At 44.2% G+C, this 72,089-nt stretch overlaps 2 protein-coding genes across 3 annotated transcripts in view; both read right to left on the minus strand.

Moving 5' to 3' along the window:
* Positions 1–6,139: 6,139 nt before the first annotated feature.
* LOC8053476 (4-coumarate--CoA ligase 1) lies at positions 6,140–27,522 on the minus strand. 2 transcript variants are annotated; one of them, XM_029995840.4, is made up of 10 exons: positions 27,394–27,522; positions 25,999–26,206; positions 20,716–20,822; positions 16,407–16,606; positions 15,063–15,234; positions 14,417–14,588; positions 11,662–11,762; positions 11,279–11,423; positions 6,882–7,139; positions 6,140–6,344 (listed from the first exon to the last, which is right to left on the minus strand). In XM_029995840.4, exons 1-10 carry the CDS (start codon positions 27,514–27,516, stop codon positions 6,208–6,210), a joined length of 1,623 nt encoding a protein of 540 aa, XP_029851700.2. In that variant the 5' UTR covers positions 27,517–27,522; the 3' UTR covers positions 6,140–6,207. The 2 variants fall into 2 exon arrangements, with proteins under 2 accessions (XP_029851700.2, XP_040075467.1); XM_040219533.3 differs by lacking the exon at positions 6,140–6,344 and having other exon boundaries at positions 6,999–7,139; positions 11,262–11,423; positions 27,394–27,516.
* A 43,051-nt stretch (positions 27,523–70,573) lies between these two features.
* Positions 70,574–72,089, minus strand: part of LOC121048190 — a 2,880-nt gene continuing 1,364 nt past the window's right edge. Inside the window, exon 3 of the mRNA XM_040504225.2 lies at positions 70,574–70,698. Within this exon, the coding sequence (XP_040360159.1) occupies positions 70,590–70,698 (109 nt within the window). The 3' untranslated portion in view covers positions 70,574–70,589. The remainder of the gene's footprint in view (positions 70,699–72,089) is intronic.

A 72,089-nucleotide genomic window follows, 5' to 3' on the forward strand; every position in this document is an offset into this window, starting at 1 on the left:
GTTATGTTTGTTCCGCTCGTTGTTCTGTACTCCAAGATGGGTTGTTTTGTACATTGAGGAGTTGAGGATGAGTAGTAAGTGCCCGTGGTGAATTTCCATGATCGGCTCCGAAAAGATACACCCGAGATGTTGCCTGAAGAGCTGGCTCACATGTCCTGCGTCCGAAAAAAAAAAAGGGGCATTGTGCGACAGAGTTTCCGAATTACATTGAGTTCGCAGGTGTCAAAAAGGAAATCCCATACCATTTAATTCAGCGAAGTGTCGTCCACAACATTTGTTTGTTATTTTTTTATTTGTTTCTTCAGTGATAATTGTAAACAAAAAAAAATATATGTAAACATTGGAAAATGTTTGAAAAAAAAAGTTTTACGGGGTATCGAACCCGGTCCTACCGCATGTGAAGCGGACGTCTTTACCACAGAGCTACTGGGGCATCTCTGTGCTGGTGGATCTCTTTCCTTAGTAATAATTCAGCTGGTAAATTGTAAGTTGGAAAGTTTGCTGCCGATTTTCCTCTAGCAAAAGCACTCCCGGGTCGAGGTCGGGAAGCACCACGCATTGGCGACATTCGCACCTAGTAAATAAATCGTACGCGTGCATATTCAACTCGAAGTAGTCACGTCGTGCTTGACGTTTGCGCGAGCGATGTCTTCAGCCACGAGAAGGGAGCGACGGCTCGGCGACGTCTTCGTGCAAATTGGCTTGGTGGTCGGGCGTGTCGTACGGGATGAATAACAATTCTTTTGATCAGTCCCAAATTTCTCTTTTAAAGGTAGACAGAAATCGCCGGTACCGCGAACGACAGTTCTGAAATGGAGGTCCCACGCGCGTCGTCCGCTGCCATCGCCGTCCCCGCGAGTCCCACGACACGCGAAACGGCGAACGCACAGAATGCTTCCGGTTGTCTGTGGAACTTTTTTTTTTTCAATCAACGTATTTGCAGCTTTTTAGAAGCCACAAAAAAATGGGTTTCATATTTTTTTTTTATTTTTAATACTGAGTGTCTGCCTTCAGTGACCCACGACTTTGATTAAATTTGGTGGTCGCATCGATACCTTAGAAAACGGCCCGTGACCGCGGAAAAGAGAGTGAGCGAGACTCGAACCGGCCAGTTCTTGATCGGCGGTTTTCGGGCGGAAAGAAACCGAATTTCGAGCCGCAAATTCTGTTCTGGGTAGTTGAGCTCTCATATGTCACGTACAACTAAAAACCTCGGCGAGCATAAATACCCTGTCAGTGTCCCTTTAAGGGCCAACAGAATTTTAACGCCACGAAATTCCAGTAGACGTAAAATTGACGACATTTTGGCGCCAATCGCACTTTTCGAAAGATAACGCGAGCGTTTTCACTGGTTAGTGCGTCTAAAAAAAAAAAAAAAAAGGATGTTGTTTTGCTGCCAATGAAGAACCTTCCGCTTTTCGAAAGGGCTTATACGTGAAAGTACTCGGATTCGAAGTTGTAAAGATGCATCGATAATGCACCATTTAAACGAACCATAGTTGACGTCCGGGTTCGCAACCATGGATCATAACCTTTGACAGCTTTCTCTTTGCGCTGGTGGACTCATTTTTAATTTGGTTATAGGACAGTGTTTTAGTGACTCTGTGTCGCGACCCCAAAGGGTGTCGCGAAAAATTTAGCGGAAACACAAAGCGGCTCGAGAACTTGAAAAAAAAAAAAGTATTTATGTCTCTGCTTTGGTGTTGGGGAAAACGAGGTACAGGTTACTGCTGAAAATCGAGCCGAAACTAAGAGTTGCGTTGTTTAAACTGACCTCCAGTCTTTAGAACGTGAGCATGCTATTACAAAGAAGCTCACTTTATTTATTAAGAACAGAAATTCCTGTTGGCATTTTTTTTTATATTTCTTTTAGCGGCATTTGTTATACCAGCTCACTCGCTGATTATATTAAATCTCAAGTAAAATTTTAACGTTATCCTTGCGTGTTACCGTCGAAAATTGTGTGGCAACGCGAAACGCCGGGTAGACGGGCCGAATCCAGGACAAAAGCTCACCGGACAAAGGATCACCGGACAGACGCTCACCGGTCAGAAGCTCAGCGGACAAAAGCTCACCCAGATTTACAAAACGAACATGAAATTTTCTCCCCAGGAGAAAATTTCATGTTGGTTTTTACACGAGATCGGACATCTTAAGGACATACGTGCTAAACTAAAATGCAAAGATAGATTAAATCTGACAGGCACCTGGTTCGTTGCTTAGAGAGAAAACAAGTTAATTTATCGACCGGTTAACCCCGAAAGCAGTCCCCTGCAGCCTCCAGCAGTCTTTGTACTCTCAGAGTACCTGAAACCCCTCGCAAATATTTTCCAAACGGCTCTGCAGGCAGAGATTGGTTTTTCGCACCCGTCACCATTGGGGCTCAAGTCTACGGGCTTGTGTGAATACCATGGCAACGAGCGCCTGACCTTGATAAAAGCATATATTAAGCCGCCAGACACTTGGATGGGCGTGAGCAAGAAGCTTCTGGAACACGTTATTCCATCCTTCGCAGCCGTTGTTCGTCTGGTCTTCATCTTGTAGAGTGGCGTCGTACATACTCCACCGTCCCGGAAAAAACTCCGGTCGTCGTCGGCCCAGTCAATCAAATCGAAAAATTCGCTCTGGGTGCCGCAGCAGGAGGAGCAGAAGTAACACGGAAGGGGCCGTTGGCAAAAGTGCAATCAAACTAGTTCAGCAGGTCGACGATGTCACCGGTAGACATTTCCCTGGTGTATGTTAGTCCTCTGGGCACAACCTGTCGTGGAAGAAACGCCAGCCCATCCAACATCCCGCACAGCTTTATGAATTGGTTGTCATTCGTGTACTTGTCTAAAAAGCCCAAATCCCGTAACCGCAAACTATTTTTAATAAATTCGCAACTCGATGGTTTGTATAATACAGTTTTGCTTCAGTTTCAAATTGACATCACCGTAAGATAATCTTTGATTTCAACTACATTTATGACGCAGAATGACGGAAACAATTTTCTTTTCTTAGCCACCCACTTCAAATATTAATGCGAACTTCAAGAACACCCATGCGTTAGTAATGAGTAGACCAGTAGGTGCTCGTTTAGCTATTTTCTTAGCAAATTGTTCCCGGAGGCCCAACATAACTCCACACCGCTGAAGCGACAAGACGAACCGTTACTACGATATAAATCAAGGAAAAGCGTTGGCGCTGCAGTTTTTCTACCAACACGTTCTCTTTGGCATTGGTGTAATGGTGTCTTTTGGCATACCTTTTTTCTGAATTTGGTTTGGCAGAGGTAGAAGAAGCAGCCTCCTAAAAATGGTGCAACGTCCATCACGTCCAGCACTTTAACTTAGCGTGTGTTTCACCCGGGAAGCCAAAAAAGTAAAAAGAGCTGGGCTTTTATCGGAGTCAGTAAAAAAAAAAACGGGTGGGCTTTTTTTTCGGTGAGCTTCTGTCGGGTGAGATTTTTTCTGGTGACCTTCTGTTGGTGAGCTTTTGCCCGGTTACTGACGTACCAGGGCATCGCCTTACGGCCATTTATATCGCAATATTTTCGTTGTGAGGCTGCCAGGAGGCTGTGCAGTCGGTCGTTTTTTTTTTTTTTTAATCGGGCTAAAGCAAAAGGTGCTTAGCGGCAATATTGGGTACCACGTAATTCTGCTAGACCTTACGGAAGCTTGCCCGACGCTGTCATTACGTAATAAGTATGATGTTATACCTTGAAGAAAGGCAGAATATTGCAGAAGGGGCCTACGTTGCGTAAATCCCATACAGCTAGGCTGAAACTCATTGAATTTTGTTTACATATGCGAAGTGCCGATACGATGTGCTCACAATAAGTGAAGGCCAAGATCGCGTAATTACCTGACTTCAAAGGCGCTCCATGTAAAGGGAGACGTCGTTCACTGCGTTTCAAGCTTTTGTTTGTCTTCTTTTGCATATGCCTAAACAACCAGAGTCCCTTGCTTTGATTTGTTTGGGAATTATGGGCCCTAGTGGCTTGGGTAGAGCTAGCCAAGCAGAGGCTATTTTGCTGCAGGTGGCAAAGGTCGAGGGACGGAGTAATAAATTGGTTATACCTTTCCTGGTGATTTGCAGGGCTAGAAATGCAAGCACTCTGTTGCAAAGAGGCGCTCCCCTTGCAGAAGTCTGAATTTTTAGAAACGGTATTAATAAAAGGATCCATCTTTTTTTAATATACATGCATATCTAATGTTAAAATTAATTACACTCGCTGGGGGACGCAAACTGCTGTCACAATGAAATGTTTAGCAGTGTTGTTGCTTCAAGTTATCTTTCTTGGCTAACCCGTTTGTTGAATATCAGCATTCTTTTATGATACTTCTTCTTTTGTTTTGTTTGTACCAACACAAAAGTTTAATTATCTCTACGTCGTGATTGACTTCTGAAATTGCTTTGATTTACATTTTGTTAATATCTGTGTTTACTCGGTGTATTCATTCCCCCTCCTTTTGACGTAGTTGTTCGTTGCATGTGCCTAAAGTATGAATATAATTACATGTTTGCCGCAAAAACAGTTTTGAAGATGTTTTGCAATATGTAGTTACACCGATCTTCTCCACGGTGCACTTTTGTCCACGCACATTTATTGCGGATGTGGTGGTTTGAGTTACGTACTGGCTTTTTTGATATTTTGCGACGTTATCTAATCAAACGATCCCTTGCTTAAAAGTAGAATGACATTGAATAAAAATATATTTATTTAATTGCGTGTAGGAACGTGGTTCGAATCAATGAAAATTTACTTGAGAGTAATGCTTTGGTGTAGGTCTGAGTAGCACCACGCAATGCTTGCAACACCACTTGATTAGGAGTAAGATAGACCTGGGCCAGACAAATATGATTAATGCATTTTTATTAACTCAGCGGATGTAGAGCAAATACTTAATGCATACGTGTGTTACTGATTTTTACGACGTCAAATATTATGAACTAGTAATGCTACGATTTACAAAACTTAAATTATAAAAACCAGTGTGTCGAACCGAAAAAAATACGGGTTCGGTTACGGTTCAGGTTCAGGTAAATTTATTTTGTTCCGGTTCAGTTCCGGTTCGATTAATTCCATCCGCAAACCGGTTCGCGAACCGGTTCGGAAATTATAAATGACAAATTGCAACATCAAAATAAATTACAAATAAAACATCTGAAATCAGCACATACGAAACGGGATACATCGTAGTGTAAGGCTCAGGGATTTCTACCAGGAATGGTTTCTTTATGTGCACTCAAAGGTTACCTCACCGACGTTTACGCATTCGGACTTCATCTAATTGGGTCCGACGCAGTAGCTGTAAAATCCGTGACCTCCTTACAAACCCACTTACAAGTAGAACTCGCTAACTATCCCGCCACCTCGGCGTGTAAGCAATTGAAGGAACAGTGGGGAGAAAATACAGCTTTCTTTATTTGAACTAGCCTTCAGTAACTCAGATTAGACCCTCAAAGAAGTTTTCATTAAACAAGATACGGAATATGCAAAACACTTCTCCGAACGCAACGCCAGAAGGACGTAATAGGATAAATATTAAAATAGAAGAGTTCGCTGTCTCACAAATATGTTAGCTTCTAAGTGCCTATACGAAACCGGACGCATTATTATCAAACTCCACAGCCTTTTCTTTTCTCATTCCGATGGAAGCAAGCTTCAGGATTTACGAGATTGTAGGAAAATGAAATCCCGTGACGCGATTTTTTTTTGCACAGCTTTCCAATTCTCTTTCTTTTGTGCAAGCCGCGACCAGCGCAATACTGGTTCCTATGTCAAGATTCATGGATGCAGCGTTTGTCAAGATTCATGGATGCAGCGTTTGTCAAGATTCATGGATGCAGCGTTTATATTCCTAAGACTGAGTGGAGAAGAAAAATATGTAAGCGAGGTGTGTGTCATATGACGGCACTTAAAAAACAAATGGCATTGATAGCACATTCATTGTCAACAGCGCGTGGCCGAACCGTTTTGACATAAGCCGGTAACCGTTATTTTTTTTTCCGGTTCAGTTCCGGTTCGGGTTCATCGCGATAACAATATAACGGTTCGGGTTAGGGTTCAGTTCCGGAAAAATACCGGTTCGGTTCCGGTTTTCGGTTCGGTTCGGTTCCGGTTCGACACCCTGATAAAAACAATCAAGTATAAAAGCGTACCATCATAAGTATATCACAAAGACTATGTTATTTGTGACATAAGAGAAATAGCTGACTAAAGAGTCAAATTCGTCCTTGAACGTGCTTCTTTACAAAGGTGTCCCTCAAGGCTCTCCGAAGGTTCTTGCCAGTTTCCGACTTGGGGATGCTGGACACGAATTCCAGCCCTCCGTGCAGATGCTTGTGGGGAGCCGATTGATCTGTTAAGAATGCAACGAACCGTCACATAAAAGTAACAAAACAAAAACAAAACCAAGAATAGCCATACCTAACTTGCTTCAATTTTGGCAATCCAAGGGAACTAAATTTGGCTTAATACGGTTTCTTGTTAAGAAACTAGTTGGGGCCGAGGTCATTACCTACAAATGCTCTAATTTAAGGATTTACTGCCTGACGGTGTTTCGTTGTTATCTTGGTTGTCACAGAACTGCCAAAGCGCCATATATCAGCCTACGATGCACAACAGAATCACGATTAGTAAGGCCTCTGTGGCATTTATTCGGGGATTTACGCAAAATTTCGGGTGGTAACGTAACAACAAGGCAAGGAAGCCTCACTCTGGCACTTCTTTTGTGATTTATATATATGGATACTCAGACTCTGGATAAAGAATAGCAAGTCTGGCTCCGCTTCGCCTTGTTCGGGATTTCAGTCCTCAATTCTCAAACGAAAATCCAATTTCAGTTCATAAAACTGTTCTACTACGGAAGCTCTTGTCTGCGCAGAATTGTTCTCACCCGCAACGAGCTTGAAAAGCCTCGTTTTGAGCGCCTCGCTCCCGGAGTGGCCATTGGAGAGAACAACGAACGCCCGCGCCGCTTCGCCGTACTCCGAGTGAGGAACGCCGGCCACTGCAACTTCCTTGACGTCTTCGTGCTTGAGGAGCAGGTCTTCTAGCTCAGCAGGCGCCACCTGCTGGTCCATGCACTTGATCATCTCTTTCATGCGGTCCACGACGTAGAACATTCCTTCTTCAGTGTAATAACCGACATCGCCTGAGGAAATAAAATAAAATCGCTATCAAACATAAACACAAGTGTGCAGAGGGCAATGAGGCAATGAGGCCGCGCTCTTTTTTCTCTCAAATAGTTATAAGACAAAAGCACAGCCCAGCCAGGTATTTTTGTCAGAAACCGTGCAGATCACTTGATTGTTTTTACTAGTGGTATACAAAGACATAACAAATCAAAGACTTTGTGTCTTCTCTTGTCGCTAGATGATAGAAGTCGCCACACAGTGCCAAGCATTTTCTAAAGTCTGGGATATTAGTTATCAAACATTTCTTAAGTGTCCGAAAAATCCAAATCAGGCAGTGTGCAAACTTCAAAGGTCATTAACGGGATAGATTCATCCGGATATCTCGTCTTTCATACGTCTATAATTTTTGTCTTCATTTTGCACGACTATTCCTGTGTTTGAGCCCGATTCAGTCATCCATTTTATCTGCCAACACGCGGAAGCGACTATTGACGTAAAGCGCCAATTTTTCTCACTCCTGTCTTTATCTGATTCACGTTTTACGCTGGTGGTAGCTTGACCAAGGTGGAAATTTTGCCTAAGAGCGCGCTGACATTTTGTGTTTCTGAACACAATACACATGATAAAAACAACTCTATGCTTATAAGCAGACCGACAATCTATAAGCATTCTATATTGCTCTTCCAGCCTCGTTATTTGTTATACCGCCAAGGACGATTCCACTGAGCAGCAGTTGAATACGTTCGTTATAGATGGCCCCAGTTGTATTGATGTTCGCACTCCCACTTGAGTCAGGAGCAAGACCACGAATAAACACGGTATAAAAAAGAAACACTGCACAAATGTTTCGATGGCGCTACTGGCGAATTTTAATGGATACAAAATAGAGAAAGCTCAGACTACAGCAACGCAAAACGCAACGATGGGGTTCCAAACATCCTCAGTCTAAAACTTTTCACGGCCCGATCACACCAATAAAAAACAACACACGATTAAAAATTGCACTGTTCTTCGGCAACAAAATTATTGCAAAGTGCAAAAAGGGGAAAAATCATAAAAACAGATATCTATATCTCCCTTAGCTTTCACTTTTTAAGCAAGTCAAGGAAAAAAAATAGAATGAAAACCCGACAAAAACTAGGAAGCATAGAAAATAAAATATTCGCAGATATTCCCACTGGATGACATGATGATGTCAGTCCCAACAGTAAATCAAAACCGATACAAAAAAAATGCTGTAAATGCAATATTTCCCTCGAAGTTTTTGTGTGACAGATTTTCCTAGCACTAAAATGCAAGGTGAAGTGCAAACCCGCAGCAGATAAACTGTTTCTAAGAACAGGCTTTCGCATTTGGTCTTGGGACAAAGCCCGTTGTGCACCTACTTTCCCCAGAAACAGTTAGAAGCGCCGATCGCTGCCATCTAGGAAGCACGACGCACGAAACATATTTAGGTGATGCCACTGGTCGCCGGGGAGGACGCGCGGACAGATTGTGTTGGACCTAGCCTCGAACCAGGACTGGCGTGCTTCAGGCAAACGTAAAGGGCGCTCCGACCTAGAGGCCAAGAGTGAAATAGAAGATGCAGAAAAGACCTAGCAGTGCACGACGTGCATGCGACGTAATGGAAGACGTTGGTGCGAGCATATAGGGTGCCAACCTTGTTTTGAAGGTTGTGGGCGCCGCGATGGCGCGACCGTTCAGTAGCCACCGGGGTGCGCCCTCGTGCGCGCTACACAATGCACCACGTGAACGAACTACGATGAACAACGGGCGTTGCCCGTCAATAAAGGATCACCAGCTCAGGTGGCACGGGGCTTCTGAGTCGAGGACGGGCAAGGACAGTAGCAAGCCAACTTCTTCGGTGTAGAACCAGCCGTCACGTCTTTCTAACATTTAGTTTGTTGTTTTCGAAATCCTGGCTCAGTGTTGTTCCCCTGTGTTCGGCATGCAGCAAGGCATCTTTCCCACATGGCGCCCAACGCGCTTTAGCTGCCCTCCTGTCGGAACGACATGGGGCTGGAGTTTCTTCTCAAGGTGAGCGTTTTTTTTTTGTTTTTTTTTTGGAACCAACGTTTACTATTTGTCGCGACGAACAGCGTCGGCATTACGTTGACTAGCGACTGCGTGACTATTAATCGAGTCAGCGTCGGGAACGCCTATGTCGTTTAAAGGGGCGTGTACTCCTCGCGTTGCGAATTGGTCGATATGACAAGATCCTTCTATCTTGCAAAGACGGGAGCGTGAATTCAGCCTCACCCTGAAGGTACTCGACACCCTGGCGCATGGCGCTTATTTCTAACTGAAGTTAGTTTAATTGCTAATGTCCGAACTCGACTACCAATAGCCCTTCTTCAATACACCTGTCGGAAAACCCCCGACGAAGGGAATTGTGGGGCTGTTCGGATGTACATTAGTGCTGGCTCAAACGCTTCGTATATTTTGGTAGCGGCATGATTCATTCTTTCTTATCATTAGTAGATGAGAACACAAGAAAAAAAAGAAACAGAAAAGGTAATACACATAATCTGTTTTGTTTTCCTTCTGCCCCCATCGCGTTCTGAAATCACGAACTGTTAAACCAAAGTCAACTACGTCTTCTCTTCTCGGATAATTTCCCGTGCCGCCCATCTGAACGTCACAATGCGCAAAGCAGACGCTGGGGGCACAACATATTTCCTTAAAGCTCTATTGACCTGTTTCCCTTAGCCAGGGAGTGCGAACGCGCACGTAAGCAGGACCATCCCTACTGAGAGAAAACAGCTCAAGTTTTCGCTATCTGGATTATGAAACTGGAAATCTAACTGGATTTTGTCTGGCTTTCAGGCTTCCGGGAAATATTCCTTTGTGTGCAAATTGGATTTCAGGTTTACAGAAACAATTTCAGTTAGATATCCAGTTCCATAGTGCATGTCGTGAAAAGGCATACTGTTTTTTTTTCGGTGCGGATGCGATGCTTGCATCGAGCGCACTGCATCCCTGCAGCGTTCAATCGTTCACGAGCCACGATCGTTTACCAACGCGCGGTGGTACATTCACGCGTGGTGACAGCGCGTCTAAAAGAACAAAACAAGGTTAAATATGAAAATAAAAACGCAGCTCGCCCTGTCCTACCAAAACAATGAGATACTTTTCAAGTATAGCTTTCTAGTTTTAGATATGTTTTTCCCAGCTTTTTTTATCCCACAATGCGATTCTGCGAAATTAGTGTCGGCTAGCAACGTGATAAAGCGCATTGACGTGCAACCGAAAGCAAACAAAACGCGACTGAAAAATGTTTGATTTTTCTCGCCAAAGGCGCTTCCCAAACTTGAAAGCTACAGGAGTATAGAGTCTGTGCCTGGCCGTTGTTTGGATCTCCTTTAAACGGCAACTTCGGTTAATATTTTTGAATTCGAGATTACGACTGTTTTCAACTAAAGCAGTGTCCCTAGATTACCAAGTATAATCTTTCTTTTTATATATTGGGTGCAGTTTTATCAATATCACGGCTCAAAGTTTGGTTTCAGGCGTCTACAGCGAAACCGAAACAATCTGCTAGAGGGACGGTAACACTGGTCATCAGCCGTACGACCCCGACGTGACGTCACGAGGGTGCTGCGCCAGTGTTCCTTGAGTAAAAGCTAACCCGCTTGCCGTCCACTAAAGAGTAGCTGATCGCATCTTTAAAATCGGTTCAATAAATTACGTCGTAATTTATTTATTTATCCGAATTGAGGTAATATCTCGGCTATGGGCATATTTCGTGCCACTAAAGGTATACTAGTCATTTATTTTGGTTTCACGTTTTGACCGGAGCTCCCGTTTAATTCATTGACTTAAATAATTGTTCCTGCCTGTTCTTCCTGCAATTCTATTAATCCTGCCTTTAGACACTGTAGGAGACGCAACGTTTGATTGAACAGTATACACTGTGCCTCAGACAGAAGTTGTGAGTTTAGTTCGTCATTCCGGATTGCAAAATTATTTCCAAAGCATCGAAGCACAGGCATGGAATAGACAGTATCACTTGTGGGCATGGGGACAAAATGACCGAAACGTCGTTTACTTTTACGAATCTAAATGGTTTCTTCCAAGGCCTGGCTTTGTAGGAAACTAGACGCAAGAAATTTCTTATTGTGTACAGCTAGTCAACTCACTACGAAAATTTCTGTACCAGAGTGAAGAAATCCTTCCGAGTCATACAGCTTGCCGGAGGCTTCCGGCTTGTTGAAGTATCCGCTCACGCAAGTTGGTCCCTTTACGCATATCTCCCCGTGCTCACGGGGTCCTAATTTTATTCCCGTGTTCACGTCCACCACCTGTTAAAGAAAAAGAATTACTTCCTTGAATACGAGCTGAACGTAGAGGAAAAGCGGAGGAGAGGAGAAAACAAAGACTGACAATGATGGTGTGCCTTTGTTTTCCCCTCTCCTTCGCTTTTCCTCTACGTTCAGCTGGCATTCAAGGGAGCATGTCAAACCCACCAACTCAGCTCCAGGCCGTCACAAAAAGAGTGACTTTCTTTTATCGAAAAAAAAAAATAAGAGGTCAACTTACTTTCATGCGTGTCATCGCGAGAGGTGTCCCTACACTTTCAGTGTCTTCGGAGCTGGAAGGGGTGAGTGATATTGATCCACAAGTTTCGGTCAATCCGTACCCTGGGAACGAAGAGAGAAATGGTTTGTAAGTGCGTACGATGGTAACAACGCTAATGTCGCCAAACGAAGAAAGGGAGGGGTGGTTTTAACTTAACTTACAACCTTTCGGAAACTGCCTTCGCAATACTTAGACTACCCTTCGTCCGACTGAAGGCAGTGTCTCTCAGGACGAATAGTCAGCCCGGTATGGTAAGTTGTCATCTCCTAATTTATAAGCGTGATAACGTAATCCGATTTGTCTATATGTAAATCGATGACAGGTGATTGTTTGAACACTTGACACGCGTTCTTTTTCTTTGTTAATTAAATAAGATGTAATAGAGTAGTTGCCTAAGGTACACGGTATAGTGACCATGAATCAGTTAGTTTTGCACGCAAATAATATCAACATCCTATATTCTACGGTACACGTTTGCTTCCAAGTGTAACTGTCTAGCCAATAAACGTCTAAGCGACAACTGAATCTGGTTGAATGAATTCTTAGTGAGGACATGGGAGGAAAAACAAATTGGCAAGTTTTTTTTATCTGTCTTTCATTAATAATTGCCAAGTGAATCATAATCGTTTCATAATTTATCACTCCCACACTATACGTTTTGTATAATCGTCTAAGTTTCAATTTATTCTATGTCATGATCGCCAGAGTGGGTAACAGGCAAAGATTGCATGGCTAATATACTTCGTCAAGCACATTGTAGATGTGATATCACTTGATGGAGTTGATGGCATTGGGCTTCCTCGTGTTGTTCATAACGTAGGATGGAGAGGGGAGGTGAAGAAGGAAGTAGTGTACGTTTTACGATAACCCCCCCCCCCCTTTACTTCCTACGGTCCGACAAACATGAGCAAGCAGGTTCTTTGTAGACTGTCGTTTTTCATTTAAAGAAAGGACAAGACGAATGGATGTGTACAATTGTGCTAAGACGTAAGGTTAATAATTATTATCCAGATTCATGACATAATTAAAACATAGTTTTTAATGGACAGAGCTTGCAGAGTTAGCGAATATACACCCCGAAGACGTTTGTATATCTACGAAGAATTTTTAGTATATAGTTTGTTTCATGAATAGTTTTGTTTGATTCGCACAAGCTTAATTAGCACAGCTTAAACAATTAAGCATGTGATTCGCACATGCTTAATAACTAGTTTCGAGAAAAAATACAGCCAATAAACGCCATGCATGATATTTTGTTTGACATTCGATCAGCTGTGCAAACAATTTGTGACGGCCACAAACACGGCAAAACTCTCATGAAATAACAGTGTGGTCCCTTACAAAAAATTTATATCTGGCCAGATCTGAAGATTTCAGATATGGCCATATCAAAAATTGGCCACATATAACCTGATATGGTATATCTGCCAGATATAGCCTCATAACGCCAGATATAGCCTGATACCCCTGGCCAGATATGGAAATCCCAGATCTGGCTAAGTAAGGAAATTACAGATCTGGCCAGGCATTTCAAAAGTACACAAGCCTGAAATCAGAATTTTATATCTTTTTATTGTCTACAATTGTCCCAAGTGCCCCGGCCCGCACTCGAGGAGTTATGGAAACGGTGGTCCTTCAGCTCCTTAGTGATCGCTACTTTTGACCAATTCCATGATTACACAGTTTCGAGTGTAATTCGTAGTCGCCGTGAACAAGTCTCCCATAGGGCTCAAGTACCTATCACATCACTTTGAAGTTTTTCGTCAATGGCAGTGTTCAGGATACTGTGCATTATGTCCAAACTTCAACCAGGCGGAGCCGCCGAAATCTCTTACCATATTATCATTCTCGTGATTGTTGTATTAGCAGGAATTACTTAAAAGCTGAGAAATCACAACAACCAAAACCGGGATTTAGCTCGGATTCCGCGGAGCTGTTTATGACATTCTTAGCGTTTCTAACTTAATATCAGCGTCTTTGAAGTTGTACGAGAATGATAATAATGTAAGAGATATGTCTGTGGCTCACCCAGGTTGAAGGTTGGACGGAATGCACAGTACTGACACTGGCGGGACATTTTAAAAGTGGTATGGCAGGTACTTGGGTTCTGTACGACACGTGTTCAGGGTGACTCCGAATTACACTCAAATCTGTATAACCATAGAATTGCTCAAAATTTTCGATCACTAGGCAGCTGAAGAAACAGCGTCCCCATGATTCCTCGAGTACGGGCCGAGGCGCTTACGGGATTTAGCAAATTGTCTATTCGTGCGTAATGTTAACACTTTGAAATAATTAAGCTACATTGAAATCCTCGCGAAAACTAGCACAAATAATCTTAAACTTAAGCTTGTCGAAGCTGAAGTTTGGAAATATTTGTGCTAATATTTAGGTCGCGAACAATAAGTCATTCAGAGTTTTCTAACAAAGAATTTTTTTTTACTTGTTTTAACTTTTTAATATATTGTAAACCGGCCGCCAGATAAGTCTGTACATACGCCAGATAAGTCTGTATATACGCCATATCAGGCTGTATATATGCCAGATAAGTCTGTATATACGCCAGATAAGTCTGTATATACGCCATATCAGGCTGTATATGCGCCAGGTAAGTCTGTATATATGCCAGATAAGGCTGTATATAGGCCGTATATAATCATATAATGTTTGATATGGCCAGATATGGCCCAGATATAAGATTTCCATACGGGGTTACCTTGTTGTAGGGTCTTGATATTCAGCTTCGTTCTTACGGCGCGTGCGACTACAGATGGCATTGAACTGCCACCAAAGTAGAGAACCCGAACACTGCTCACGTCGTACTTCTCCAAAAGGGGACTCTTCACCAGCTTTTGGATGCACGTCGGAACTTGGGAAATCACAGTCGCCTAAAAGTATAAGGCAATTACGCACATATGTGAGCGGGAATTTCGCACACAACACGAGATATAAGGTTTTTTTTTTTTTCATGTCAAAATGTGGAAAACTGTAGGAAAGATAGACATCAAGCTAAGGGTATTCATTGCGGCCTGTATTGTTGTTGTCAAATACGTGTATGGCTATAGAGATAGCAGCCATCGAGTAAGTGATAACAAAAAAGTAACTGTTCTTTCCGTGCGGAATCAGTCACATTGCCGACGTTCGCCATTCTACCGAAGCAGATAGCTGTGTCACCTGCCACTTCTCACTCATGACCTTCATTGGCTTATCACAAATTTCAAATGCGATATATTCAATGGCGAAATGAACAAGATTGTTTTAAACTATATGGTATCTTTTTTTTTTTTTTGTCGAAACTGCCAAACCATCAAAGAGGAGGCTTGAAGTTATAATCAGAAAGATAGCGACTTTTCAGTGGTCACCTTGTATTTACCGATGGCTGGAAGAGTAATGCTAGGCTCGGATCCCGGAAGCAAGACCATGCAGGCTCCAACAGCAATCGAGGCGTTGAATACGGTGAGCCCTGACACATGCGTTAGGGGTGCAGTTCCCAAGAGGATGTCGTCCGCGTCAAATGACCGATGCCTGGGGTCACTGTGCTTTCGGCAAGATGAGAAAGCAGGAAGTCACATGAGGAATATTTAGCATGACGCGTCACCATGTCGACCAGCGAATGCTGGTTGCCCTCACTGATGCTCGGGGTGAGCGTCCATGATGAAAGTTTACGCGGTGTCGGCGCCTCAGTGGACACAGGCAGCTCGCATGGAGATCCGTAATATCGACAGGCTGATGAAGAAAACTTGCTAATATTATTACTTAGTTCGATTTTATGTTTTAACCGCCTCGGCAGCTCCAACGAAAAAGGACTGCCTGCGGGTTTTCAGTTGGCAAGTTCGAATCCCGGCCGAGATGTCCGCAATCTGACGGAGGCTGTTAGTTGCATATCGAGAAATCCACCGATGGCCGAACCTAATCTGCGGAATCTAATGTCTCTGTATTCCCCCTTCCGCAATTCTTATGCCGATCCCGTTTTTGTCCTGAGTGAGCTCTGAAAGAGCAACTTGAACCACATCGGTGTAGAGACCTGCTGTTCAGGATATAAACAGACGCACGCATACGCACAAGCGTACAAAATCTCGTAATGGTGCATCTCCATTATCAAACTGATTTCTAAATTCTCACGGAACATTATATTGATATGTTCGCTGCCTGCATATGACAATATATTTGAAGCCTTTGCTTCTCTCCGACTTCGTCACAGGAGCGAATTACAGCTGTAATCTGAAGTGCATTAGGTTGGCGAATTAAAAAAAAACACATGCCTGCAAAGCCGACTGCACTCGTCGTCTCTAATGACAAACACTATATATATATATATATACAACGCGCATGGTGGCGGGGGCCGAAGGCGTGGGTATAGAAGAAGAAAAGAACCCTTAGTGAAAACAGCAACAACGGACGATTTAATCTTCGACGTTTCGGCCGGAGTCCGGCCTTCGTCAGAAAGACGTCTTTCTGACGAAGGCCGGACTCCGGCCGAAACGTCGAAGATTAAATCGTCCGTTGTTGCTGTTTTCACTAAGGGTTCTTTTCTTCTTATATATATATATATATATATATATATATATATATATATATATATATATATATATATATATATATATATATATATATATATATATATATGAAGCACGTACTGTACCTCCATTCGTTGGTCTATAACGCTGTTAAGGCACATATAGGACCTAAAACGCGTGAGCACTCACCACAGAAGGCAGACGCTTGCTACAATATTTTTACTGGATAGCATAACGCCTTTTGGAAATCCAGTTGTGCCACTCGAGTAGATCAGTGCCAAGAGCTGCTTTGGATCCCCACTGGGCACCGGCTGAAGCTCGCACAGAGGAGTGTTCTTGAGCATCGCAAAAGATACCATGTTTTCTCGCTCACCGAAGATGACCAAAGTCTGCAAAATAGTATAACCTATACTTATTAAGACAGTCAATTATAATTAATTAAATTACAAAGTCCCTTTCTCGGCGGTTTTTATGAGCATGGGTAGCGATGACGGTAAACGTGACTTTATTCACGGTCAATAGTATACCTTACACCTATAAAAGGAGTCTTAAAATTACAAGGCACCTTTCTTTGCGATTTGTATGAGCGTGCGTAGCAATGACGGTGAACTTAGTTAAAATATGTAGCATATTGTTGGGATGTCCATATCCTTAAGAAGACATGGATAACCAGTAACGAGCAGCTGCCGTATCTGTTGGACGACAACAGCACCGGTATAACTAGATGCAGTAAACGTTGTGGTGAAATAGCAGTTTAAGGAAAGGCGTTGCATCACAGCAATAGTTTGAGCAAGCCATTAGTCATGAATGCATATCTTGAATTCATACTGGTAAATATAATTCTCGTTGTCATTTACAATTTCACATGACAGCAACGTGTTAAGTTTTACTTTCTCGTGGACATATTAACTTATAATACAGCCAGCCGAACTTATAAATATAATATAGAGAGAAAAATATAGAGACACACCGCGCAGGACTACTTTTATACGCTCAGTCAGAGATGGCAAAATTAATTTCAGAAGTTATTTCAATAGCATTACTAATTAATTTCCTAAAAATTGCAAAGATCTAATTAAATTGCATGACAAATTACCATAGACTAGAAGTGATGACATCAGATTAACATTACTTTCAAAATGTAATGAATTTATTTTACATTACTTTTTAATGCATCGAGGCAGTAATTCGTGCTTACTTTATTTACATTGTATGTACTAGAACTTAGATCTTCCTGTTCACGCCCTAAAGGCCCGTTCACACTCTTGCAACCGAGTACGACTGAGAGAGACGAGACCGGTTTTTAAGCCTCTTCCGACTTCTTAGGACCAGCTCTGCTGCAGCGCATCCGGTTCTGAGAAGTCGCAAAAGGCTTAAAAACCGGTCTGGTCTCTCTCGGTCTTACTCGGTCGCAAGAGTGTGAACGCCGCTTTAAGGCTTCATGCATCTCAAAGTGAACCAGACTGAACAGTTGTTCCGCTGGCGCACACGACTGAAGTGTTAAACACGATCAACAGCTTCTTTATATTGAACTCAACGACATTCGCCTCACCGGTTTCGCTTTTGATTCAAGGGTGAAGGTCCTTTGCTCAAGGGTGATTTGATACCGTATTTCTAATTTTAAAGACGTTATAGTCAGTGTTAGTTACTTTAGTGGAGCCATAGGAACTCGTTTTTACACGGGAGTTGTAATGTGAAACATTTTCTTCCTTACTCAGACGCAGTATAATCCTTCTCTCCCAAGAGCACTTTTTGACGCATACTCGCGCATCCGCTCCAGTAGTATCGTTCCAAGACACCCGAAGAACCCCAGTTCTTGCACGTAGTCACACAAGGAGGCTGCATACTTCTTGGGCAAAAGCGTCGCCATTTGAGGAAAGGGATGGCGCGAGCTTCCTAAAACGTTTACTTTCCTCACCAAATGGGTGGCAGTATCTCCTCGTTTCCGTCTTTATGATTAAACTCCCCAAAGAAAGGCAGACAGGCATACCGCGTGCGGCACCAGCTTTCCTCGCTTCCCCTCTTTTCCGACTATAAGCACCTTTCCCTGACATCCACACTCCTTAAGCGAAAACAAGGAGATATTAATATTTACTTGATATTTGTTAAGCCCTTGGCTACGCAAGAAAAGTTCTGCGGTCTTGACAAGGTATTTGGGATTATCTATATATTCCGTTCGTTTGTTCTTCACGATGGTCGAGGCTTATGGTTAGACCTTGCTTGACGAAAGAGTAAAAAGACTAGGGACCCGCATGTCCAATACTCCGTTTCAGTTTAGCTCCGAGCGTGGCCAAGCTACGGGTTGCCTGGGCCAATGAAACGCCAACGATAGGACGCGACTTCGCCCACACTTCGTATATCACCCCGCGCGGAATCTGCGCAAAGGATTCGAAGAGAGATATTTCGTCTGCTACGGGAGTATCGACGGCATCGTCTGCTACATGATTAAAAATGCCATTTCGCGTTCTGGAATAAAATTCCGGTTCAGGGCGGTGGCTGCTGGGCTTCGCGGAGAGCCGTCGCGCTGCCGGCAGAAGAAGGCCGTGGCTGGAACACAGAAGTTGGTAGGTAACGTTCGGTGACCAGACGGTCGTATTCTTTGTCGCGGTGCCGCCCGTAGCCCACGGAAAAAGCGGGTTGAGCGACCTCTCTTGGTAGACTGCCACTCGGTCTCCGAGTTCAATCAAAGCAGCGCCCTCTTTCCGCGAACGCAAAACAACAGCAAAAGCATACCGCGTCCCTAGGATCGCACTGGAGTACGCGTCTTCTCGGCGCTCCACCGACAACGGATGGCTTTGCCTCTGACCGCCGCCTCGACACCCGATTTCGACCCTTTTTTGTATTGGAGAGCGTTTCCCGCCGTCGGCAGATCAACGTTTCGTCGATTTCCTAACGTCTGTTAGCTTCGATGTTTGTTGAGCAACTTCCCGGTACGACGCGGTTTGGGACTCCTGACGAAGACGAATCCACATTCATGACGATCTCGCGCCTGATGCCTAAACGTGGCTTTCTTCTTATCTTGAGTGGTCGGTGAAAATTAGGAAAACAGGAAACCAAGGGATGTCCAGCAGCTTGGCGAGGAAAGCGTCGAACTTAAAGCCCATGTTTCGGCCGTTGAGAACACGAAAAAACACCCGAAAAAAAAAAAAAAAACGTGCCGCAGTCGCATCAGCGATGCCAGCAGGTAGGCGTTTTTTGTCGAAGGATATTCATGACTATATTATGAACAACGTGAAACGTAATTTATTTTATTTATTTTTTTGACAATAAGTTATTAGCAGAAAACATCTGGAAAATTTTCCAAAGTTTGCACACGAAAAAAGTATCTATAAAATTTTACTTTTGCGAACTACTTCGTGATGCTTATGAAAGCTCGTCTGCGAGTGGTGAACCGTCCCCAGCCTTTGGCTGCGCTCGGAGCTAAGCTGAAACGAAGTCCTAGCTGTCCTTCCGGGTTTTAAAATCCCTTGATCCAAGAGGTGATGTGCTCTTCGCGTTGTAGCCTATAAGTCGGTCAATCCTAAGCTGACAGTGCGAAGAAGCTACGCGTTGTTGGTCCAGTCGCGTGTCTACACTTCGCCACGTAACCACGCTCTCGTTTATATCCACATACAGAAAAAAACTCGCAGCTCCCACTCCACTGTCAGCTCAGGGATGACCGAAGTAGAGAACCGTCGTGCAGACGAGGCGCCCTGAATCTATCTTCTCTGGAGTTCTTGAGCCGTGGCCTACCAGCAATGCCTTCACACCAAAGCTTTTCTCTCCTTCGCCTTTTGAGCCCGTCTCTGTGCGTCTGACGTGTTCCTAGTACAAAGCTTTGCTCTCAGATGGCCCTCGTTTATTCGCTCTGATGTCTCTTCCACGTTATCTCACCATGCAAAATATTCTTTCTATTTTTTCTTCTTAAAGCTTGCAAACTAGCTTTTTTTATCTCGAACAAAAGTAATTTCAAAAGTAATGCGCAATTCCTAAAATTTCCTACCTGAAATGAATTAACTACGTGACTAAACTACAAGCCTTTAAAAGTAATGAATGACATAACTCATTACTAAAGAAGTAATTTCATTACAGTAATGTCATTACTGCCATCTCTGCGCTCAGTGCGTAAGGGCAGATAGCAACGTTTTGTGAAATTGTTTTAGTCTTTGTCATTTGCCAATTCTTCTCCACTGAGTGCCTTGGCTGGCCCTTCCGATGCTGTAAAGTGCGCGCAAAAACAATCGCCTAGATCCTACAATCTGCCGCCCTTTTGACCCATCAGATATTTTGTAGTGCATGCATTTTGGACTAAATACGTAAATACATATATTAGGGAATGTGTGAAAATTAAACGCATGTGAAACTAAAACCCCCAAAAAGTTTCGGTTAACTTACACAATTGCTAGACTGTCCGCTTTGCGTGTTATTCGCTCCAGGTCCAAGTGAAGCCAGACCCGAAATATTTCTTTTCCACCCCATTCACTAACGCGCTTTTGACGTTAAATTAATATTTTCTCACCTCCACACTTGAGATGGTTGCACAGGCGGATTTTGTCTTGTCTGCATTAGCTTCATCGCAGAAGACCAGGCTGGGGCGGCTGTCTCCAAACTGATAAGTGAGTTCTCCTGAAATATTCATTGATTTTATTTAATCAACAAAGAAATTTGTAACTGAGAAATATCAAGTATGCATTCTGATTTAATTACATGATCGTAGGTGGCCAAGAGCTTCTCCGGAAGAAAAATATAGCTCGTATATATTTCATGTAAAAGCAAATAGACAAAAAGATGGTGACCTGCGATTTTTGACACGTAATTTATAAAGTATGCCGAAAAAGCGAGAACCGTATTCAATAAAAGCAAAGAAACGGTAACAAACTGGATCCGGCTATAATAGATTAACCTATCGATTAACGGCCTAAATAAATATAACCGACTAATTTCCTTCACACCTTATCGGTCGAATGTCGACCCTTCTATCGGGCCGTCACGGGAATTATCTCTGGGGCTATCAAATGCAGCCTGAATATATAAAACATTGGCAAGATTGTTGGTCCTTCGGTCTGGCCATGTTTTCAAAGCACACAACGGCAATAATTTCCTTGAGACCTAACCATACTTCGGCATGTTGAACTTTATTTATGAAAATATTTCCTTTTGAACTCTTTGCTACTTCTGCCATATGGCCCTTGTTAATAAACTAGGTGAAAAAACAAAAGTAGTTAATTGGAATCAAGTAGTTTCACTGAAACGTTATGCCCGAGCATGGTAATGGCAATACAAATTTCAGCTTACAGCGGCCCCCAATGTGCAATTACGTAATCACAATTTCCTGATATTAAGCAATTTGAGTAACTTTAATGTTGAACAGGTTACCTTTCTTTTATTCATTAAAATTTCGCAACGGATCACTTAACTGACTATTTTTTTATTAAAGCGCGGCACCACTAGCAAGGTAAGCAGGGTTAAAAGCTAAGCTGTATTGCCTGAGCATATTGTCCAATTTTTTTTTTTTTTTTAATTTACGTTTTTTTTTTTAAAAAAAATTTTCTTTTTTTTTTTTGAGCGACGCATTGAGCTCGATTGCTGTTAGCCACAGAAAGGTTTGAAATATTGAGGCATTCAGGGGTTTTAGGGGCCATCGGTGACTAAGTTTGACAGAATCCGCCAAACTTTCTTTGACACGACGGAGGTTGCTGAACAGTTCTCGCCAAGCAAGAAACAGATCTGGCTTATTGAGCCCATGATAGAACTTTGAGACCGAGTGCATGTGTTCTCCGCAATCTTAAACCTGCAGGCTTGTCGGCCTGCTTTTAAAACAAGGGTTCTTATCTTCTCCACTATTGTCCGTACCGTTGCGTACAGTTTGCAATGTCGGATTTTAGAGCGAAAAGAGAGTTTGTCTTTGGACAACCTGCACCGGATGCATAGTCAACACAAGATGTTCATTGTATTTGTTTCACTCCTAAAAATGGTAGGTCACCAGCTCCCCAACAAATAGCACTCCATGCTGACTAATGAAACAAGACGGATAAAAATGAGTTTTTAAAATTTTATTATTTGTATAATTTATACCGTTTTAATTTAGGAAAAAAATGGGCGTGAACGTTCAATGTCTTATTTCTGAGTTATCACGACCGCTTTCTGAACGAGTTTACAATCGTTTATTTATTTAAGTATTATCTGAATACGACAAGCAGTGGAGTGTTATGCTTCATCTACATTGATCACTTGCACGAAGCTACGTTAAATGTAACTCGCAAATCCACTGATGGCGAAAGTACCACTATGAAAGGTTTCACGTGAAATAGCTTAAAGTTATACAAAATCGAAACTTGAAACATCCTCCGAACACTTTGAAACGGGTGAAATATGGTTCATAATATCCTAAATGATAATCATGCGCTTGTATTTTCAGTGGACGGTTATAGTTTTCGTTTCAACCGACAGATTTCGGCGAGCGCTTCAAGATCGGCCATCGAGGCGGCGCGATGCGTCTCGGGACATTTGCCCGTGACGTCATGCTCGCAACTTCCCGGGCCCGTACACGGCTAAGGGTACCGTATTATGATCGTCGTCGCAACGTGGCAGCAACGTTATCTTCAATGCGTTACATTCCCACCAAACGAGATTACCCGAGGTATTGTGTACCAGAACTGGGAGGTGTGCCAAGCATCGCTCGTTCACGGGCGCCTTCATCGGACACGCCGCGCCGTGGCGCGGCTATGGTGAGCCCGTGGCGTGAGGCACTGTAACGAGGCTAGGCCCCCCAACTAGCAGGGTGGTATTGGGATATCATTTTATTCATTTTAAAATTTATTCTTTTTTTTTGGGGGGGGGGGGGGGTTTACGGCCGAAAAACTGGTGTTTGTGTGCTGCTGACATAAAGGAGACCACGTCTACATAATGAAATGGGTGGCAAATTTTCGCTTCTGTACCCCTTTAAACTTAATATCCGCAGTTAGCATATCAAAGTGATAATGAATAATTTTGAAAAATTATTTTTATGTAGTCTGCGCCAATAGGTAGTCAGCACAAAGTAGAGCGTCGACTTTTAAGTGAGATTTACCCGCGATTTATTTCTAGCCTTCTCCTTCAGAGATGGCGTTTATTATTTTTTTTCCGCAACACACTCTGATTACGTCTGTATGAAACAAGGAGTCACAAGAGCGATGGAATCACAATTGGACAACGGGAGAGATACCCGGTATTCCTGTAGCCATGTGCATACTATATCTATTTGTGGGAACTACATGCCGAGGAGAGAACCAGCCGTCGATAACCTGTTTGATGGATGGCGCTAAAGAACTTGTCACCGTCAAAGAAATATTCATCACGGGTGATTAAAATAAACATCTGCATGGACTGGATAGCTTGGAGGATTACAATTGGCGGCTAATGGTACATACGGCTGAAAACTTCGCCGTAAAGGTAGTGAATCTGAGAGGCTCATGTGAGGAACAATTTACCTGGAATGCCCGCTTAAGCCCAACATGCATCGCCTACGCTCTAGTGTCACATAACCTGGCTCGCTCGATATCTAGTTCAATTTCACATCGATAAAGATGGCAAAGCCAGTATAGGGAGCGATCATAACGGCATGAAACCAGCATTCTCGAAGGCAATGGGGAAAATAGCAGGAGCAACTGCCCCCTTCCCCCGACAAGCCTTTCCAGACTCTCTACAAGGGCAGCTGAAAGGGTGGTTGAGGAATTCAAAACAGCAACAAGAGGGTGGGTGCTGCTGTCTAAGCAAGACATGTGGAAGAACTGAAGAGACTCATCCGGAAACACCTGACGAAGTTCCCAGATGAACGAAGACGAAGAAAGCGCTGGCGGGACACCGAGGTTTACGCCACCATCAGAGTACGGAGCCTTACAGAACACTTGAAGGAGGTATTTTCGCCTCTGAAACAGCCATGCGCTTTAAGATATATTTCCTCGTCAAAACGTCGGTTGTTCCCCACATGACATTACCAGTGGAACCATCGGCCGGGTGTCAGTTATGCACCCACTAGCTCATATCAAAAACAACGCCGCCCATAGACTGAACGAGACTGCGACGAGCGTCCTTAAAGCACTCAGGAAGGGTTGCACGGTTCACCTTGCAGACATTTCCCACAACATTGCATCTGGAAGTGATGCCATGCCTCTAGAGTCTAGACTGTAGTAGCGGTAAAGTCATTCTTGTCCCCAAAGAAAGCCGTGACCAACGCTACTTGCGCAACTACAAACCTCCGACCGTGACTAGCACGATGTATCGGAACTTCGTCCACGTCCTGTAGGAGCAGATGAATGCATCAGCTAAGAAAAACGGCTTACTCACGGAACTCCAAAGGACGTTTCCGACGAGGCCACCGATTGGAAGAGCACCTGTTTACACTAACACAATATAGTGAGGTGGCCCGGAAAAAAAGAAAAGAACACTAATATTTTGCTTTCTGTACGTTGCATGGCATACGACAGTGCACCACATGCTGAGCTCCTAAATCAATTACAGCAGATTGACATGCGACACGAAAGACTACTTGCAAGACCTTCATGCTCACCTCCACCAATTAGCCATCCAAGGAGCAGGCATACTCCACAAATGCAGCTTGTGGAGTTGTAAACGATTCATTGTGTCCCGGTAGCTCAGGGAGGCGGTGGTGGTACCAGGTTTGACTTTAAGTAATGCTGTTCAGTGTATTCCAGGAGACGTTCGAGTTCATATAGAACTTAGTCAAAGGGAGATTTGAAGACACGCGCTGGGCTGCCATCGGACTGTAGCAAACGAAGCCATTCAGAGACACCCGGGTTGGCCTTCGCTGGAGCCAGAGAAGTGACAAGTAAAATCGGTTACTACGGATATCTTCGAAATATGGATGACTGCCGGTGGGCGAAGAGGCTGTCCAAATACTCCTACTTGACCGGGCTGCGGAACCGCTGGCAAAAACGCCTCTACCAGCTAGAACGGAAGTTCGACTTCCTTGCTGAGCCCATAAACGCGTTGACAGCTACGGTGTGGGAGGCAGAAGTCAGAAGAAGGTCCACGACCTGGAGACGCAACAGTGGCTAAATGACGCCCAATCCAAGTTTACCCTGGGTATGTATGTGGCTAACACACAGACCATCGGATCAGCAGACCATCGTCGCGCGGCGGCGAGCAAGAACACATCGCCATGGCATCACTGCGCCATACATGCTTTGCCTCTCATTGGTCCTATTTTTTCGTGTAGTGCAGCAGACAGAAATCTCACAGAGATCGTTCTCCGGCAAAACGTCAAAACTGATCTCGGCGGTGTCAAGCATAGGAATCATGCCGCGAGTTGCCGTCCCTGCAGGCTCGTCAAAAACAGCAACAACAAAATATGGTACTGGTGTCAACATCTTGTTGAACCTAATGAAACAAAAACTAAGGAAAACAGTCCTGTAAAAGTTATTTACACCAATTCGCAAATACCAAGTAAGTTAGTCTTCCCCTCAGAATCTTAATATTCACATAGAAGAAATCTCTACTTCGTACTACTACTCGTTTTGTCGCTTTTATTTTTTTAGTAATTTTAATTTCATTGCCTCAAAATTCACTCAAAACAGTCAAAATGGTCATAATTTTGGATTTTATTAAAAATCTTCAGCACTTTTAGGGAATGTCTAAGGGGTACGCCCTTTATTGCGTATTCATAATGCACCTCAAAAAGAGTCAATACTGTCGTGCATTTTTGAAACAGATTTGTTTAGCGATATATGCCCCATTGAGTGACGACAAAATGAGTCCCCCTTAAACACGTGTAGTCGGCGGGTCCGAAAAACACTGTACTCACTTTCCGTAAGACTCGACTTGGCGAAAACCATACTGCCGCCAGTCAGGACGGTCCCGTAGAAGGCGAATACTATGTCCGGAGTGGCGTCGCAGTGCAGGCCGGCCAGTTGACCGGGCCTGAAGCCCAGCTTCTGGAGACCCGCTGCCACCCGGGACGAAAGCTCGAGAAGCTGGGCGTAGCTCCAGCGTTCGTCTGTAATCCCGTCGATCTGCGGAGAGGCTCGGCTGTCACACCAACTTCCACGAGGAGTTCGCGAAAAATGTATTAATTCCAACCCCCAGTGTGGTCCGTTGCAAAGGAAAACAATGGAGCTTTGTCTCAGAAATATAGCCTGTTTGCCGGGATACCTAAACCGTAAAACGAAACGCTCGGTTACCCTGACCACATTGAATATAGGACTCAGGCATAACGTCAGGCTAGATATTCGCTAGGTTAACGCCCTGCGCGTGTGACTTGTTCTTGTCATGTGCCGGGGGAACATTATGTATGAAGAGTTTCGCCGAGCCCTATGAGAGTTGTTAGAGACGCGAAAATCACTTTCGCGAAAAATATTGCGTCTAGTCGCTGACAGAATAAAAAGGGCAGGGAGGAGGTTCAGCCTCCGGCGCAAACTTGCTACATTTGACGACGCTTCGGCGTCCCGTAAGCCCCTGGCATGCACGCTCAGCGAAAACACGGCGAAAGGTAACGGTCGCGTTCTGGATGCCGAGCGCTCGAAAGAGTCGCCAGGCCAATCTCACCTTGTCAGAACTTAAAAACGCAACATCCGCAATCTGGAGTCCACGCCAAGTGTGTCTTATCAACGGCATCGGAGAACTTTAAAAATCGCACCAGCAGATTCATGCAAGCTTCATATTCATACGATGCCAGTGTTTCGTCCCTAAAAGCTAAATCATATTTGCTCACTTTTCTTGTCGTCAACGCAATTCTTGTCCCTCTTTCTTTCACAAGTTCTTCTACTCTACGCTTGGCATCACACTTTACATCGTACCCGAGCGCACCGTTCATCTCCTCAGATCGCCCGCGTAAGGTCACGCAGTCACCTTTTCTGCCTCACTTCTTATCCCGCAGCCAAAGACGGGAACGACCTTACTAACAACAACGCTGCCATCGCCTACCCATCAAGCTTCGCAGAAAGTGTCACCATTAGTCTATCACAGTCAATTAATGTTGCACTTTTTTTAAATTGTTTATCTGTACGGCCACCCCTTAGTAATACCCCCTAACGGGGGTCTTTAAGGTAATAAAGTGAAGTGAAGAGACTGTACCAGTGGTCGAGACCGCATAGATATCCAGTGTGGGGGACCACGGTCGTAAACTTAGTTAACTCCACAACAAAAAAAAGATAGCAGGTAAAACTGCCACTCCTAGAAGAATTGAAAGTGTTTCACCAACCAGTGCTGTCCGGTCCTTGAACCTTTCGCAGATAGATCGGAAATATTGTCCTAAGTGAACGTCAGGAATGTCCAGATCTTGAGTTTTCGATGTGACCTCTTTCTCCTCTACGACGGCTTCCATTGTGCAAATGTGGAGCAGATACGCGGGTAATGAGGTCTTATATTGTTCATGAGGCCTACTCGTGCGCCATCTCTCATGAGAGAGAAGGACGATAAAGGAGTGAGACAATGAAAGAGACTTCTCTATTTCACTGACTCAATCCTTTATCGTCCTCTTCGCTCATACGAGTGAACAAGGAGAAGCGCATGTCCTTGTCCACACCTTCGTGTTCGTACCCTTTGTTTTTTGCATAAATGTTCACTCGCTACAATAAAACAGACTCTGGCGAACATCGATACTCACAGAAATGGTCTTGATTTATAAGGAAACTCGTCAAATCTACCTTCGGGCAATTAAAACGTCAGATGCCGCACTTTTCTTCAGCAAGCTACGTCACTATATCTTCAATTGTAAATATATATATATATAAAAAAATTCAAGAAATATTTGACGAATTCTACTTTTCAATTTGTCTCACGCCTGGGTCATTTACTAAGCACGTTACTGGTGACAACCATGTTTAAAGCATAATGCTGTAATGAATTGGGTTTGTGTTTGTGTTTGATCATGCCGCTCATTAAAAGCTGTTTACAAGTTTGGAATACATTGGTAAATCATCGCGGAAGGCGATCAGCGTAAAAGGTGAGGACGATGCGGGAGTTGTTAACTTTTTCTGAGGGAACACCTTACGGTACACCATGGCTCTATCAATAAAGCTTAAATTACTAGAAGTATTTGGCGACGCACTCCAGTGGTAGAATTCCTCAACCGATGCAAGAGTCCCGTTCCCCTACAAATTTTCGGACACACACCTCTGCCAGGAGCCGGTTCACTATTTTGCAATTTAAGTTGTGGTTTTGTCAACAACAGTACCCAAGCCAGTTAAAATCCTATAGAGTTATTTCTTTTATCGAGGGCAGTGATGGCGTATCTGAATGCGCGTCTCTTCTTCAAGGCTGTCTTTGCATACGTAAGTGGGAAGGCAGGCCCTCGTCCCGCAGATAACGCTTTGTGCAGCGATAAAACGTTCCAAAGGGCCAAAGATAAGACACGCGGCAAAAATGACGCAAGATGGATTGTACACGCGGCCACATTGGCTCTCAATAAAATATATAGTTTGTTTTTTAGAGAGGTGCACACGTCATCACGACAGTTCACTAGATGGCCACTTTATCTGGCTATATTGTGTGCAGTTACCACTAAGCATTCTTCAGTGGCCGATGGTGATATAAATCGCGTTCATAGCAAGAGAATAAAATTGTGACCACATTAATTATTTGTTAAACTGTTCATAAAATATAGGTTATTCATTGGTTTGTGTTTGTAAACAAGCTCACTACCGCCATCCATCGAAAGTCGGAAATGCGCCAACGTGCGCGATTTTGACAGTATTTTCTTTATCTTTGCGTGTTTTTTTTTTTTCGTTTAATGCACGAAACGCGCGCGGGTTCTCAAAGACGTCTTGAATTATTAGTTTTTCAAAGAAATACAACATTTACAAATAACTGTGCGTTGCGGAATTGTAAAAAAAGGACGCTGCAAAAAAAACTGCTTTGGCCTGGAAGAACATTTAGGCGGCCTCGTGCATTCAACTCCAGCCGAGCACGGGGATGGGATTGGATTAGACTTTTGTGGCACAAAAGTGCCTCAGGCTTCGTTGTATTTTATGTTGTACCGCTGCGAAGGCTAGAAGCGCAAGCTCATAGCGTTTGCAGCTGCCCTTAATGCACCAGAGCTTGTGCCGCCGAGATGTGCCCTAGAGCAAGGAGCTCGCGCTTGTAGCATTTCCTGGGGTACATCATAAGGTGAAATAGAGTATATAACGGGCCAGGTACATAAAGTATCGCCATAAAGGGTTAGGCAGAAGAAAGAGCTCTAGTAGCATATGATAGGATAAAACTATAAACGTGAGGTGTGTGTAAGTGTAAAAGATATGAGCAATATTTGGGGGCCTAAAATAGAATCCCAGCCGTTGTAGAAGGCCAATTGCTTTGAGGAAATTAAAAAAACTCAAAAGTGTGGAATAAGAGGTTCGTTGCCAAGTAAAATCATGAGATGTAATCGGGTATGCTCCTTGTATAGCGGCGAAAAATTGATACGGCGTTCTGGGCCATACGTTCAAGTAAAATTTGATGCATGGTTAGATGGCTACGGCAATGCTCAAACTCCGGGAAGTCTTCGCCACGCAGATGCCCGTGCGTTAGTCGCGTATGGCCAATCCTTAGAAGGCAGAGAACCACCTCGTAGAAGCGTTCGCGATGCCGGGCACTCTCCCATTCCTTCAGTAAGTGCTTCCCCGTATGCAACTTGTTGTTTACTTCTCCATTCCATTCATTCATGAGTGGGTAGGTTAGCAGCAGCGCGGCCGAAATTCCTGACAAGTTGTTTCTCTTTTTCGTTCATGTACATCTTAATATTGACAATTACTATTGTTACCGTTCGGATGACAGTTTTTATTGCTGCTGCCCTGCCCAGACCAATTTCAGTCTTGTGCAGCGCCGTCTGTTTTTTTTGTTTTTTTTTTCAATCGCTCTTTTTTTGTCGCGACACTGAATCTAACCCTGGCCCTATAAGTGCGGAGCAGTTGGCCTAGTTCACGCAGATGTTTCACCTGTTGAACGAACTTTTGAAATGTTCTGAGCGAACGCTGGAAGAGAATTGCCTCATGTTTAAATCGAAAGCTGAGCTGACTAATTGTTACATACCCTTTCATAAAATTAGAAACTCGCAGTCGCCTTGGCTTACGCCATCGTTGAAACGGTCACTGAACAAGAAAAGGCGTCTTTTCCAACGGCCCAAGCTATCTATGATCCCAGATAGATGGACAGCATATCCTCATGCAGAAGATGAGCACGCTTGTGCTCTGTCCCTTGCCAAAATTACGTTTTCTAATCAAACCCTCCAGAACTACTGAAAACAAATGTACGCAAGTTTTGGTGCGTGGTGAACGGAAATGAAAGGGAACCAATTGAGCTTACTGCTGAAAGCGAACTGGTTGTTCCTAGGGAAAGTTGCTGCGTTGTTTTAGGCTCTGTATTCTCATTGTCGTTTATTAGCATTACACCGGCTGTGCTTACCGATATTCAGGTTCGTGATTTCTTGCCGATGGATCCAATGGTTATTGACTGGACAGGCATATGTAAATTAATAAAAAATATGAAGCCTGCCTCTTCTCCAGGTGATGACGGCGTTAATGCCAAGTTTTTGAAGAACACCCAAGTGTATTCTTCTATAATATTGTCAAAGATTTTTGCACAGTCATTAAAATCCTGCACGCTCTCGAACGACTGGCAGGTGGGAAGGTGGTTCCTCTGAACAAGTCAGGTAACACCACTTTCCCAATAATTATAGACCCCTTTCGCTAAGAAGCATACCGTGCAAACTCATGGAGCATGTCATTTACTGTCACATTGTGTCTTTCCTTGAAACTAATTCTTTTTTTTCAGTATTCATCAACACGGCTTTAGGAAAAATTACTTGTGTAAGACAACTACTTGCCTTTACTAACGACGTACTCTCTTTTTTTATTGTTTAATAACAGTTCACTGCATTTCCATCGACATTTCTAAAGCATTCGACACTGTCTCTCATGGTCTCTTCCTCTATAAACTAAGTAAGCTTAACTTTCACCCTGATATTTTAAAATGAATAGAATGCTTCTTTGTCTTATCGCACGCAATTTGTAACTGCCAATGAGCATAACTCCCCTCACTGCCCCGTAACCTCCAGTGTCCCGCAGGAGTCAGTGCTTGGGCCCTTGCTTTTCCTTGTTTATATCAACGACCCACCTAACTGCATTTCTTCATCTATCAAACTTTTTGCTGACGATTGGGTTATTTATCGCCAAATTCTGAATCCTGATGATCGTTCCGCCCTTCAGTCTGACTTAGTTAACATTTCATCTGGGTGTGGTACCTGGCTAATGAAAATTAACACTACTAAATGCAAGTCGATGAGAGTTTCACGACATTCTAATCATGTGTTATTATGTGACTACGTACTTAACGATGTTTCCTTAAGAGGGGGCGCACCTCAGAGCCCCATAGAGAATAAATGAGGTTTTTCACCAAATTAAAAATATTCTCACTTAATAACGGCTGGCGGATCTTCTTGAAAATTTTGGCTTTAAAGACATTGAGTCATTATCGAGACACTAAGCGCAACAAATGTTTCATCATAAATTTAATTATATTCTTTAAAAAATCATGAAAATGGTCAAAATCGGCTAATTCGGCACTCTTGCGTTCGGAGCGAATTTACAAAATTATCTAAATTCAAACATAAGAAGTATTGCGCTTAATGTCTTCTAAATTTATTACGGAATCTAATAATATTCAAATTATTCATGTAAGTCGATTTGTTCCATAACTACAGCAAATATAAAGAACCAAGGTGTCGGTGCTTGTTTTTGTCGTTTTTAAGGTACCTCTTTCTCCCGTACGGTGGCGCTCGCTGTCCACGAAATGCGAAATCGTCCGTTCGGAGATCGGCCGGATCGGCACTGTGCGAGGTGTTCTTCCGCGGCCGTATTCCGCGCCCGTGTCCTGTTTCATTCTGCACGCCGAGGCGTCAGTGTGCGTGTCTTGCTTTCCTGGTTCTCGCTGGGTAGGTCTCCGTGTTTTCGCAAGTGGCAAATTCGCCTTGGAGCTATGGGTCGAAGACAACCGTCCTGTGGCAAGCGGACCGCGAGGTGTTCCACAACCTCGCGGTCCGTCAACGCGTTGTGCTTGTTTCTAATTTTTTTTTCTTTTAAAAACGGGCTTTTTTTTTTTTTTTACGCGAAGTTTTATTTTATCGTTATCCTTCACACAAACGTCCTTCGGCCTTGGGGTCGTGGAAATCGGGGATGAAGCGTGCACAGAGGAGATCGTTGTTTGCCTCCTTTTTATTTTTCACGGACGTCCTGTGACCTCCGTACGGTTCGTGGTCACCGCAATCTAACGCGGGGAAAAACGGGTCGCCTGCTCTGTAGTCAGGGTATTCCTAGGGGAGGGTGATAACTCGCTGTTCTTCTGGAAATTCACATATCACCCAAAAAGGTGACATGGGTAATGATTACGGTATGTTTTTTCCGGTGTTTATTTTTGAGCGAAAATCGGTGCATGTTTTTCGGTGCTTATTTTTTAATCACCAGTGTATTATGGGTTGAACGTCTTGTGATAACGCTAAAAAGCGTCGATAACCAAAGAAAAATACGATTGGACAAGAACATTTCAAATTTCCAATTCTATTCACATATCCATTACGCTCTTCTCGTGGGAGCATCTATCCTGACGAAAAATGCCTAAGTCATTGAGCTGTGAACGCATACTCAGTGTACAATCTTTCGGCCTAGAGAGGTATTGCGCACGCTCGAACGCGCTTCACAGCCCAGTAGACGAAGTTGGTGGCACCCAGAAGGCGAGTTTTTGAATGGTCTGTAGTAGGCAAAAGAAACAAATAACAATCAACGCATATCAGCTCTTCAAGCGAAGAGGCGCGTTTCTAAGGTCAATGGTTCCGGACGGCACTAATGTTGTTGGCGTTGTCGTAAGATGACGTCAGTTCATGCGAACTGACGTCATCTTACGTGATCACGTGACACAAACACGTCATCTTACATGATCTCGTTACACAAAATGACGTCATCTTACGTGATCACGCCGCACAAAATGACGCCATCTTACGTGACCACGTAACACGTCATCTTGTAAGTCAACCTCTCCCCACAGCAGCGCGCTCCGCGCTTTCCGGGCCCGTGCAGTGCTGCAGTCGAAAGCAAGCTCCCTATGGCAAGCGAAAGCTTCTGAAGTCTCACATTGAGAATACTCGCAAGCGACCGTCTGTTGAAGCTTCGCACGTTGAGGTTTTTGATGAGATCGAGCCATCGTGTTCCATTAACTATAGGGTGTTTTAACTGACGTAATTTCATCCACCATTTTGTTGTTGCGATCTGTCTGGCGTGTGCCAAACTCGATCATTTCAAGGATTTACATGCCTTCTCAAATGCGTAGAGCATCGCTGACATCATTTCAACCGGTTACGATGTAATCCTTCAATGTAGTAAATTTGTTTGAAAAACCAAACTAACAACAAAATGGCGGATTGACGTCATGTGCAAACAACCTATAGTTGAAGTTATCGTTCAATAAAGCCCTAAAAAATATGAATGTAGTTGGTGTAGACATCAAGATCTAATCAAAAATGCGGTTTGACTTCGTTTAATTAACGTGTATATACAAGTGTAGAAAAAATGAGTTATTTGTGCATAGATGTTTAAAAAAGTGTTTATTATTCGACATCGGACTTTGGGAGAAGGATCTGTTCAGATTTTTCTTCATGAGCGCAAATATGCCTGACGCAATAAATAGTGACGATTTCATCGTCCCAGTGGTGAGCAGGTGATTTCTTGCTCGAAACAATGATGCCATTTCATAAACCAAGTTCTGTGACATATGCTTTTCCAATGTCTGGTCACTATTTTGTAAACCTTTCAGTCCAAACGAGTATACTTCTGTTTGTTTTTGTTAGCTTAGGAGGGGGTCACAGAGCCTATCTTTTTGTCTTCCTCTAGGACAGACCTACAGAGTTATACCGCAACACGCATCTGTGGAGCACACAGAGCTATCGCTTTCCTGTTGGCGGTACAGTAGCAGACGACACAACGCAGCTCCGTAGTCTATCGAGGGCACGGCTAGCCGCGGCCCGTAGCGCGACCGTTCAGACTAGGGAAATGATTTTGAAGAACCGAGAAATGGTATCTTGTGTACAATAATCACATGTCGTTAGTATACTAGTATTCTACTTGCTAAGCCAAATAAATATTTGCAGCTTGTGAGAATATGTTTGCGTGACGATTTACCGTTCACACTCCTGACGGATGTTAGCGAATCCTTCATGTTCGCGGCTCGCAGTTATCGGTACCCCCTCGGAGTGACTTCACCATATATATTTTTTTCTTGCTTGCAGGACATCATAAAAATCACAAACACGCGAGAAAAAAAAATTTTATGAGTACGCGTGATTGTGAGCTTCGCAGCTCTAAAGATGCCCGGTAAATGTCGTCCAGCTTGGGAAGAAACTAATCCTTTTTGTTGGAGTTTGACTATCGTATGCTGGCAGCTCGTTTCCGGTCTGTTTTGTCTATACACCTTTCCAGCGGCTGTCTCGAACGAAGCGAGCGGGCAAAAAATGCTGAGTCACTGAGCTGTGGACGCGTGAGCAGCGTGACGTCACTTGCAAGGCATGTATACACATAACGTTAGCCATAACATCAAAAATGTGGGGGAAAAGCATGGCATTTCGGTTCTCCTTTCAGCTCCACAGAAATTAAGCAAGCTATGTGGGAGGGTGGAACGGGGTGACACACGGTTGGATATTTGTCAGAAAAAGCACGCAACAAAATACGTAGGATGCAGAGTGGGGGTGGTGTACAGAATTCCTCTGTCTTGTGGGAGGGTATACGTGGGGCAGTCGGGGCGATGCGTGAACGAAAGACTGAGGGAACATGCCCTGTCATTGAGGTCAGCCCCCTCTGGCAATCTCGCAGTGCATTGCAGTAGGTGTGAGTGTTTCCCCTATTTAGACAACACCGTCATCTTGGCACGAAACAAAAAGAGAAAGACAAGGGAGATAACGGAAGCGTTTTTTATTTCCGAGTGTGACGAGGGTAAGTGTGTAAGTGCCCCATCGATAACCCTCTTTGAATCTGAGTTATCGTTTTTACGATCAGGCATGGTGTAAGAGTAAGAAATGTAGCGACGGTTGGAACTGAATCGGATGTGTGTCTTGTTGGTTTCGCGGTACGTGTGGGTTTTCCAATAATAAACCATTGCAAGTAGTGCTCTGTGGTGTGTGTCTCTCCTACTCGTCCGTCGTTTTTAGCGCTTTTAACCCCTAAACATGTTCAACCAACTAGCCCAAATCCAAACCCTTCTGCAGCCTTTCCACTCTGGCTTGCCGACTTGCGGCCGGCAGTTACTTCATTTCCACCATAGTAGAGCTTCGCTGGTCTTCCTTCTTCACCGGAGTGGAAAGGCTGATGGTATTCCTCAGAAATTGTCTCCTCCGTTCGTGTGTGCTAATTCGACAATTTTAGTTTTCACTTGTTAACAGCAACCCTTCACTGCTTTTATTTTGCACCCCGTGAAGTTTAAAGGGGTCATAAAACGATATCGGGTTGGAATGTACATGACTTTGCAGAGGCATACTGGTCCTAGTCTGACCCAAGTATACTCGCAAAGGCCGCCACTGAATCAGAAGCTTCTTTGTCGCGGTGAAATTGGGAGGCCATAAATGAGATTATTTCTTTTAGTCTTGCCTTCGAAAAGATTGATGACGTAATTGTGGGATCAAACCCACCCGCCTCACGACAGTCGAGCGCGGCTCATGGATTGGACAGAAGAACTGCGTGAGCACTGTACATCGGCTCGTAACAAGCAATGTCTCGGTGGACACTTGGGTAGTGGCTCGTGTCCAACCACTGCGGTAATGAGAATAGCCGAACTCTAACAATGCCTGGAGCTCCCAGCACGCGTTTTCTTCCTTTCCAACCCCAGCGCGGGGGTATGATTAACGTTGGCGGAATAAGACAGACACCAGGCCACGTGGCCGCTTCTGGCTCCAAGTTGAGGGGATGAATGATGCCCATATTTCTCTAACTTTTTGGCGACTGCCATTGCCTAGCTAAAAAAAAAAAAAGCAAAGCCAAGTTCAAGCAGTTATTAACGTTAGGGAGTGATCCTGAGTAGAATTTAGTGATGTATAGGAATCTTTTTATAGCTTCTTTAAGAGAAATACAAAGGGGGTTGAAACTTGGGCAATAACTTGAGAACGACGCTCGTGTGAGACTTACAGCCACTGCCATGGTTCGGCTGTCCCTCTGAGGTCACTAAAATATTTTTTTTAAGTATTCCTTTCGTATACACATCTAGTTCTATCGGACGTCATATTAATGAGTCGCATTTAGTCATTTCAATACTTATATCCTCGGCGACATGTTTCGGATGCAGTTCAGCAGCAACGAAAAAATGTTTGGGTGCCTCCATGATGTAAAATTGGTTTTGCAACATTTTTTTGTACTTTCAATAAATACTGCTAAGAAGTAACCCCTGCCGTTTATAGCTTGCAAAAATGTGGATTAGTTTTACTCTCCGCGCAATAGCAGACGCAGAAAAAATAAAGGAAAAAGACAGCTGTCGATTCCCTCAACTCGCAATTTGAACAAGCGGCCACGTGATCTGACGCTAATTATATACCGTCAGTGTTCATCATAGTCATGCTCTAGGTGGCTAGGGTTTGGAAGGCAAAAGCTTGGGCTGAGCTTCAGATATTTTTAGAGTTGGGCTATTATCATATTTAATTGACATGAGCCGTTACCCGAATGTTTGACGATGCTGACTGGCAAGAACCCGTGCACTCGACTAGGTGTTATCAAAACCGCTTACGTCACGGTGTCACGTGACTCGGTGCAAAATCGTGATGTCATGTTACGTCACGCTGTCAACAAGGCTAATGCATGTAGTGACTTCCTCAAATTAAATCGAGTTGACGCAGTGAGTCACGTGACGCCACGACGTCACGTGACATTACTTGACAACATGTATTGACACCATGACGTCACATGAAAACGTGACATATGGTTAATCATAGTGCCAATACAAAAGTGCCACGAAAACCCACAATTTACCATAAGTTGCAATTCTGTATATGACACTTTGATCAATAGAAATACAGCCGCCAATTTTTTATTCCCATATGTTCATTTTGTGATACTAGCAAAAAATAAAATAATAAATTACCTTGAACCGTTTTGAACCGGCTACCGTTCTATTTTTTTCGGTTCAGTTCCGGGTCAGTTCCAAGATGGCGGCGACGATTTCAGTTCGGTTCAGTTCCGGTTCGGCTAAAAATAACGGTTCTGTTCCGGTTTTCGGTTCGGTTCGGTTCCGGTTCGACACCCTGGCCGCTACCAACGTTTGGTAGGTTAGAGCTCTTCCTTGAAGTTGGGCCAGTATCGCGATAGGTGGTCCCTGTAGCTGTGCAACAAGAGCGTAAGTTGTTTCATCTTCGGACCATTGGTTTGCTTGAGCAACAATGTTGGCTTGCTCGAGGTAAAGGTCAAGTTGCACGCTACCATCGAAGGGCTTCAGTTTCAAACGAAGGGGATTCGAGGTGGCAGGAAATGTGCGTAGCGTTGCTGAGTCGGTCCGATTCTCTCCTTTCCTCTAGCGCTATGATTCTTTCTCGAAGGTCTTCTTGTGCAGACGTAACGGGTTGCACCTGCACCTGGACCATAGCCACCATCGTTGATTCGAAGCCGTCTCTCTGTTCCACGAACCGATCCCTCAGTTGGGCGCAGGTAACTGGACCTTCAGTGTTGCTGGTGTCCTCGGGAGAAGAGGAACGTTCGCCAGACTGGGCTTGTTGTCGTGTGAAGGGCATTTTCTTTTCGCAGATCCCACTTCTGAAACCAAAATGTTACGGATCGCTTTTTTCCGCTGCTGCCACTTCGTCCTTCTCCCGTCTACAACCAACTTCTTCTTCTTCTTTTCCTCCTTTTTGTCCCGCTCGTTGCACCTCAATGTCCTACTGTCATAATATTAAGTAGATCACAGTGCTGCGATTGAGCGAAATTGGTAACTTCGCGCCGCTTATTCGGGTTCGAAACCCTTGCCAATTTAAAGTGACGATGTGCAGGCCCATGAAAAATATAAATAGAAAAGAACACAGCATAAAGGTCAGCAAAGTTAAAATACCAGCGCATGGTCCTCCTCGAGGTTCTTCGGTCCGGGACGCTTTTTATTGAGGGATGAACTGGGGGCGGTGTCCGAGCTGTTGTTGGCTGCCGACAAGCCTCACTTGACATGGGAACGGTCGAGTGGCATGGCGGTGTCTTCCCGAGACGCCGAGTCCGCCGACGACTCGGGGGATGTCATCGTCTTTGACGTAGTTGCCGCGGAGGGGGAACATGAAAACTGGGTATGGCGCCACCCACGTCGTCTATAACAAGGCGATCTGAGTCGGAACTGGTGCAGTCGGCCTCGGCCACGGTGGAGCCGAAAGCGCCTGACGGAGACAACAGAGCTCTGGATTCCGAGTCCTCGGGGGCGTCCGGAACGGTTTTGCTTGACGAAGGGATGTGGACGGGGTCACGAGGAGGCAGAGGAAAAGTCTATTGTCGGGCAGGCGGGCACAGGCCATCCCAGTCATCCTTGGGTTGCCTGAAGGACTGCAGCACATAGGTGGTGGCAGCTCGAGAGTACCGAAACCATCAAACATACTCAAGCCCTTTATCCTCCTCCTTTTCGCCTTTATTCCAAAACAATGAACAGAGAGAGTGCAGCAAGGCGAGAACGGCTCTGATTTCCGAAGGCCAGGAGCTGTAAATAATTCATCTGCGAAGTGCTCATTCGCCTTCGTCTGACGTATTTTCTCCATTTTATTATTTTCCTTTTGTGGCTAGGTAACTGCCATTTTCTGGCACGCCGAGTGCTCGTCACGCCGCCACGCGCTTTCATTCCGCGACAGTCGCCGAAAAGGGCAGTGGACGAAAGATTAGCCAGTCTTTCTAGGGACCATAGCGCTACGTACACTTGGTTAAGATGGCCGTCTCCGGATTGCGGAACGACGTGATGACGTTGACAAGCTTATTGAAATCGTAAAAATTGCGTCCAAGACAGGTAGGTTTTGATGCCTGGTGCTTGCCTGTCTTCTGTACTGCCATAGAGGAGGCTATGGTACTGCGTTCGGTTTTGTCTCCTGGGCACGTTTGCTCGAAGCTGGTTAACTCTAACCGCGGTTAAAAGTTAACCGCGTTTCCCTACCTAGGTACCTCGGAGTACCTAGCCGCCTTCGACAGAACTTCGATGCGCAATTTCTCCGTGTTTTATCATTATGCGGTAGCTCCCGCCACCTGCCGGTCGAAGCAAACAAATAGCCTTTTAAGAAACTTTTTCGCTAGTTTTGTCTTTATAAAAAAAAAAATAAAACCGACATCTTATCGTAGTGTTTCTTTTTATGCATAAAATATATATTTATACTTTAAAAAATCATAAATATTTTGATGCATCTATTGTTTCGAGAACACAGCATAACTTTACAGCGTTGATTTCGGTTCTGGCAACGGTCTTTATAGATTTGTTGTTTTGTTCTCGTATCTTGCAACGCACGTTTTCCGCGCTTTAGTTATCAGCTGATTTTCACTGTTTGTCTTCTTTGCCGTTTGCCCAACCGACCCGCCGACTCGGCCGCCGACTGACTGAAAACTGATTTGCGGACGGGTTGGCGAAGATAAGGTACGCAATGTCGACTGTGACGCGACGCCGACATCGAAGAGAGAGCGCGTTCGCCAATTACGCTGTTGTGATGAGGGGACGGCAGCGTGTGTTCCGTGACCGTTTGAACCCTTTGGAGGGGTTCGACGAGGACGAACTGCAGGAGCACTTTCGATTCGGTCGCGCGGGCATTGTGTTCCTCGCCGACCCACTGCGCCCGGACCTGGAGCGGCCGACGCCTCGCAGCCGCGCCCTCTCTGCAGAGCAGCAGGTCATTGTCGCCCTGTAGTTCTACGCCACGGAGAGCTTCCTCATCACCGCAGGGAACTACATACCCGTGCATGTCTCCACTGCTTCGCGGACTGTGAGGCGGGTGACTCTGGCCTTGTCAAGTCGTGCCCGACACTTCACAGGGTAAGTGGTTTGGAGCATCTCCTGGCGCGTCTCCATACTAGGCGCATGTGCATGCCAGTTTTCCAAGAAGTCTGGGCCTAGATTGCTCGATGAGCAATCACCATTATTGCAGAAACCTTTTGTATAGAAATTTGGGTGCGTGAATACCCGAGTTCGTTGAAAGTGGTCTTCTCAGCACACATATTCTGCAATTTATTTACGGCGCACCACCTGTGCAATGACCCTTCAGTTTTTGTTTCTTAAGCTGAAGACTTGCTAGCTTCAATATCTGCCAGCGTATTGATACCCCCGTATACTGGTACCTCCCTAAAGGAATATTAATAGTGTTGCTTGAGCACTCGATATTTGTTTTTTGGTTATGAGCGTGACATGCAGACCAGTGAACTAAGCAGTAAAATTACACGAACTAACTGGAGTGTACAAAATGACTCCCTTAGTACCTATTATTGGTGCAGGTGCAAATGCAACGAAACTACAAATAAAGTAGGAGTGCAAATATTTATAAACAGCCTGGTTTCTACACTCCCCACGATGCACTTGGTGCTACTGAGCTAGTCTTGCGGCAACTGAGTACTGTCATTGTGCGGACAAGGTTTTTATTGCTCGCTATTGATGAAGATGAATGATAGGTGTGTTATTTCCGAGCATGTGATCACAACAACAATACCATCGCTCTTAATGTCATGGTGCTACAGACTGACTCAAATTCATCTACAATGCAGGTGGCCAGGTGAAGCTGAGGGTCATGCCTTGCAACAGGCCTTCTTTGAGGTCGGTGGGCTTCCTTCGGTCGCGGGTGCTGTTGATGCCTGGAAGCACCCACGACTCTGGGATATTCAGAGGGCTCGGTGTCAGGCAAGCAGGCCGATGGCGTTTACGATGGTCTACTGCTTGGAGATAGCGGCTACACCTGGCAAGCCATGGCTGATGACTCCCTTCTTCTCTCCGTCATTAACAGCGGAGGTCGCCTACAATGCGTCGCATAGCACAACGAGGAGCATCGTGGAACGGTAAAGCCAGGCTATGCGTCATTGTTCGACGCTTCAGGGCTTCGGCACCTTGAGGTTCCTAAACTTTTTCATATGGTTGTGCCTGCGCTTTACATTTGTTATCATTTTTATTCTTGCATAGAAGGCTACGGCTGCTCAGAAGCAAGGAAAGGAAGGCGTATCTCTACTCCACCTTATTTATACTACTGGCTATAACTAGGGCTCCGTGTTTTCGGATAAATCCGAAAAAGTTCGAAAAACACCCGCCGGTAAAATTTTGGTCAATTCGGATTTATCCGATAAACTCCGAATGTTTATCTGCTAATGCCCCCCCCCCCGGCAAAAAAAAAAAAGAAAAAGTGAAAGGCTTTTTTTTTTTTCTTTTTAGAATTTGATCAGCACGGAGTCAACGGCCCGGGGAAAATGGCACAATAATTATCTTTCAAATCTCAGACCATTGTCAAAAGGGGTCTTGCCGCCAGACCATTGTCAAAAGGGGTCTTGCCGCTAGAGATTGCACCTGGGAGTTTATTGATTTCAAGGTTTCGACGTTTATCGAAGCAACACTTGTGTGCGACTTTTGTCGTGGGACAAATTAATATTGCCAATGGTAACATGGCACGAACGTCCAATTCAACTGAAGAAATTTTAATCGATACAAGCGCGTTTTATCTTTTATCTGGCGTACGTTTACATCCGGTTATTATTTACATATTTATTTTCAGTAGGAAACACTGCAAAATTAAACTCCGAATTTCGGAGAATTGGGAATAAAACAAATATAAAATCCGATAAACTCCGAATTGTCGGCAAAAAATAAACTCCGAAAAACACCCTCCGAATTTGACGAAAAATAAACTCCGAAAACACGGAGCCCTAGCTATAACCTACTGCCATATCCTGTATTGTTTATTCTAAGGTTCAACCATTCGTCAGCTAACTCTATATGTCACATTAATTATTCTATTTCATTCGCTCTTTTCTGTTTGAGCTCCAGAATAGAAGTTCTCTGAAACATATCCTTCCTGTTGGTGCTGTATGACTGGGTTTATTAACCGACAAGTTTTTACTAGAAGTTCATACTTTAAAAAAAAAAGCAGTTAGAAATGCCTGAATGTAAAGCAATTCTTAGAAAAAAAAGCAATGCTGGCGATGGGTGAAAAACAAATTACACATTGGCTTATGCAGGTCTTGCTTTTGGACAGTTTGAGTACAGACATATTCAAACATATCCTCTTAAATACTGCTTATCTCAGACTGCATTTTCCTTGCAGGTTTTTGCTAAGAACATTTTCATTATATCAGTGATGCGATTGCTGCGCCATTTGCCCCAAACTGATCACCCTGCTACCTTCTGCTACATTTAACCAAAATGTGAGGAATTTGCTCCAACATACTGCCAAAACTTAATGTCACTTTAATAATACTGAAAATACAATAGCTCGGGCCTCGCTGCCCGGCCGGACCGTTATGATACGCTTACGCAAGTGTTCAGGTTTTCAAAACTTTTGATTATCGTCTCAAATACCATACTATTCACTCACATTTTGTATGAAAGACACACAGTATCTGGAAGTTTCGTAATAATTTTCATTTTAGTCGTCTGTTTATTCTGGAGGGTTAGCTAGTGTCGTTGAGTGCGCTTTTCACCGCGCTCTGGTGTACTGCAGAGAAGGAAACACCACGGAGTAGGCATCGCGATTTTGCATGTCCTGCTTCGCCGCAGCGCACCTCCGTGTTAAGCGGAAAGCACTCCTCCAAAGCGAGATGCAACACAATTCCTGAATACAACTTCAGCTCGTAAATATGATAGATTGTGAGATCCTAGCGGTACCTTTTTCGAATTCAAGATTTAGTAAGGGTACTTCGGTATTGCAAGAACATTTATATGTGCTCTTTCGTATGTTTATTTATTTATGCCAACTCATTTGTTTAGCTATCAATTTTGTATAGGTGTGAGTAGATTAGAACTAAATTGACAGGAGCAGTGGATGGAATCTCGGGAAGAACCTGAATGAGTTCGGCGGAATTGTTTTTAAGTTTCGTTCACGTGCCGTTTTTGCTATGAAGTTCTACAGATAAAATGTAATTTATGTTGATAATCAAATGACAAGTGCTTTGCTTTTTATCCGAATTATAAATTTCAGTTTTATTACAGCCTCTAGAACTTGAAGGAAGCATCAGTTTATGTGATCAATGTTATTGTACTATTTCAGTGGCATTCAGTACCTAAAATAACCATTGAAAGCAGTTTCTGTTGTCCTTCATCACTCACCTTCTTGTCACCTTGTCATGGTGCTTCTCTATGGAACTAAACGCTATAGTTTTGTGTTTGAGGGACTCCTGCTGTGCAGTTTATGCTAACAAAGGTTTGAAAGTATGTGAGAAGGCAATGTAGACATTGACTTTTAGTTGGACAGGCCGAAAAATTAAGCTTGACATAATGCTTGCTTTGGTATGAATAAAAATTAATGTGTGCTTATGCTGCAGAAGTTCTTTTTGTTGCTCCAAAATTGACTTTTGACTGCTCCAAGAGCTGCGCCAAAATGACTCGGACCAATCACATCACTGGTATCTTAACAAAAGTTGCATATCATTTCTATGTTAAAATATTCCAGCAAAAATATAAAATATTAGGCATAATACCATGTTTTCAATGGGCTGGAGCGATGATAGACATCATATGCCGACCTCATTAGAGGTTCTTGCTAAACCGCTTCGAAAGGATAACAGATCTTGCTCGACTTATACACTGTGCAGGACGACAGGCCAGTTCAAGCGTAGGTTCCACTGCCTCTATGCTGAGTTGAGGATGCAGCAGAGAGATGCTGTGACATCACTGTCGCCTGCTGTGTCCTGCACAACCTGGCCAAGACATACCCTTGCAGCATGCCAAGGACTGTCCTCCCCGAAGAGGTTCCCGTCGAGCCCGTGGCAGCGGGTCGTGACGAAAGCAATGAGGCTTGGTACGCCATCACTAGCCAGTTCATCGGTTGAGCGTAAGTATACTAATATATTTCGCATGCTGCTTCGCATGGTCGTGAGTGCCAGTGCACTCTGCTGGCAAGGTACTCCCAATGATGTAAAGTCGTCAAACATTACCTTTTAGAACTTATCCTCTGTGATACAATGTTGATATATAAAATTTTTAATACACTGTACATGCTTCAGTTATATTTCATCTCACCCGACGAAGCACTAGTGCCCATAGCAAATATACCACATGGTTTCAAACAGGCTCGTGATTGGACCCGGCGGCCTGTAGCATTGGGCTTTTGAGTCCATCGCAGGACGAGACGGAGTATAGCAGATCTGAATCCAGAGATCTATTGACAGTTGCAAGTAAAATGAATTTTATTTCTCATCAGCTGTGTTGGCTTTGTCATATGTGAACAAATACATTCAAATTGCAAATTAAAAACAGCATAATATGTCAACGTTTACTCTTCTCCTAATTGTTTTTTTAACAATTTGATTTGCAATTTTGCACGCTGTGTTTCCAGTCCAATTAAAGATTTTTAAAGTTTTTTCGTTCCTCTAGTAATTTTTTGACTGATGGTAGAACTCCTCTGCAGCAGTTGCGGCTGCCATCATTGCCGTGGCAGCTTGTTTAACCCTTTCTGTGCACTCCTTCTCCAGCAGGAGATTGGCTCCCTCCAGCTGCTGCTGCTTCTCTGTCTCCTGCAGGAACCGCTGTGAAGCCTCCCGGCACCAACGTCAGCTGTACGGCACATCCGTCGGAGCCCGCTGCATCGCCTCCTGTGGCAGACTCTCGTACAGCACTTCCGCTCCCAGAGGGACCAGGCTGTAAATCTATTCCCCTGGAGCTGCGACAAATGCATGTGTAAAAAGTGGTCAGGTTTTGTTCTTGTCAGTGCGGGCAAAGAGAACACACTGTGCATAGTTTGTAACCCTGATAAAGATGCCGATGCTGGGCCAAACTTTATTTATACGTGTTGGTGCAGAGGACAAAGTTTGCTAGCTAAGTTGGTTTATATACTGACATGCAGGCTTGAGGTCGGAGCACAGTGTCGTTACTTCTTGCACAATTGCCCAATACATGGTGTGGGAAAATGCGCATTTGGTTGTGAAGAGCATTTGCAGGCATGTGTTCATACACTTTCACTGCTAAAGGTTTGAATGCAGCTGTGTAGTTATGTGATTAACAGTTCATAAAACTAGTGGTCATATTTCCAGTCCAATCTCGTTGCACTGTGCACATTGATAGGACAACTTCAAACATTACAGCACATAGTTTCACTGGCATTGATTTTACTCGCACAGGTTACCATCATGGGAGTCGTTAACTTCACAACTGGAATGAAGGAAGTGTTTGAGCCAATTTTTCTAAGTTGGTAAAACTAGGAACAGGATGGTTGCACTGTGTGTGACATTTTAATTTACATATTGAAAACCTGATACAGTTACCATAAAAAAAGCCATTGCCACTTTGTTGCATTTAATTTTTATTAGATTATGGTAAAAAGCTTTACCTCCTGATTTTTCATTGCGTGCCGTCCTATTTCATAAATTCGTAGCTTCGGTAAAACTCTTTCAGCCTTGCTGAAAATAATGAGAAATGTGGTAGCGCTTTGTCTTGTCAAATCTTAAAGTGTACTCTGGAAGACGGTTTCGTGACTTATACTTCGACTCGCCTTTGAGCTTTTGTGGTTGAAATAAAACTGAAGCCAGATTCCCGAAATTTTCTTACGACAAAAGAGCTTGTAAATTTATCTGACGACAAAGTTACGAACTTTTGAGTATCCCTGAAGCAAAATGTTCGCAAGTTTTGCGCAAGTTAGATTTCGTCGAAATGTGCGCAAAACTTAAAAACATTTTGCTTCGGGAATACTCAAAAGTTTGTAACTTTGTCGTAAGATAAATTTGCTAACTTTTTTTGCCGTAAGAATGTTTCGGGAATCTGACCTCTGGTCTTTATATAAAAGTGCTTGGCAGTAATGCTATTCAAATGGTAACATGCCCATCTTGTTATCAACATTTGTCCTCGTCTTTTAGAGCTTCGCCTGGAGCGACAGTTCTGCTTTACTATGACCGGTTCCTTAGCACCATTTACTCGTCACACAATCGGGTCTAGAAACCAGTCACCTACTCTTCCGTGTCACCTATCGTGGCAACCAAACCCGCACAGATTGGGAAAGTCCTCGCCGATCGTCTCGAGGACGGCTTCGACGAGGGGCGTCAAGACATGGGGGTTTGGCCCAGCACCTATGAATTAGGTAATTTCCTCTCGTCTACTACTTACTCGAGTCATGAGCAAAAACAAAGGAGGTGGGGTTCACTGTTCAACCAAGTATGTAAATGAAACTTTCATGGGAAAATCAAAATAAACAAATACTGCATGAGGCATTCTTTTAAACATTCAGTAACTGTGACATAACATTGCTGAAACTGTGGACTATGTAATCACGCAATTTTTACTTTCTTACAGTTTGGCCTGTCGGCCTCGGTTGTCCTGGACCATTGTGCTCTAAAAATGTGTGTTAATATTGTGTCCCAAGTGTTGGGTCTTCCACTAGAACGGTTTTACGAGTTCCAGACAGCCTGTGCAGAACTTGTACATAAACTGCAATAAATGGTCTTCTGATGCTGTAACACTGCTTTTACTGCTGTTCTTAGAAGACAAGTCGACTCCCAGCAGAGGGCAAAGGTGCACGAATATACAAATGTCCACATGCACGTTTCTAGGTCTGATTGTCCCTATATTATCACTAAAGCAATGCAATATATGTTTATTTAACTTAAGAACACAATAAACTTACCTGTGCGCTGTTCGTGCTTGTATAAGCTGTACAGCAATCTGGTCTTCTTTAAAAGGTTCTTCGAACACTGCTGTAATTGGTCTGGGGTGCGCAAACAGTCCATGCCTGTCTTTCTGTTTGGGTCGTGATCCCAGCACTGAACTTCCCTATAATTTGATATTTTCGCTCGCCCACTACCCAAATTTGTTGTAATTGTTCGTCCAATTCCTCCGCCGTTTCATGCTGATGCTTGATGTCGCCCGACTCATTTTAGATTTCAGATTGATTGTGATCGTCTGCTACGTAATTATGTCTCTCCTTATAATCCTAACCAAACATCTAGTTATCCCAAAACAAAATAAATTGACGAAAGACAGGCGCAAGAGAAAACATGGACACTTTTTTCATGATAGAAGCTTTGTTTATTTCCCAGTTGTACAAGTCCGGCATCCGTGCCGGCAGTTTATATTGAGGTAACGGATATAGGTAACGGATATTTGCGATTGACTCAAGTCATGTACACAATGCCAAGCACATTCAAGCCGAATCAGATTATTATCTTGGAACTAATTCAACAATAGATCTTCACATTTCTTCCTAAACAACACGTCACGTTCTGTTTCTACAGAGTCTGAGAGGGTGCTCCAATTTCAAATACCCAAAACTAACGCAAAAGGTTCCACTTTCTGGGTTTTATAACATCGGACCGAAATGTGGGTTCCAAGCCTACAAAACGTTTGTCTGAAAGTAGAGTCACGGTAATAATTTCGATAAAAAAAACAAGAAAACACAAGCGTAAAATTTTATTTTTTATCTCCAAAGAAGACAGACCAAAATTTTATTTTAAACTCGTGGCATTGGATTGATAACCGTATTTCCCAGAAATAATGCGGGCAGTTTTATTTATTTTAGGCTTCAAGACTTTTGATAAGGTAATTTTTGTGCGGGTTTCAAATTATATTTGCATATTCTACAGGGTGATTCAAGGGGACACCAGCCTCTTTAAATCGACCGCGAAATTCGGTTTTTTAAGCTATCGCGCTACAACTTTGTGCAGCGTTGCCCACAGATGGTGCATTTTTTTTGTGAAATTTGCAAACAGAGAACTTACCTGAGGAAAAAGTAAAGAAAGAAAAAGGCTTAACTCCTAGGAAACGCAGCGACGTTACCGGTCTTCAAACACGGCACCGTTTCGCACGGGAGACAAGAGATTGCGCAAGCGGTCGCCGACACCAACTGCCGCCAACGAACGAGCATAGGACGCCGAGAGCCGGCGTCTTTAGCAGACAAGGAACTGCAGTTGCTTGTTGTTACCGCGCCTGTTTTTGTTTCTGCAACTGTCGCCGCCGGCGGAACGCGCGCCGCTTTTGAGTCGAAAAGATTGTCTGCTAAAAACGCCGGCTCTCGGCGCCGTATGCTCGTTCGTTGGCGGCGTTCGTTGCGCCATCTCTTGTCTCCCGTGCGAAACGGCGCCGTGTTGTTTGAAGAACGGTGGCGTCGCTGCATTTCCATAGGAGCTAAGCCTTTTTCTTTCTTTACTTTTTCCTCAGGTAAGTTCGCTCTTTGCAAAGTTTACAAGAAAAATGCACCATCTGTGGGCAACGCTGCACAAAGTCGTAGCGCGATAGGTTAAGAAACCGAATTTTGCGGTCGATTTAAAGAGCCTGGCGTCTCCTTGAATCACCCTGTAGTTACGGTAGAAATATAGTTTCATAGGCAAGCCGGCGCGTCTCTTGGGGTGAATGGTACAGTGTGCGTCTTAGAAAAGCGAGCTCTCTGCACGCGTTTAATATGATATGATCAATGTGCGTGTTCCCACTGAAGCTGGGCGTGGAATGGATGCCTAGATATTTATATGACATACAACTTCTAGTTCGGGAGAGAGGAGGCTATACTGGATCAATATCACATTAGTCTTATTGGTAACTCTCATTAGTCGGCATTTGCTAATGTTAAGCTATGGTGCCTGGATCGCGTCTTCGACTGGTGTGTTTAGCGTCCTATCCTGCCCATACATCAAAAGTGGTCCCAATGTGGTAACAAATGACGTCAAAGAAGCCGGAGTGTCGTGCTGTTTGTTGCCTGACGCGATCCTGGCGGTCGGCCGTAGAAATGCTGGCGAAAAGCACGAGCGAACGCGAGTGTCGCTGTCGTCACGGCGTCCCAGGCGTCCGAACTTCCGGCTGCTCTAACTTCCGTGAACTGCCACAGTGGCTGCGGTAAACACACCAGTCGAAGACGCGTTCCAAGCACTATAGTTAAGCTGCCATTTTAAGCACTAGTTACTAATTTTGTCACGGTTAGTTTGTAGAGCGCGACTATCATCGGTACTGAGTATTTTTGATATATGACACAATCGTCCGCAAACAATCTGATTGTTGACATTAAGGTGGATGGAAGGTCATTGATATAAACGAGAAACAAGAGGGGACCAATAAGCTACCCTGAGGAACGCCTGATGTCACGAAAGTTTTGGAGAAAGGGTATCGTTTTACCTTACTGATTGGGTTCTACCACGCAAAAATTCTTCAATCCATTGTACTTTAGATTGACCTATTTGAAGATGGGACAATTGTAAAAGTCGGCGACAATGGGGAACTGTATCAAATGCCTTTGCAAAGTCGATGAAGAAAACATCAGTCTGGATGCGAGCATGAGTGTTAAAGTGCAAATCTGTGATGAACTCAAATAGTTCTGTATTACATGAGTAGTTCTTGTGCTGATTAAAAAAAAGAGAAGTTAATGCCGTTGTGGTGAGACAGGCTAGCTGTAAAAATGACGTCCTCCATTACATTGAACGGAACGCTTGTGAGGGAGATATGCCGATAATTGGACGGGACCGACTTTATGCAAGATTAGAAAATTGGTTGGACGATAACAAAACCCCAGTCAGTTGCAACAGTGCCAGTGTCAAACCTGCTGAAAAAGCTGAGATAAAATAAAAGAGGCCGAGTGGCTTAACAATTTTTTCACCTTTGAAGATATGACACCATCGCCGGCGGCGCAGTAAAACAGGAATTTATCAATAAGTTTGGCAATACTGTTACTTGTGAATGAAATGGGAGACATGGGTGCAAATTGAAACTCCGGTGGCGAAGGTAGTGGGAATGATTTTTGAATGAATACAGTCGAGAAAATGCTAACATATGCCCCGCATTCCTCTCGGCAAGCAGTCACCTTCTTGGTTTGTGAACAACGAATTACTCCTGAGTTTCACTGGGATTTAATATTTTCCACAACTTACGAGGATTGGGTCCTCACACACGTAGCAGTCTGTCTAAAAAAAAAATATTTTCTTGCTTTGATAACCTCCTTTTTTTTTCGAACAAAAACATACGTTTTAGGGAATTCGTGAACCAGGGTGAGAGATAGCCGGATGCGATATTGATCTTAGGAATGTTGGTCGACACAAAATTCTAAATCGCGTCTTGAAATAGAGTCAAATTTTCTTCGATTGAGCAATCTTGATCGGCTAGAAATTGTTCCAAAAATACATTTAGCGAGAAATTCATTGCTGCCATATTTTCCCGAGCCTAGTTATATATTGTCTTGCGATTGCTTGCTCGGTTTCCAAAGGTTGATGATGATGGCGATAATGAGGATTAAGAGTTTATTGGCACAGCAGCAACGAGGGCTATAATGAGACAAGCTCAACGTATTTAGAGCATAGTATAACAGTAGCAGAGTAGTAAGCTGGGCGAGTTGGTAAACGTGGAACATGGTTCCAAAGCGCGCCTGTCTGTGTTCTGTGTTCCTTCCTCGTTTGTCCACGTCTTTTTGTGCGCGATTTTTGATCATGTTCATACTATAACAAAAGTTACTTCGAGGCTACAAATTTACAAATGGTATGAATATCCAGAAGGGAAAGAGTGCAGGCTAGCTGGTTAAACGACATAGTTGAAAACCTGAGAAAAGGGGAAATATCAAAGAAAAACGAGCAAGACAACACAAGTTCTTAAACACAGCTGAGTTTATTGTCAGGGAAGCCCCGATAAGTACTATCGCGGACAATATGAGCTGAAACAGCGCTCCGGCCCGTGCACGGTACTACCTGCGCCGCCTATCGCATCGCTCCGAAAACACGGCGCAACCTTAGGCCGAGATAAATTATCACTGGCGCTCACTGCGCCGCTGCGGTCTTCCGGCCGTCTACTACCGAAAATATTGGCCGACGGAACCACCATCACGATGCGTGTGCCGTGCAGCCCAATGTTGACGTTTTCAGCTAACATGCATTTCAGTGCTTTTCAAAAGAGAGCAGAAGTAAAAAAAGGGGTTGTCACGCTCGTATCTCCTCGAAGACCGCTGCCTCACGGAGCTGCCTTGGCGCCCAAAAGGTGCCGATCTGAATATCATCAAAGACGTTTGGAGGCGCATCAAGGTAACCATGTCACTGTGTTCCCTCCCCCGCGCCACTGCCGCCGAAATGTGGGACGCGGTGAGACGCGGTGAGACGTGAATGGCAGAGGCTTCGGGCCGAGCCAGGCTTCGTGCCCGCGCTCTGTTGATACCTTACCACTGCAGAGAGGATGAAAGGCGTGGTCGTGTGTCAGGGGACAATGACGTGGTATTAACTTCTTTTGTATGTTTTACTGCGCCTAAGGACCCCTTCAACTGGACTTCTACCAATTGGAAGAAAGCTGGCTGCTACGGTTGCGACACACTGTTTGACGCCGTTAACCAGCGCATACTTTTTTGTGTTGCGTCTATGATCCTAATCTTCTTGTATAATGCAGTTGAACTTCCACGCCCACTTTTAATTTTTTGTGTCTCACATTGTCCTCTGCGAATAATTTCTCGATGCTGTTTCAAGCGCCTTCTCCTGGCAAATATATGACTGTTTGTCACACTTTATTAGAACTAGGAATTTGTAAATAAAATACCGGTGTCTTGTCAGAAACTTATTTTGTTTGAAACGACCTGCAACGTCTTTTGATGCGACTTTCCAAAACGATAATCGCAGCTGCAATTTAAGATATCTCAACATTTTTTTCTTCATCAATCTGCGGTTTTTCTACATAATTCTACGCAATAGAGTGGAGTAAATCAATTGCAAAGAAGGGACAACTGTAATCTCCCTCCCTCTCCTCCTCCTCACCCCCCCCCCCCCCCCCCTGCCGCTCTACCACGCACACGCCCACTGTCGCACAGGCCGTCTCGCTAGCAGACGGGCGGAAGAGCGCAGCGGCGTAGCGAGCGCAAGTGTTGATTTAGCTCGGCCTCAGGGTGTGCCGTGCGTGCGGAGCAAGGCGACGGGAGGCGCAGGTAGTACCGTGCGCCGGGCGGAGCGCAGTTTCAGCTCATATTGTCCGCGATAGTACACTTTGAGAAGTGTTAAGTCGTGGTTTGTATATTAAGGTCTCTCTTTCCGTTTTTTTTTTCGTCTCAAATTGCATTTATTGGTGGTTCCGTGTCACTCAACACAGCTGCGTTTGAGAACTTACGTTGTCTTCTCCGTTTTTTCTTTTTTTGTATTTCCCCTTTTCTCATGGTTTTCAACTATATTGCTAAGAAGATTGACGTTCATACTTCTTCATCGTCTTCATTCACAACCACCGTGATCGTCATCGACTCACGCGGCGCATGCTGGCCGAATCAGTTGGAACCTGGTCCTCAACCCACTCGGTTATACATTAAAAGCAACATTCCATTATCCATCTAAGAAGTGGTGGAGGTGCGGGCTTTCCACGCCCTCAAGCATCTTCGGCTCCGGTAACCAGATACCACCCTGGAACTCCGCAACCGCGTCCTAACAACTAGCATGGCGATCGGTTCAACGACCTCCGTCGGCAATTCCACCTCCGACCAACCACCCGACACCCCCCCAACCATCGTGTGCGCTGGAGCACTCCGGCAACGCGACCCGAAATGGTTCTCTGGTGCGGGCGATGATGACGTAGAGGACTGCTTAGACTCCTACGACCGAGCCAGTCGACACAACAAATGGGATCCAGCTACCAAGCTAAGCAACGCTGTCTTCTACCTTTCGGACGTTGCTAACCTCTCGTTCAACCACGAGGCCGTGCTCACCACCTGGGAGGAGTTTACGGCAAAAATCAAAGAGGTATTTGGAAGACCCGCCGTTCGAAAGCTCACCGCCGAAAGAAAACTCAACATCCGGGTCCAGCAACCAGAAGAAACCTTCACGGCATACATCGAAGAAGTTCTCCAGCTCTGCCGACGATCAAACCCGGACATGACCGAAAAACAAAAAGTAAACCATATCTTGAAGGGAATTGCTGAGGATGCATTCCAACTCCTTGCCACCCAAAGCGACCTCACGGTGAGCAAGCTTGTCGAGGCATGTCAGAATTATCAAGAAATTCGCCAACAACGCCTGACTGTCCCGCGCTCAACTACCGCAGTTCACACAATCGCGAGCCTCGCTCAAGCACCAGATGATCCGCCGTTTTCCCGCGAAAGCCTTCGCAGTTTTATCCGCGAGGCCGTTCGCGAAAGAAGTCACGCAAATTCTGGGCACGAGCACATCCGCCCGTGTATCCCACGTACCATCCGCTCCGGTCGCGCCACCGGGCATCCGCAGTCTGATCCAAGAAGAAGTCGTCGCCGCCTTGGGGCCTGTACCACGTCCCCCTCCCCCTCCGATAACACCCACATACGCCGAAGTTGTTGCGCGACCAGTACTGCTGTCCCCGCACGTTCCCTCTCCGCGCGCTTCACTTCAGCCTCCAGTCAGCGCCCAGCCAGGGTACTGGAGGGCTCAGGACGGTAGTCCGATTTGCTTCAACTGTGGCATTGCTGGACATATCGCCCGATATTGCCGCCACCATTCTCCAGGATACCGTCCTTTGCACGTGAACTCAACAAGATATGAAGAACCCTACAACGGCCGATACCCTTCGATGGAACCTGAACGTCGGGACAACTACGAGATGTCCGCCCCTCGACACGAAAGAAACGATCGTCCCAAGATGACAAGCCGCTCCCCATCACCGCGCCGTCGATCTCCATCTCCCATGATCTCTCGCGGCAGCAATCCCACGCATGGGGGAAACTGCTAACTGCAACTCGTGAGGCAAGAGTTGCAGCTGCATCACATCTCGGAAGCCCTCATAACCCGCGAAACCTGATTGATGTTAATGTGGAAGGTATATCGGTCAAGGCGTTGGTAGACACAGGAGCTGCAGTTTCAGTAGTACGGTCTGATCTCTGTCGACGGCTACGGAAAGTGACAACACCATTTTCGGGATATACCCTTCTTACAGCTGGTAAGCAGAATTTAATTCCGACGGCAAAATGTACTGCGCGTAGTTGTATAGATCAGATAATTCATGTGGTTGAACTCGTCGTGCTTCCTGCCTGTTCACACGAAATTATACTTGGATGGGATTTTTCGACCCTTGCTGATGCGTGTATAGATTGCTCGCATGGCAAGGTTGAGCTATCGGAAGTAGGTCCATCCGATGTTTGTGAGCTCCCTCCAGATGCAAAACTCTCCCTTTTTGAGGATACCGTAATCCCCCCATGCTCCTCCGTCATAATGGGTGTCACATCTCCCGACTGTGTTAATTGTACCGCCCTCGTTAGTCCGTCGCAAGCAAACTTTCTCAAAAGTGGTATCGTGGTACCGCATTGTGTAACGACGTTTGTCAACGGGTTTGCTTCTCTTGTTGGGACTAACCCATCTTCTACCTCTTTGTTTCTCCCTCAAGGCTCCACCCTAGGAATAGTCTCAGTATATGACGAATGTGAGCTTATGTCCCTCGATACGCCGAGCCCTAACCCCACTCAAATCACGTGCCGATCTCCTGGTCAGTCCCTTCACCCTCTCCTCGCTGACCAGCTCGATGCTAACCTCGAGGTATCAGAGAAAGAAAGCCTGTTGGCTCTACTCCAACACTACGCACAGTGTTTTGATGTTAATTCCCCTTCACTCGGTCGCGTGACATCTACAGAGCACAGCATAAATGTTGGTGACTCTCTCCCTCTACGGCATCGACCTTACAGGGTGTCTTCAGCTGAACGAAATTTAATTGATGAGCAGGTAAATGAAATGCTTGAGAAAGGTGTTATACGTCCCTCTTGTAGGCCATGGGCTTCGCCAGTGGTGTTAGTAAAAAAGAAAGATGGTACAGTCCGTTTCTGTATAGATTTTCGTCGCCTAAACAAAATAACACAGAAAGATGTCTATCCAATGCCGCGTATCGACGATGCATTGGACTGTCTTCAGGGCTCGAACTACTTTTCCTCCATCGACCTTCGATCCGAGTACTGGCAGGTTCCCATGGCCGAATCTTCCAAAGATAAAACAGCATTTTCTACGCCAGACGGATTGTTTGAATATAATGTCATGCCTTTCGGATTAGGCAATGCTCCCGCTACCTTCAAGCGCATGATGGATAATGTACTTCGTGGATTAAAATGGAAAGTTTGTTTGTGCTATCTAGATGATGTCGTAGTATTTTCTCAAACGTTTGAAGAACAACTCCGCCGTCTAGATAACATTCTTTCAGCTCTGTCTAAAGCGGGATTGCAACTAAACACGAAGAAATGCCGCTTTGCGAGCAGATCCATTCGAGTTCTTGGTCACATCGTCTCCAAGGAAGGAATCCAACCAGATCCGGATAAAATCCGAGCAGTCTCACATTTCCCACATCCACAAAGTGTTAAAGACGTTCGTAGCTTTCTAGGACTTTGTTCATATTTTCGGAGGTTTGCTCGCGGATTTGCCTGCCTCGCCGAACCCCTTTACCGCCTCCTTAACAAGAGCACTACCTTTAGCTGGTCTTCAGAGTGCGAGCAATCTTTCGACAAACTAAAGCATTTATTAACTTCTGACCCCATACTAGGCCACTTCGATAGTTCCGCACCCATAGAGCTCCACATCGACGCTAGTGAATTCGGTTTGGGAGCTGTTCTCACTCAAAAGAAAGAAGGATACACCAGCTACGTCGTTGCATACGCCAGCCGTACACTCACAAAAGCAGAAAGAAACTACTCCACAACAGAAAAAGAAGGTCTTGCCATCGTATGGGCCATCGGGAAATTTAGACCATACTTGTACGGCCGCCATTTTGTCGTGGTCACCGATCACCATGCTCTTTGTTGGCTAGCGTCACTGAAAGACTCATCTGGCCGTCTTGGGCGGTGGACGCTACGTCTCCAAGAGTTCGACTGCACAGTTCGCTACAAGTCCGGCAAGAAGCATGGTGACGCGGACGGCTTATCCCGTTGCCCTCTTCCCGAAGAGTCACAAAACACCTTATTTGATGAGAATCCTCTTTGTCTTCAATCGTTAAGCCTAACAAATCTGGCCCGTGATCAAGCGTCAGATCCCCGTATCACTCAAATTATCAATCACCTGAACGGATCTCAAATATCTACGGATCGCGCGTTTTCAAGAAAAGTTCGGCATTTTTGTCTACGGGACAGTCTTGTATACCGACGCAGTTACCTGCCTCATGGCCAACGTTGGTTACTTTAAATCCCCCAACACCTTCGCGGCGAAGTACTGAATTCCATGCATTCAGACGCAACATTTTTTGCGAAGCCGACCTGTGGCCATGCCGGCTTCGCAAAAACCTACACTCGAATCTCCCAGCGATACTTCTGGCCCGGACTCTATCGCAGCGTGCAGCGCTACGTGCAAGCATGCGCTGAGTGCCAAAGACGAAAGCGTCCCACGCAAGCGCCATCTGGACTATTACAGCCCTTACCCTGTCCCTCGCGACCCTTCGAACGAGTTGGAATTGACCTGATCGGACCTTTGCACACTTCATCTTCTGGAAATCGCTGGGTTGTAGTTCCAATCGACCATCTCACCCGATATGCTGAGACATCCGCCCTCCCAACTGCGACCGCAGAAGATGTGGCAACCTTCCTTCTGACCAATATACTGCTCCGCCATGGCGCACCACACACACTGCTCAGCGATCGCGGTCGGGTATTTCTTTCCGCTCTAGTTCAAGGACTTCTCGCAGCTTGCAATACCATTCATTCTACAACCACTGCATATCATCCACAGACAAACGGGTTAACTGAAAGACTCAATAGAACCCTTCTCGACATGCTCGCCATGTATACCGACGCCAACCAAACCAATTGGGACAAGGCTCTGCCATTCATAACTTTCGCGTACAATACTAGCATCGAAGCCACCACCAACTTTTCACCATTTTTTCCTCGTGTTCGGCAGGGAAGCCTCTGTTACCCTGGACACAATCTTACCATACCGTTCAGACGCAACTGAAAATCAGACACTTTCAGAAATGGCTTCCTATGCAGAAGAGTGCCGGCAAATCGCGCGTCTGCGAACCATCAACTCCCAGGCTGAACAAAAGCGCCGATATCATTCTCGTCATCAGCCAAACAGATTTAATCCCGGAGACTTAGTGTGGCTCTGGATCTCACAACGCCAAGTAGGCCTCTCTGAAAAGCTCCTGTATAAATATGACGGACCTTATCGGGTGATATCCCAAACATCCCCAGTGAACTACGTCATAGAAGCTCTTGAGGTTCCCGTGGACCACCGCCATCGTTACCGTTACACCGTTCACGTCGCCAGACTCAAAAAGTACTACCCACCAATCGCAGCTCTGTGATACCCCTATGACGCTAATGTGCCGTCCTTCATAGATGGATAATGGAAGGTTGCTTTTAATGTATAACCGAGTGGGTTGAGGACCAGGTTCCAACTGATTCGGCCAGCATGCGCCGCGTGAGTCGATGACGATCACGGTGGTTGTGAATGAAGACGATGACGAAGTATGAACGTCAATCTTCTTAACAATATAAATATCCAGTTAGTTTTAGAATGTCTAAAACACGGTTGAGACGAACTAAAGGTGTATCGCCAAGCAAAAACGAGGGATGAATTGGGAGGCGATCTCTCAAATGTTCGGGAAAACATGATTGGCGTTGTAGTTGATGGGACGAAAAATGACATAATATGTCTTATATGGCCAGAAGCTCTCCACAATGTTCACATACTGTAACATCTTCACCAGGAAGCAGATACTGATGTGTCAAACGGAAGCGACCTATTCTTGGACGGCACAGAAGTACCTCCAAACGACGTCCCTGTTATAACAGCTCTCCCGAATGCCAAGACTGGCCTTGATTATGTGAAGTGTGTTGTTGCTCTCTGTATCCCGGCCCAGCTGCCATTTGTAAAAAAATAGATTTCCTCAGAAGTGGTTTCAGATCTTGGTAGGGTAAGTCATTGTATGTTATTCATGTGCCTCGAGCAGACATGGCCAATTTATCCGCCTCTTCATTGCCCTAAATCCCAACGTGACCCAGCACCAAGCAAAACTTTTTCCCGACCACGCCAAAGAGCGCCGTTGAATTTAATTCAGTATAGTTTATTCAGACAAACATCTCAAAAGGCGACTAGAGTTGCCTGGCAAGGGTCCGTCCCCCTGTACAGTCCAGCAGCAAAATGTACAGTAAAAAAACGAATAAAAAAAAGTCCGGGGACGCGACCAGGCTCGCCCCGCCGCACCTCGGTGGGCCGCCGCGTGCGCGGCGCCGCCATGGAGAGTGCTTCTCTGGTGGCGGCTTTTGGAACCACGCCGCACGAGAGCCAATGGGAGCCTCGTTCCTTGATGACACGCGCCAGCCAATAGAAGCACAATCCAAAAAAAAAAAAAAATCAGCCCCACTTCGCGCCTTTTGGAGAGGCGAATTTATCTGCCGTATCGCGTGGCTTTTTGCGCGGCCTCAAAACTGGGATGCCTCAGATTGCGGCTTAACTTCGTTCCTTTGGGACTGGGTAACTTAGGCGCCGTTTGGCGCGGCTGATAAAGTCGGCTCGCTCCATGGGACAGTGAATCTTTTCACGTTAAAACAATTACACAAAGAAACAGGTACATATACAAAATGTGATCTAATAAAGCAGAAACACATCAAAACAGCAACATATATTATGTTAGACCTAGAAGAAAAATTTTTAAGGTGGTTTTAAATGTGCGTATTTTATTAGAGCCATTATTCAAGGGAAGTATTTCAAGATGGTTATTGAATAATTGGGCAATCTGATTAAGTATATTTTGTCTACCATAGTTGGTGCGTATTCTGGACTGTAGGTATGACGTAGGTATGTATAACGGAAGGTGTATGTGGATGCCCTGTTGATGTAATTTTCTTGCACGAACTCAGGGTGTAGTTTTATTTTGTAGAACATCTAAACTGCCAATTTCTGAGTGAGTGATTGTTCTCCTGTACGAAGGGAGTATTTGATAAAACATGGGCGGGAATGTTCCCAATATGATACATTCGTAATTTACCGCACTGCTCTTTTTTTGCAATAGAATAATAATAATAATAATAGTTTTGTTAGCACAAAATCATTACATACATTGATTACTACCTCACAAAAGCACTTGCGGGCTTGTGTGTGAGAACAGGCAGTCCATAAAAAAAGCAAATCAAAAAGAAACGAAAACAGAGAAAAACAAACAAGCGTAAAATAAACAAATATCAATTTTGACACCACATGATACAAACTTAGTTTTATGTCATCATTGCACCTTACCGCGAAATAAAAGTATATAGATTCAATGAAACATGTCACACGCTTTCCAATTACGGTCAAAGAAAAAAAAAACTGTCTATGCTATTTGCCCTATACAATCATATATTTTACATTTTTCTTCGCACTAGCTACACCAAGAAGTAACTGAGATACACAGGTCTTTGAGCGTGTACCCAATACTAAACTACATTAGCTTGAACGAGAATGAACAAGACTATAGTGAAGCTGACACATTAGCCAAACCGGAAGAATAAATTAAAACCTATTTATAATTCCGATTGCCGGTGAAATGTCGGGTCGAATACGATCAATAAAATCAATTTAAATTTATTTGAAATAATACTCCTAGAAATTTGTGGGTTTTTACGTGACCAGTTTCAGTGTTTCCATATTGTATGTTTAGTTTTCGATTGATATTTCTATGTTTTGCTTTAAATATCATATATATCGTTTTTTCAACGTTTAATTCCAATTTATTGCACTCCAACCTTGTACTTAGCTCTATCATCTAGTTGGTCGCTAATGTTCCTAGCTGATCTATGCTCGTACCCGAAAATGTTCCTAGCTGATCTATGCTTGTACATTTGTGTCATCTGCATAGAGTAAACTATCAGGTGTATCTGTCATGTGAACAATATTATTAATGTACATCACAAATAGAAGCGGAACGAAGAGTGACCCTTGGGGAACCCCGAAATGCATATTACCGGCTTTCGATTTTTCGCAGCCAAGAGTGGTGTATTGGACATATTTTGATAAATAACTTTGAATGAGTTGTAAGGCAAGACTTATTGTAACATAATTATAAAGCTCTTTAAGTATTATTTCATGCATGGTCGAAGCAAAGGCTTTTCTGAAATCTAAAAATGCCCCCAATGTATAAAGCTTGATTCCAAAATTTGTTTAAATTTTATTCTTAATATTTAGAAAAGCTTGTTCAGTGGGGTTCTTTTTCTGAAAATCATTATGCTGTTTTACAAGGAGATTATGTTTGCTAAAATTATCGGACACTCTGGAATTTATTATCGTCTCTATTACTTTTGAGAATAGTGGTAATGCAGATATGAGTCTGTAGTTTTTTAAAGTATTAATCGGTCCACCTTCGTGTATCATTGATACTCGGGTGATCTTTAGTCTCGGAGGAAATACCCCTGTGCCTAAAATTTTGCCACAGATTGCAGAGAAGAAAATACTAATTATATTAGCAATTGCTGTTATAGGTTTAGTTTTGCATTCCTCACGCCACACGCGCCGCTGTTTTTTAATTAATTTATCATGTTAAAAAGTTCTGTCTCCGTGGTTGGTGATAGAAATATAGATCCTGGCGAGCATCTCGACAAAAAAAAATTGAAAGTTTTTTTTCGTGGAACGATGACGACGTTGGAGCGCCTGAATGTGAAAAAATGGGCATTAAACAAATTCGCAAGTGTTCTACCTGACCAATCAATACCATCTATTCTAAGGAGAATGGGGATAGTGCTACTCAACTTAGACATTAGTTATTTTGCTGTCTTCCATACTTTCATTGGATTATGTTGAATTGCAATGAATTTATTTTTGTAATAGTTTGCTTTATACTTCTTTATGTCGCAGCTTAACTTGTTTCGTATCTTTTTGCATTCTATCAATTTATTGATGTCTTTACTTCTTGTAAATGCATTGTAAAGATTGTTTCGTTCATTTATCCGTTTGAAAAAAAAGAAAGATCCCGTAACCAGGGTTTCCGTGGCCTCCTATGCATTTTGGCTTTTCTAAACGGAAGTGCTACTTCATAGGCACATTTTCTTTCCTCCAAAAAGTTATCATAGGATTTACTGGAGCCTGGCTCATTGTATATATCATTTTAATTTATGCTCGATTCAAGCGAAACGAAGTTTTCGATACTATAGTCGTTTATATTTCGATAGTAAGGACTAAGGGTATTCGTTTCACTGCAGCTAATGTTTTCACACGGAACAAAACAAAACAGGGGCAAGTAATCACTTAAATCAAGTGTCATTACACCGGATACTATGTCGTTAGTCATTAAGTTGGTTATACACAAATAAATTAGTCTCAGTATCAGACGCAACTCAAGTAGACCGATCTATCATATTTTCGAAACCGTTTCATTGCCCGAGATATAGAAATTTCAACCGCCATAAGTCAGATAGCATCAGATAGATACTGAAATCCTCAACGAGTATCACAGGCAATTTATTATCAGAAGATTATTAGAAAATACCTTCCAGGAATTCAAACAATACGTTAGGGGACCCAGAGGGCGGTCGGTATACGATATCTATAATGTAAATACGACACTTCACAAGAAGACACTCAACATTCGAACAAACACAAGTATGTTTGCAAATGACACAGCATACCAGGTTACTTTTATAGTAAAAAGATACTCCCCCGCCTTTCGTTTCACTACGAATTATGCCTAAATGGTTGTAACCATTAAATTCAGGAATATGAGAATCAGAGGTAAGCATGTTACAGTGAATACTAAAATACCAAAGTGGCGGTCTAAGCAGTCCAGAAATTCTTCAAAGTCGTCACATTTGTTTCTAATACTTATTGTATTCAAATGAAATAAACATAGCATGCTGCGGCTGCGTGAAATGTTTTCTTAAATAAGAATTCTGAATGAAGTTCTGGTATAATATCCGTGTTCTGTAGAACTTGCCATTAATAAGAAAGAGAAAAAAAAGAAAGAAAATGCTTGAATGCCGTTCTGGTTATTGCACCAGTTCCAGGTTTTCTTCGCATTAAACCCTGTTAAGGCGGTCACCGGCCGCGTTTCTCGCGAACATCTTGCCTTCATTGTGCCAAGCAATTTATAGCCTTTTTCAGCCGTTTTAGTTCTGATCTGCCAAAGATGTTTTTTTTTTTTTTTTTTTAGCTGTCAAATTTTTGAAGATGCACACTGAATTCCATTTGCTTTAGCTGGCCATTTTTTCAGTACTTGTTTCTGGTTACCTGGGACTTAAACCGTACTAAGATAACTGGGAGTTCGTCGGACTTAGGAGAGAGTATGTGTGCTGCCTGAAGATCTTGCTCGCTCAGGTTTGGTAGTTGGAGTTTTTTCTGAGAGCGTATTTAGCTGGTTCAGCAAGTTCTCATTTCTGCAGGGCGCTAGACCGTGTAACTCGATGTTTTGACGTCTACTGTACTGTAGATTGTTTAGCTCACGTCTGAGTCGTTGTACTTCGGTATCGCCAGCTGATCTGACTTCGGTATCATCACCTTTTCGACTCGCTTTTTCAGTTCAACTATTTCTTTGTTTTGGTGTTGTACCTGGGTAAACAGGACATCGTACTGGTCAGACAAAAACTGGACCGAGCGTTCGATTCCGTCAACAGTGTTTTTCATTTCCATCAGCGTGTCAACTTTTCAGTGTAGTGCCGTTATAGCAGAAATCTTTCTGTTTATTTCTGCGAGTGTGTTCTTGTCATCTCTCTCGTTTCTAGACGTGGAATCATCAGTTTCCAGATTGGTACTTCCCTGTGCTTTACTACACCTAGGGCATGTCTATGTCTTTTTATAAGCTGCACTTTTCTTTTTGAAATCACTTTTAGATACTTTTGAGCACGCCTCCAAATGAAATTCGTATTCGAATTCAGCACAGCCCATCAGAGTGTTACCCTCTGGGAGCAGTTCACTGCACGCTATACATATATTGGACTCTTCATCTGAAGACACTGCACTTCAAACGCAATATTAAAATAAATGGTAGGCGTCGTAGCGGTAAAAGCAGTAGCAGCAGCAGCAACGGCATTAAGAATTTTACGTAAGAAGGTAAGTGCACCAACCTCAAAATGTAGATGCGTAGTTTTATGGCAAGAAGGTGCTGCCGCTGCAAGACTGCTTGGGACTCGCCGTCTTCAAGGCAGTTCTTTTAACCTCGTTGGAGCGGTGACGTCGGTCTACGTGCATGCTGCTGAGCAATGGCGGCACAGTGATAGCTTGAGCTATAGTCGTCGGCCCGCAGGAACAACGACTATATTTATCGCCAAACTTATTTATCAATAAGTTTGGCGATACTGTTACTTGTAAATGAAATAGGAAACATGGGTGCGAATTGGAACTCCGGCGGCGAAAGAAGTGGGAATGATTCTTCAGTGAAAAACAGTCGAGAAAAAGCTATTCAATATATGTCCCGCATCACTGTAGGACAGGCAGTCACCTTCTTGGTTTGTGAACAACGAATTACTTCCGAGTTTCACTGGGATTTAAGATTTTTCAGAACTTACGAGGATTGGTTCTTAACACATGTAGCAGTTTGTATCCGAAAAACTCTTTTTTTGCTTTGATAATTTCCATTTTGATATTTTTTAACCAAAGACTATTTGCAAACCAGTTATTATCCCTGTTCGTTTTGCTTTCTTGAACAATTTCATATATTTGTTCAACATACGTTTTAGGGAATTCGTGAACTAGGGTGAGAGATACTCAAATGCGATATTGATATTAGGAATGTTGTTTGACGCCAAATTCTGAATTATCTCTTTAAATAGAGCCCAATTTTCATCGGCGGAGCGATCTTGATAATGAGCTAAAAATTCTTCTAAAAATGCATTTAGCGAGAAATTCATTGCTTCCATATTGGCCCGAGCGTAGTTATATAATCTCTTGCGATTGTTTGCTCGGTTTCCGGAGGTAAAGGTAGTTTCTACGTCACTAATCGCATGATCACTGATGAAATCAAGAACGTTTATTCTGCTTACTTGGTCAAAGTTGTTGACAAAATATAGGTATAAAACTGCGTCGCCTCGGGTAGGGGTGGTTATTAGTTGGTGACGCCCGAAACAGCTAGACAAGGCAAGAAGATCATTGCAGTGACCCGGATTTGTACACTGAAATGAGGGACTAAGTGCCGCCCAATCTATACTTGGAAAATTGAAGTCGCCTTTTAATATTACGTTGTCGTTTGGGTAAGCTTCCGTTAAGTGCCCCAGACAACTATACACGGCATCATTAAATTCACTGGGGTTTGTGTTTGGCAGACGATAACAAGCACCGATTAAATCTTTAAGAAACCCCAGCTGCTGACATATCTACAAAGTTTCAAGAAACGTGCCTTAAGTTATTAGCGTACATTTTAAATTAGCTTCAACTGCAATGAGTACACCACCGCCCTTTGCGTTGGGACGGTCTTTACGATATAAGTTATTTGATCTGTTCTGTGTTAACTATTGGCTTTCTACGCGTGACGTCAATCAAGTTTCAGTCCCAATGATTATGTCAGGTTTGCAGGAGGCGGTAATGTATTCAAATTCATCTTGTTTTGAAAGTAAACTGCGAATATTTACAACAAGAAAGGACAACGCCGGATTAGGAGAACGTTAACGTATATTCCAGTTTCGTCAGTCGTCCGCGCGGACTTCAGGCGGCCTTTGAACAGGTGCGACAGTCTCGGTAGCATAGTCATACACATACGTTTCATTACCAACATGTAATTTATCAAACGAAAGCTTTTACCTAATGTGCTGATCCCTAAACCGGGCGGCGAAATCTAGCAACTTTTTTCTTTCGAAACGTAATCTCGGTGAGCATCCCTCGAAACCCAAAATCTCGGGGACACTTTCTTTTTTGATTTGGGAGAGTTTCGGCGAACGTTATATTTGCATTTAAAGCTGAGAAACCGGACAATTATTAGACGGTTAGAACCTAGGCGCTTTAGCCCCAGTTCATATGTTCTTTTTATTTCGCCAAGGTTAGGCGTCAGTTATTCTTTGATACAGCTAGGTACTTCTGAGTCACTCCAGGTTTCGCTTAAGGCTCTGTTATACTCCGACGTAACGCGTGCGCACGTCCGAGCGCGTCACAGCGACGTCACGTCGGCGAAAACCCGACGCTCTATACTCCGGCGTCGTGGCGTAACCGACGCGACCGGCGGCGTTCGACGCAGCCTGACCGCCTCGGCGCCAAAATGGAGCATGCCGTATTCCGCGCCGGCCGCGCCAGCGTCGCCGGACCAGGATGCATCAAGCGCTGGCTCCCGGCAGCCCTCGCGCGGGAAGCGCAGCGAATACGAGGAATAGCAGACGACAGGAGCACCATTCCGTGTGGCGTCATGTTTGAAGAATCCGACTCGGTCGTCGAGAAGCTGATCGAGGGAATTCGTCTTCACCCATGTGTCTACGACACGAGGAAGCTTGAGTACCGTGACACGGACAGGAAAGGCAATGCTTGGGAGGCCATTCGGGAGCTGTGCGGTCTCCCCACAGGTAAGCTATTTCGTTGCTCTGCACATCGCGTCTCTGCTTATTGCCGTGCTGTGTTCCGCTGCTGCAGCAGACGCGATCATGTTTTGTAGTCTACTTGAAAGGTGAAGCTTTATATAAAAACATCTTTCACTGACCTTTCGTGGTTAACGTAGCGGTCGTGGCCGGATAAAAAGAGAGCGTATACGCAACGGAGGTTCTTGGCTAGGGATAATCCGTCGTGGTAGTTGAGGGCTGGGTGAGCGCGGGCAGCGGCTTTGCGCGATCGACTTGTAATTATATAGATTGTTGTAGAGGACCGCGTTCACGCTTGCGTGGGTGCGCGACGCGAATAGTATAGACAAAGAGACGACATCTTTGGGCCAGTACAAAAATATATTAAAGCGTTAAACACTAGAGAATGAGAAAATTCAAAAAAATTAATTATCGGAAAATCTAACACTTAAAGGGTAATTAAAGAGGAGTACTTCACATAGTCCGTGAAGTAGGTCTGAGTTCTGATCATGGTTGACACGCCGAAGTCTTGATGCCAGGTAGATTGGCGCGTTGGGGCTGGGTAGTGGACGACGGGTTGGCTTGAAGAGTGTGGCCTGAAGTAGCGGCAGGGCAGCCTCGGAGGCCCGCTGACCAGGCCTGTGTTTGTGGACGACGAACTGAAGCAGTGCCGACCACGCCTATCGTTGCGGGTCGGTTTTGTCGTCCACCAGATCCTGCTCGCTTGTTCTGTTCGGTCACCTCCAGGCTTCCTTCTACCACTTCTTTTTCCACCACCTGCCACTCGTGCCAAATTTTCTCCGTGCACACAAACACACAGTCAACCAGCCACATCAGCATTCCTTTTCGTCGTCGTCCTTTTTTTTTCTTCTACATTGAAGTCCGAAATTACCACAATTGTAAAAAAAGTGCAATGTGCCCCAAAGAAAAGGTGTAGAGATGAAGAAAAGCGTGTGCATACGCGGCGGCTGGTGAACGGCGAGCGGGCCATGCTTGGACGTGCACCAACCGTGCTTTCGCACTTTAGTGGAGCTTTTGACAGATTGCCCGAAACCAGACTATTTGTTTTTATTTTCAGTCGGAGACTGCCAAAAACTGTGGAAGAGGCTGCGTGACCGCTTCACGCAAAAAACCAGAGCCCTGGAACTCACGAAGCGAAGCGACAGCGGGTTCGTCGCCAGGCACACGTGGGAATTCATGCAGGCCTGGGAATTTTATTGTGGTATAAGAAATTTAAGCGTTGAAACAGACGCGTGTCGTAGATTGAGTTACACATTTTGGTCACAATGCTGTTCTCGGGAATTATAGATACAGGCCTGATGAGAGTTGCGGAACCGTCGGTGAAATCGCAAAAACGTACTAGAATGCCGCTTTATTTATTTCGATCGAACACAGGGGGCATAGTAGCAGTAGCAAACGCCCGACACAAATGACCTCTTGGATGGAATAGTGGATGGAATTCTTTAATCACGTTGGACGCAGCGCGTCTGTGTGCAACGTGGCTGAGACAGGCAGGCTTTGCATTGAGCGAGCCCCCCGCACTACTGAGAGTTTTGTTTGAGTGTGTAAAGAAGATAAATAAATTGCCTTCTTCATATGTTCACCGGTATCGCCACACATAACCAAAATAGCGAACAAAACAAGGGTGAAAATACTTCCCATGGCTTCAAGCAAGCTTGGCACGCTGTGCAGAATAATGCATAGCATTGTGCGTTAATTGATGAACACGTTTAATGCTGGTTAGTGTTTATCCCCGATGAATTGGTCAGAAGTCAACCTTTCTGGTAATTTACACATGTGAAACCACGTATCTCCCAATTGAGGGATATGGACGGATGTACTGCAGAAATACTTCAGTTGTAGTTTAAAAAGCGGACAAACCACCGTCATGAAAATGTTTATATACGTTCGTTCCTTCCCTCACACACACACAAAAAATAAAAAATTAATAAAATGGCGTCGATAGGCGCAATATTTTTCTTTATTATGGTGTATACTCTGCTTTACTTAGGGTAGCTCTAATTTCGCAGTGATTCAGAAATAAAACTTATACCAGTGTCAGACGGCGTTCTAAAGGTTCTTTTCACTAAGCTTCTGTATAAAATCGGCGAACCAGCGCACGCCGTAGGGCACGTGCGCACTCAACATCGCGAGCAGATTGGCCGATTTTATAAAGGAGCTTAGCGAACAGGATCTTTAGAACGCTGTCTGACACGCGGATTACTAACTTGATAAAATTATTAACACATTTTATATTCATTTCGCAATATCAAATATATTTGAAGCATTTTGTTGATGTGATAATGGTTCTGCTTGCTAAGTGGATTATGTTTCTGTTCGTGTAGAACGGCAAGCAACCTGGACACGAGACCACTAGCAATGGACGCCGACGGGGATGTCGCGGTAGAGGACTTCTTTCATTTGATCCAGAGTGGCGCACCATCGCCTTCTGAGGTCAACTGCATTGATTTAGAGCAGGTGGAAGGGGGCCAATTACAGCTAAATAATGATGGTGATCAGCCCGATCTGCGTGCAACGACGGGGGTGTCGTCAGGCGCACCGAAAAAGCGTATAAAAAGTGACGAATTTGAGCAGCAGCCGCTCTGTCAGCTGGAAAAGAAAATGACGAAAAATGAGGCTTTTGGTATGTCCATTAATATGAGCCTGGAAAGCTTGTTTAGGCCTGAAGCAGCAAAGTGCAAGGCACGAATAATGGAGGTCATTGCAGAATATGACAACTAATTAGTTGAGAAATGCTGCAATTACTTCCTTCTGTGTGTTTTTATAACAAAGCAAGAGGCTGCTGCTGTGTCTTTTTTTTATTATTTATGCTTTTACTTGCAGTGACATGGGACTCAAGCTGTACTAAAATAATTTTATGAACAAAGTATTAAAAAAAAAAAAGATCCGTGCGTAATACTTTTAGCGCTCCAGCACCTTGTGCCACACAAGTGGAAACACTACTATAAAAACACGAGTCATTGACTTTTAATCCTACTAGACTCAAGAAAATGTCTGCCTAAGCACAAAAACGTAAGTGGGAGGGCAACTTTTAGTCATAAATGCCTCAGAACAGTGAATAAAACAACACAATCCGATGCGAAATAATTCTTTAAAAAAAACATCACAGATACCACAGAGTGAATGGCAAGGTAATTTTTTTTATATATAATAAGCTTTCAGAAACTCGTGAAGTCTATCAAAGGTAAAACAAATAATCAATTGTTGCTGCAGACTGACCCACGGACAGCACCAAAAGTTGTCAAGATCTCAGAGACTTCTCCTTCAAATGGCTGGCATCGAAGCAATGACTAGCTCAAACAATTGATTTTGGGTTACTGAACTTACAAGAAAACATTTTTAGTGCCCGGATAGGACCGGCATGTCTTACAATAAATTCCGTAAAAAAAAAAATATATATATATTCGCGCCCACGATTTACGTTGCGATGGTTAATTCTTGTTTTGAGGGCGATGGTAAAACTATACCGTATTACAATGATGATGATTAAGATGGTGCTCTATTTCCGACTCTGCTCCTTCGTCTCACGTCTTCTGGGAGCGCGGGGAAAAAAGAAACTCTTCGGAGTAATGGCGTATATAGAGTACACTCCTAATTATCATTGTAAGGGAATAGTTTCTGTAGAGATACAGATAAAAATGCCTCTTGCGGCATAAATATGTGGAAAAGAACATTTTTTCAACGACTATTTATTTTGAGACATGCCTGTAGTATCCTGGCAGTAAGAATTGTGTTTTTATAAATGTATTTTTTTTAAGGACACGAAGAACGTTACATAGAAGTCATGCAGCGCCTTCATTTTAAAGCTAGAAGAGAAATGGCTGACACAGAATGTCTTTTATCATTTAACCACTGCAGCAGGAAATACACATGCGAAAACAATAAACAAATCAGGTACAAGAATGAACACTTTGAGTACACAAAATAAGGCTGAAAAAAGTAGCCAAGCAAAAAGATTTGGAAGCGCACAAGTGGCTCTCAAATAGTTAACAAGACTGGCAGATGCAGGATATAACACAATTTTCCACTTGCCTGCTCTAGACTGCTCTATCTGATGCCCAGATAGAGCAGTCTAGAGCAGGCAAGTGGAAAATTGTGTTATATTCTGTTTGCGAAGAAAAGTGGTAACACAGGTTCGCGTATTAGCTACGCCTAACAACTTCCAGCTGCCATGGCAAAGAGCCTTCTGCAGACATGAAATAATCTGAGATCTCATCTCTCATGTCTACGGCTGCTTGAGCAGGGCGCTTGCCGGCCGCTGCATTGCAAGTGCCAATTTGCGATACTGTCTGCCTCCACTGCCCTTCCTGCACCGCCCGCCCCTGTGGCCTGTCACCATAATCATTGGGGCAGTATGCGTTGTCAGCCATGAGAAAGTTATGCAAACAGACTGCTGCCTTTATCATGTCAGTGACAAGCTCGACGTCACCTTCGACAGTTCCAAGAAACGAACGCCACCTCGAGACTAAAATACCAAAAGCGTTCTCAACACATCGGCGCGCACTGGAAAGACGGTAATTGAAAACTTTTTTGTTGTCATCCAGACTCCTTCCAGGGTACGGACGCATTAAGTACGTGCTCAATAGAAAAGCAGCCTCACCGAGTAAACAGACGGGCCACCTAGACATACCCGAGGGCAGCCCGAGCGTGTTGGCTTCAAAGTGACGTCTGATGGCACTTTCCCTGAAGAAAGAGCCATCTCACATGCGACCCTGTGCCCCTACATCGACTATAGAGTAAACCTGTAGTTGGCGTCTGCGACAGCGAGCACGAGCAAGGAACAAAACCCTTTATACTTATAACACTCTGACCCACTGTTGTCTGGGCACTTAATAGAAAAGTGCTTCCCGTCAATGCTCCCGATGGCATTCGGGAAATTCCACTTCGCACAAAACTCCTGCCGTATTTTTTCACACTTCGACGTGGTAGGCTTTTTCAGTACCACAGGAGACAGACAGTCAGTCCCAGATGGCCGGCAAGGTTTCTCTCAGAATCCCTGAGACTGTCAAGGCGTGCATTCTGTAGCTCATGGCCAAATCCTGCATTGATCCTCCGGCAGCCAGGAATCTAGAAAAAATTATATTCACATATTAACCACAATCCGACGTGCTATTCCGATGCAGGATTTTGTGATAGAAGTGGGGCATGTTCTATAAAAGAAGAAGAAGAAGAAGAAACTTAGGTTTTATATGGCACAGCGGCAACTAAGGCCATTGTGCCAAACACAAGGTAAGTTAAAGGCAATACTGAAAAGACCTATAGTAGGTAGTTCCATCTTAAAACTATGGAAGATGAATGATTAAAACCTTACAAGATACAGGCCTATTAAGGCCTCCAGAAATTTTAACCAATGCTCCACTAACCAGAGGCACTCTAAAGGAATTTCTTTCACGCAAGGAAGTATAGAAAATGTGCTGACGATACAAGATCGCCGGCTCTCTGTCACCACTAATCTTCAGGCAAACGTAATGGAAAAGAAAACAAACTAAAATTCATAGCCGATGTAGGATGCCAATGCTATCTAAAAACTTAAAATCTTGACGGTGTGGCACAAAAGGTTCGTCACCCAATAATAATGCCGGGTGGAACGGGACGCGATTCCGGAAAAAGGTAGAGAAAAAAAAATGAAAGCCATTTACAAATCCCTGTAACGCCGAATTGGAGCGCAGCTCTTGAGGAGCAGTAGGGAAGGGTACTGAGGGGGGTCACGTCACCTGCGGGTAGTCACGTGACCCCGGGGGGGTCACGTGATCTCGGGGGAGGGGGGGTCACGTGACCTCGGGGGGGGGGGGGCACGTGATCTCGGGGGGGGGGGGGGGGGTCACGTGACCTCGGGGGTCACGTGACCCCCCCCCCCCCGGTTACGCCGACGCCGACGCCGCTCAGGCTGGAAACGGGCCCCTAAGAGCTGCGCTCTAAAAAGTGGTGCGTTCGTGATGGTACTTAGGACATACGATAAGAATATGCAACACATTCAAAGACTCGTTACAGTGTTCACATTTCGGAGCTGCCTCTCCCCGTAGGAGGTACCCATGCGTGAGATGGGTGTGTCCCAGTCTCAGACGACAGAGCACAACCTCAAAGTAGCGCTCCCTGTGTCGGCAACTTGCCCATTCCCGCAGGGTAGGTTTCACACAATGAAGCTTGTTGTGTATTTCCGTGTCCCATTCTAACTGCCACTTTTTCTGGATTGCTCTATTAAGACTGTGTTTGTAATCAGTGTACGGAATGTCCTTGATATCCACTTGCCTCTCAATGCACGTACTGGCAGCTCTATCAGCATCCTCATTTCCCCGAATACCGACGTGACTAGGCACCCAACAGAAATTGATGTGTAAATCTGATTTTGCTGCAGTGAGCACAATGTTCCGGAGCCTAGTAACGAAGGTATTTTTTGGTACTTCCAAAGAAGCAAGTCCCTTTAAAGCGCTGAGAGAGTCAGAGTAAATAACAGAATG

The sequence above is a fragment of the Ixodes scapularis genome, unplaced genomic scaffold (genome assembly GCF_016920785.2).
Source record: "Ixodes scapularis isolate PalLabHiFi unplaced genomic scaffold, ASM1692078v2 PGA_scaffold3__209_contigs__length_174095766, whole genome shotgun sequence".
Taxonomy (NCBI): Eukaryota; Metazoa; Arthropoda; class Arachnida; order Ixodida; family Ixodidae; genus Ixodes; species Ixodes scapularis.

What these genes read in the sequence shown, in the direction of transcription:
- LOC8053476 (XM_029995840.4), bottom strand. Translation starts at nt 27,516, where the DNA reads ATGGAAGCCGTCGTAGAGGAGAAAGAGGTCACATCGAAAACTCAAGAT. An exon ending in CAAGTCGAGTCTTACGGAAA is followed by an intron (nt 20,823 to 25,998) that starts GTGAGTACAGTG and finishes TGAATATTTCAG; the next exon opens with GAGAACTCACTTATCAGTTT. An exon ending in GCTTTTCAAGCTCGTTGCGG is followed by an intron (nt 6,345 to 6,881) that starts GTGAGAACAATT and finishes CATTCTTAACAG; the next exon opens with ATCAATCGGCTCCCCACAAG.